The 72,089-nt window shown below is 44.4% G+C and overlaps 1 pseudogene; it reads right to left on the bottom strand.

Annotated features, from left to right (window-relative positions):
• Positions 1-24,975: 24,975 nt before the first annotated feature.
• Positions 24,976-68,955, bottom strand: LOC141171811 (uncharacterized; annotated as a pseudogene).
• Between the last annotated feature and the right edge of the window lie 3,134 nt (positions 68,956-72,089).

The raw sequence follows: 72,089 nt of genomic DNA, 5'->3' as shown, positions 1-72,089 counted from the left end.
CAAGACTCGGAGCTGACATGGCAGAGAATTTACTCTCGTTAACCCTTGCACGCAGTCTCCTGTCCACCCGTATAGCTAATTGCATTGCCTCCTGCAAGTTTCCAGGTGTAGGATAAGCAATCAGCAGATCCTTAACCCTTTCACCTAGCCCAGCAAGAAACAAACTTTTCAAAGCTGAATCTTTCCACCCCACCAGAGCAGACCACCGACGGAAGTGAGTACAATAATTTTCCACATTACCTGATTCCTGCCTCAAATGTCTCAATTCAGTCTCAGCTGATGAGACACGATCAGGATAATCATACAACAACCCCAAAGCAGAAAAAAAACTATCCACTGATCAAAAGCACGGATCACTAGGTTGGAGAGAAAAGGCCCATCCCTGAGTTTCTTTGCGCAAAAGTGACATTATGAACCCTATGCGCTGTGATTCATCACCAGAGGATCTGGGTCTCAAACGAAAATACAACAAACAAGCATTTTTAAAGGAAAAAAAATCTTGCTATTCACCAAAAAATAAATCAGGCAAACGTACCTTTGGCTCCACAAAATGTGCTCCAGAACAGCTACTCACGTGTTGCTGGAGCTCGGCCACCTCCAGAGAGAGTCCCTGCAGGCGTTGAGCCAAATCCTGAACCGACACCATGATGGAAACTGGAGATATTTTTGGGCTGGACTTACTGTTATGATCTGATACAAGCACTAAGGAAAGACAGGAGATCAGTCCCTACAATAGAACTAAGCTAGATCCCTACGATGTAACGGGGAATCTGATCCTGCGATCAGACCCGCTAAAGTCCTCAGCTAGTCTGAACGAAGACCTATAGATGTGAGGGAGGGATCCCTACAAGAACTAGGAACTGGGAGAAAGATGGACACCTCCTAGCAGAAATTGTAGCAGTAAAAAGACAAACAAACAACATAGAACATAGAGGTCCAAAGACCCAGCTAAACTGACTGAGAAAGGTTACAAAGCACCTGGCTAGCTTAAGAGTAAAAATTACAATGAAGTCCAGCATGGCCAGAAGGGCGGAGCAGGATTAAATAGGCAAAAAAGGTCATGTGACCAGCAAGATAGAAAAAACCTAACAGGAGAGTTCTAACAGCAAGGATGACTTCTGATGGGCACACTTTTAGGCAGTGACCTGGGTGTCAGAGATGCTTCCATGGGTCTTCCCCATGCTGTTCCCATGTCTTTTCAGCACTTTATGCATGTGTCACACAGCACATGGCCAGATAAGGTTGTAAAATGTTAAAATGACATTTCCCGGTGAATGCATTTGTCACGGTTGAAAGCAATACAAAAGTGCAAAAATGCATAAAAAATGCTACTTATGAACATAGCCCAAGGTGTGGAGGAGTATTTTTTTTTTGTTATTTATTTTACCTTATACACAAGTTTTTACCTGGAAAGGAACTTCCTTAACATATTTCACAGGAAAGCAGTTTCAGTTTCTTTTTTGAACTTTTTATTGTGAGCCCTTAAAAGTGGCTTAATACCTCTGACCACGTTGTTGACAGCAGTGACCTGGTGGTCAGAAATGCTTCCTGGGGCGATCCCCATGCTGTCCCCATGTCATTTGAGCACTGTCACTATCGTTTTGGGCACTTGTTAGACTTTTAAAAGACTGCCGGGGGTGCCGCCGCAAAAATGCTCGGGTCTCCCATAGACTAACATTGGGCTTGTTGCTCTGGTCGAGCACCCGAGTATCACGGTGAGCTCGGCCCGAGCTTCGAGCACCCGAGCATTTTAGTGCTCGCTCAACACTAGAAGTGTCTGGTCACGACCGTGAGGCAGAAAAGAGACATGAACAGTTCAATAGGGAACTGCAACAAATCAAGAGAGACTATGAGGATCTCCTCAAGGTTAAGGAAAAACTAGAGGATGATAAAACTGATGCAAAGCACATGCGTCAAGTGATTGAGACTACTCTACAGGTCACCCGTGATGAGAATGATGATCTCCGCAGAAAGGTCCCAGGTCTGGAAGCTCAGGTGAAGGAGCTGCAGATGTTCTGTGGTGATCTCCAGAGGGCAGAGACGTGCCTTAAGGATAGAATCTGCAGGATGGAGGAGTCTATCAGAGAAGGGAGGTATGAAGCAAATGCCTCTTCGAATAATGCGAGCTTGGATGATTCAGTGGATGTAAGAGCCCAGATTAAGAAGCTCAAGGAGATGTTACAAACCCATTTGAAGCAAGAGAAGCTTGAGAGACTGGCTGTCGAGAGCCGAGTGGGCGCATTGGAGACAGAGAGGTCTGAGAGAATTCTGCTGATAAAGGAGCAGTTGAAGCCGGAAGAGCTTCAGAGATGGGTTGCTGAGAGGCGAGTAGCTGAGCTGGAGGAAGAAGTTGTCGAGCTCAAAGGTCGCCTGGCAAAGTACCAGTCAGTGAATGAGGCCTCCTTGGAGAGGGAAAAGGGCAAACAAGTTGCTCTTAATCCTTTATACCATGAGAAGATGGACCTGAGGAGAGCTGAGAGAGTGTTGAAAGAAGATAAGTATGAAATGGTAGTGGTCAAGACGAGAATTATTGAATTCATAGCTGTGAGTCAGCTCAGGGGAAGCACACGGGGTGAAGAAGCTGAAAGTCAGTTGTCCCTGAAACCTGAGCCAGATGATCACTTGGAGACCACTGGTGAGACAGAAACGTCTCGGTACAAGTGTCTCATAGATGTACCCGAAGATTTGAGAGAAGAATGCACCAGAGAGTCAGTGCATGAAGAGTTCAAGAAGGCTGTGGGAGCCTGTAAGGTGTACTCGACCTCAGAAGCTAAACAGCTGGTGGTCCTGTCCACAACCGAAATACAGAAAGATTGTTCTGTATTTTCATAACTATGAAAATTGTACATTCACACTGAAGGCATCAAAACTATGAATTAACTCATGTGGAACTATATACTTAACAAAAAAGTGTGAAACAACTGAAAATATGTCTTATATTCTAGGTTCTTCAAAGTAGCCACCTTTTGCTTTGATGACTGCTTTGCACACTCTTGGCATTCTCTTGATGAGCTTCAAGAGGTACTCACCGGAAATGGTTTTCACTTCACAGGTGTGCCCTGTCAGGTTTAATAAGTGCGATTTCTTGCCTTATAAATGGGGTTGGGACCATCAGTTGTGTTGTGCAGAAGTCTGGTGGATACACAGCTGATAGTCCTACTGAATAGACTGTTAGCATTTCTATTATGGCAAGAAAAAAGCAGCTAAGTAAAGAAAAACGAGTGGCCATCATTACTTTAAGAAATGAAGGTCAGTCAGTGCGAAAAATTGGGAAAACTTTGAAAGTGTCCCCAAGTGCAGTTGCAAAAACCATCAAGCGCTACAAAGAAACTGGCTCCCATGAGGACTGCCCCAGGAAAGGAAGACCAAGAGTCACCTCTGTTTCTGAGGATAAGTTTATCCGAGTCACCAGCCTCAGAAATCGCAGGTTAACAGCAGCTCAGATTAGAGACCAGGTCAATGCCACACAGAGTTCTAGCAGCAGACACATCTCTTCAACAACTGTTAAGAGGAGACTTTGTGCAGCAGGCCTTAATGGTAAAATAGCTGCTAGGAAACCACTGCTAAGGACAGGCAACAAGCAGAAGAGACTTGTTTGGGCTAAAGAACACAAGGAATGGACAATAGACCAGTGGAAATCTGTGCTTTGGTCTGATGAGTCCAAATTTGAGATCTTTGGTTCCAACCACCGTGTCTTTGTGTGACGCAGAAAAGGTGAATGGATGGACTCTACATGCCTGGTTCCCATCGTGAAGCATGGAGGAGGAGGTGTGATGGTGTGGGGGTGCTTTGCTGGTGACACTGTTGGGGATTTATTCAAAATTGAAGGCATACTGAACCAGCATGGCTACCACAGCATCTTGCAGCGGCATGCTATTCCATCCGGTTTGCGTTTAGTTGGACCATCATTTATTTTTCAACAGGACAATGACCCCAAACACACCTCCTGGCTGTGTAAGGGCTATTTGACCAAGGAGGAGAGTGATGGGGTGCTACGCCAGATGACCTGGCCTCCACAGTCACCAGACCTGTACCCAATCGAGATGTTTTGGGGTGAGCTGGACCGCAGAGTGAAGGCAAAATGGCCAACAAGTGCTAAGCAACTCCTTCAAGATTGTTGGAAGACCATGTCCGGTGACTACTTCTTGAAGCTCACCAAGAGAATGCCAAGAATGTGCAAAGCAGTCATCTTTGAAGAATCTAGAATATAAGACATATTTTCAGTTGTTTCACACTTTTTTGTTAAGTATATAATTCCACAGGTGTTAATTCATAGTTTTGATGCCTTCAGTGTGAATGTACAATTTTCATAGTCATGAAAATACAGAAAAATCTTTAAATGAGAAGGTGTGTCCAAACTTTTGGTCTGTACCGTATAGAATCAAGCACTGTAGGCAAGTGTTTAAAATATATTGCAGAGTAAGGCTATGTTCACACACGTTGGGTTTTTCAGCGTTTTTTGCAGCAGATTTTTATGCAAATTTTCAGCTTCATTTTGCAGAACAAGCAAAGTCTATGAGAAACCAGAATTCTCTGTTCACACATCTTGGCTTTTTTTTTGTTGCATATTTTGTGCCTTGGTTGGGTCTTTGGAAATAGAGCATGTCACTTCTTTCAGCATTTTTTCAGCGTTTTTCACCCATAGGAAGTAATGGGTAGTGAAAAAAAGCTGAAAAAAACATGAGGTGTGAACATAGCTATCAGGTTTTGCTGCGTTTTTAGTGAAAATAAGCAAGTACAGCAGTATGTGAAACTCATTTATTTTTGTGATTTTACCATCTTGTCTTGGTCACTGGGATGGTTGTTTGTATTAGGAGAGTTTATTTAAATGAGTGATTTGTATGGTGTAAACATTGGCTGAGCTGTGTGTGAGATTGAACAATACCTGTGCCCCAGTGAGGTGTGAAATTGAATAATGCCTGTACAACTGAATGGCAGACCCCATAGTGTGAAAGTAAATAGTGTCATACAAACTCAATACATTGCCAGTGTCTAAACTATTCCTGAACAATTCACCTCCCCCACTATGCCAAAACCAGAATGAGATCTTTTTTTTCACAGAACTTTATGTACATACATAAAGAGAGACAGAAGGACAGTGAAAAAAACGCTGAAAAAAAAGCACAAAAAAGCTCAAAAAAACACAGCAAAACCTGCGTTTTTGACGCAGCTGATTTCCTGCTAGAGTTGGATTTTGCTGCAGATTTGTGTCTCTGAAAAAACCCAACATGTGTGAACATAGCCTAAGAATGGTTTCAAAAATGTGGCAACAAAGGGAAAACGCCCTAAACTTTCTTTTGAGAGACAAAACAAAACACAAGAAAGGAATGTAGAGTAGCTATATGACCTAAGAGGTAATAGACTTAGCTGTTGAAAAACCTACATATGTTAATGTGGATAAGTAGCCCCTAATAGTCATAAATTAAAAGGATCTAAAGATTGTAAACAGGGTTTCTTCATTACTTGCTATGCTGCTGGACTCTGCTACATTAACTTTGTGTGCCTCCTGATATACCCAGCTCTACTTTTTGCTACACTCTGCTACCTTGCCTCCTATGGGAAGTGAAGTATACTGTATGAAAGATTATGGGGTGCAGTATGCTGTATAGAGTAATATGGGGAGTGCATTATACTATATTAAGGACTATGGGGTGCATTATACTGTATGGAGGACTATAGGAAGCATTAAACTATAGAGAGGACAATGGGGAGTGCATTATACTATATGGAGGACTATGGGGTGCATTATACTATATGGAGGACAATGGGGAGTGCATTATACTATATGGAGGACAATGGGGAGTGCATTATACTGTATAGAGGACTATGGTGAGTGCATTATACTGTATGGAAGACTATGGGGAGTTAATTATACTATATAGAGGACTATGGGGAGTGCAATATATTGTATGGAGGACTATGGGGTGCATTATACTGTATTGAGGACTATGGGGAGTGCAATATAATGTATGGAGGACTATGGGGAGTGCACTATGCTATATGGAGGACTATGGGGAGTGCACTATGCTATATGGAGGACTATGTGGAGCATTATACTGTATGGTGGACTATGGGGAGAGCAGTATACTGTATGGAAGACTATGGGGAGAGCAGTATAATGTATAGAGTGTAACATCCCTGACAGCGTGCTTGCATAGTGCACCACCTCCCACTATGCAAGACCACAATCTTACCTATCTGACCAGTCTCCTATTCCTGCTCCAGTTCATGCTGTGTGCATGTCCCTTGACTGACTGCTTAGGGCGGCGGCCCGGTTACTTCCAGATTCTTATAGCTGCTGTGGGCGCACCCCTAATGCGTCTCCAGCCTATTGCTCTATTGCTGTGAGTCACTGGATATTTAAACCCCCTCCACCCAGTAGGAGGTGCCTGAGCAACACCTTCACTCAGTTTGTCTTTTCAACTGTATTGCCAGGTCCTGTCCTGTTACCTCTGACTTCTAGTCTGTTTCCGCCTCTCTGGGAGCTGCATTCCAAGACCTGTTACCTGTGACTTCTAGTCTGTTCCCGCCTCTCTGGGGGCTGCATTCCCAGACCTGTTACCTGTGACTTCAAGTCTGTTTCCACCTCTGGGGGCTGTATACCCAGGCCTGTTCTTGTATCTCCTTGCAGTAGAAGTTCCTGTCTGAACTGTATCCTAGCCTGTTATCTGTTTGTCTCTATGTCCGTACCTTCCCTTTTCCTGCAGTATCAGAACATGCACCTAACTCCAACTTGTTGTCTCTGTACTTCTGTTTGTGAGTTTTGTGTCCACTCTCTACTTCATAGTAAGTACCTTGTGTGTATCTGGTTCTGCTTGTCCCTTTTCCCTTCCTCCGTATCGTCCTGTATTTTCCAGTCTGTTCCATGTGAACAGAGCCCTGTCCTCTCTGCCTTGTCCACCGCACTTGCGGTTTCGCTCCGCTCTGTCTTGCCCACCGCTCCGGCGGTTTCTCTATGCTCTGACTTGCCCACCGCTCTGGCTGTTTCTCTCTGCTCTGACTTGCCCACCGCTCCGGCGGCTTCTCTCTGCTCTGACTTACCCTCCTCTCCGGCGGCTTCTCTCTGCTCTGCCTACCCCACTGCTCCGGCGGTTCCCCTCTGCTCTGCCTAGCCCACCGCTCCGGCGGTTCCTCTCTGCTCTGCCTTGTTCACCGCACCTGCGGTTTAGTTCTGCTCTGCTTGCTCACCGCTCCGGCAGTTCCCCTCTGCTCTGCCTAGCCCACCGCTCCGGCGGTTCCTCTCTGCTCTGCCTTGTTCACCGCACGTGCGGTTTAGTTCTGCTCTGCTGTCTCACCGCTCCGGTGGTCCCCTCAGCTCTGCCTAGCCCACCGCTCCGGCGGTTCCTCTCTGCTCTGCCTTGTTCAACGCACCTGCGGTTTAGTTCTGCTCTGCTGGCTCACCGCTCCGGTGGTTCCCCTCTGCTCTGCCTAGCCCACCGCTCCAGCGGTTCCTCTCTACTCTGCCTAGCCTACCGCTCTGGCGGTTCCTCTCTGCTCAGCCCTGTTCTCCGCACCTGCGGTTCCGCTCTGCTCTGCCTTGTCCTCCGCTCTGGCGGTTTCACTTTACTCTGCTTGTCTACCGCACCTGCGGCTCTGTACCTGTCTCCCAGTCTGTACTGGACCCTATCCAGCCTGTGCTCCAACCTGCTAGTACCTCTCGGTCTGCACTCCAGCCGTGCTTGCCAGTATCTCCCTGTCTGCATACCAGCCGTGCTTGCCAGTGCTCACCTGTCTGCATACCAGCCGTACTTCCCAGTACCCACCTGTCTGCATACCAGCCGTACTTGCCAATACCCACCTGCCTGTATGCCAGTCTACCTGCCTGTTCCTGCATTCCCCGGTGTGGGTCAACAACTGTGACCGGGGTCTGACCTGGAGTCACACCTGGTCCCTCTGCTCGGTTCCTCCTTGGTTCACGGAGTCATTAGCCACCGTGCGACCTTGGTTGGATCGGGTAGATACTTAGTTACGCCCCTCCAGTCACTCCTCGGTTCATGGTACAGTGGGATCACTAATCACACTCACACCAGTCAGTCCGGGCGCGAGCGTAACATAGAGGACTATGGGGAGAGTATTATATTGTATGGAGGACTATGGGGAGTGCATTTTACTGTATGGAGGACTATGAAGAGTGCAGTATACTGTATGGGAGACTATTGGGAGAGCATTATACTGTATGGAGGACTATGGGGAGTGCAGTATTCTGTATGGAGGACTATAGAGAGAGCAAGACCAAGACTTTCTTACAGTGCAAATACCCAATGTGCCCCCTGTAAATATTATGTTGCTCATCTAGATGTTTTTTTATCTTTTTTTTAATGGATGAGGACTATGGGGTGTGCATTATACTGTATGGAGGACTATGGTGTGTTTAGTATACTGTATGGGGGACTATGAGGAGTGCAGTATACTGTATGGAAGACTATTGGGAGAGCATTATACTATATGGAGGACTATGGGGTGTGCAGCATACTGTATGGAGGACTATGGGAGTGCAGTATTCTGTATGAAGGATTACAGGAGTGCAAATACTGGATTACTGGTTAGGGCCCCACTCAGATGTTTCGACCTTCCTCTGAGCTGAACCCGTAGCTACGTAGCTACGCCTCTGTTCTGATATAAAGAAGATCACATGTACAAACAATTATATGTATCTCAAAGTCTGATCTGCATGTATACCTGACTAAAAATTATGAAGAATTATTGGTATGTAAATGAATCACCCTTGATTAAATTATTACAGCATAAACGGTTGAAAGGTGAAAAGTTCACATTTTTTAGGGAGGGAATAACAATTGATTTCTCACTTTTGGAGGCTAGTGTTTGCTTTTGCAATATTACCACAAAAATTCTGCCTACATCTGTTTGATATCAAAGGGCAAAAGAGAAAGTAGTTACATGTGGATAATTATCTTCCAAGATAGATCAGAGGAGGTTTAAAATGAACTTTTTTTTATTAATATGACTATATGTAGAGACCAAAGGGATTGTAGTTTTGTCTTTAGTCAACAATAATCTAGGATAAGCCTTTGCAATACATTTAGAACACATCTATTTTACTTTGTTGTCTACCATATCAAGATCACTCACTATCCTTTTCACATGAAGCAATAGGCTCCATGTAAGTGACAATTGTTATCATATAGCAGAAGATTGTTGCAGTCCATTGGTTTAACATACAAATCGGATTTCAACTAATATCCTGCTAAATAGAGAAGACTAAGTGAGTGTAGACTGAATCTCATGCATTCTATTATTAATTTCCATATGAAACTTCTCCAGTTCTTCTTTCATACTAGTCCATACCAGAAAAAAATTATCTATGTACTGAAGCCAGCAGCAAACATAGCACCAGAGACTAGAGTTATAAAATGACTGCAAAATGGCTGCAAAATGATGTTAGCAATTGTTGGGGCCATGTTGGACCCCATGGCGGTACCATAGCTTTGCTGGAAAAAATCATCATCAAAAAAGAAATAATAACTTCATCCAGCACTGTGATGATGAAGTTTCTGTGTGAAGACTCACAGAGTCCAAATATGTACAAGTTATATGTAACTTTAAAGGAGTTCTCCAGGAAAGGCCTCAATACCAGATCAGTGGTGGTTTTATACCTAGCATCCCCATCATTCAGCTATTTCCAGGTCCTGCAACTGGAGTAAACAAGAGTAAACAGTATATGATGCTACAACACTACAGTATTGTACATTGTCTAGCAGTCATCCTTGAGTACTGTAGATCAATACCTTAACTTCAATAGGAGCTGAAGTGCAGTACCAAAGAGTCACCACTACAAAACATGTGGCGCTGGGGTGTTCCATCTGCACATACTGTGTACTTGCGGCATCTGCAGGACCAGGTATAATACCTGGTCAGTAAAGGTGCCAAGAGGTCTTCAGTATCATAGCCTGGACTACCCCTTTAATGCCCTCTATAAGAGATGATGCTTTTATAGTTGTCTTTATACTATATAACAAAGGTATCTAGATTACAGAACTTATGAAAGAAAAAAAAATGACAAAATAATTTTTATTCTGTTTTTTTATTACGTGAAATGATTTGCCTTAAAAAATGGAGATTAGCTAGAGTCATTGATTTACTTGATTTGAAAAAGATAAAGGTAAATTTGAGTGGAGGCGAGGCTGAAGTCATTACTCTTCCATATTATATGCTTGTGCCGAGTAATATAAAGTTGTTGTCAGCAACGATATTCGCTGAGTAAACGCTTCAGTTTACAAACATCATCAGGATTTCCGCAGACTATGTCGACCACTTTAATTCTGTTCGGATTGCGGATACAATCTTCCTCCTGGCCACTGGGATTCATACCACATTGCGGTGGCACCCAGGCACAGTTATAGCCATTATGATGCCACGTCTTCTGTAATGGGTGGCCATGACGGTCAATTTTCTTTACTTTGCCAACATTCACTCTCAACTTCAACACAACCTTTCTGGGGACATTGTGTAATGGGTATCTCACAGCCTTATTTATGTCTCGGCTCACATAGACCCCTTTGCCTAGCATGCCATCAGGGGATGCTATGAAGCCATTCCTGATGATCTTCTTGGCTACATCGTAGGTGGTGCCATGATACATCGTATAGATCTTGTTTTCTGTCGGATGTTGACTGCTGTGCAGGCAGATTTCCTGAAATGTTGGTAAACTCGCTGCATACCATATGTTACATGGATCCATCACAAAAACAGGTAATAGAGGACAGCTCTGTAGAATGGGGTCTATGTTTTATCTAAAATAAAAAATAAAAAAAATTAACATATATTGACTGAGGAAGAAGCAAACATGAAGCTGGAGCCACAACATCTCATTCTCTGCGCATGCTCGAAATGTCACTGCATTGTTCTTTGCCTCTAATGTGTCCATAGCCCTTATATTAATTACTTTACCTAGCTAAAGCATAAAATAATTTATATTTTCACTTATTGAAGTTAGATAGCAAGATAAAGATGAAGATTGCCAAAGAGGATGAAATGGCGTAACAGAAGCCATCCTAGAACAGACGGCATTCTTGTGCTTTCTTCTAGCACCTCCTCATACTCCGTCATGTAAACATATTTTGGGATACTGGTTGGAGACATGTATAATCTTCCTCTCTTCATCTTGGCCTTATCCCTTTCCCCTGTTGCGTATTTTGTTTTTTCAGACTGGGAATCTCCATTTGCACGTCACATCTTATATACCACGCAATAGTTACAATGGCAATGCCTTTTCTCATTCTTTCTTTTACCAGGTAAGCACATATGAAATGTTCGGTGTGATCAATAGCTCATTAGTTCTGTGACACGTATTTACTTCCAGAAACATCCCAAGCAAGAATTTTTGGATAAACCAATTAAAGCTGATTTTACATTACAAACGGCATACATTTTGAAATAAATGTCTTAGACCTGGTGAGGCTAGTGTGCTTACTTTGAAATCGCATGTCAGAATGGTTGCATGATCCTTTATAGAGGTTTAATTAAATCTCCACCTACCTAGTCCGATTGACCGCTCCTAAGAGTCTCTCCTCTCTCCAGCCACTTAGCCTAAACGACAGCTCCTTACTGCTACTACTGAATGTCTGACAGACTCACCTGATTGACTACTCCTCAGAGTCCATCCTCTCTGCTGAATCTCTACCCACCTATTCTGATTGGCTGCTGCTTGGTGTCCCTCCTCTCTGCTGAATCTTCTCTCAACTAACCCGATTGGCTGCTCACGGTGTCTCTCTTCTCTGCCGAATCTCCACCCACCTAGCCCGATTGCCTGCTCCTTGGTGTTCCTCTTCTCTGCTGAATCTCCACCCACGTAGCCTGATTGGCTGCTCCTCGGTGTCCCTCTTCTCTGCTGAATCTCCACCCACCTAGCCTGATTGGCTGCTCCTCTGTGTCCCTCTTCTCTGCCAAATCTCCACCCACCTAGCCTGATTGGTTGCTCCTTTGTGTCCCTCTTTTCTGCCGAATCTCCACCCACCTAGCCCGATTGGCTGCTCCTCGGTGTCCCTCTTCTCTGCTTAATCTCCACCCACCTAGCCCGATTGGCTGCTCCTCAGTGTCCCTCCTCTCTGCTGAATCTCTTTCCACCTATTCTGATTTGCTGCTTCTCACTGCGACTGCTGAATCTCAGACAGCTTAACCTGATTGACAGAGGAACTCTGAGGAGCTGTGCCATAGCTATCATACAGAGTATGAGAAATTGGAGAAAGAGGCTCCCTTGTGGTGGCCAAAAACAACTAACATGGCCGGTGGACAATCAATTTATCTAAAGGATAACTTTCTGATCGCTGGGTGTCCGAGTGCTGAAACACAGACCGATGCTGGTAATGGATTTCTGAAATGATCCATTCCAATGAAGTAGTAACTGAGCTTATGCCCCACAGACCCATTCACTATGGAACTGCCAGGCTTAGCCAAGTATGGCACTCATCTCTGCCAGTCCTGTAAACAATGAGCTGAGCAGTAAGGTTCATTTTGACTTTTAGAGGTGTTTTTTATATCTAAAAAGTTAAAGCGAACCTGTCATTAGGATTGTGCTAAATAAACTACTGTACATATACTGTCAGGTTGGCACCGTTACACTGATTAAAATGATACCTTTGTTGATGAAATCCGTCCTGTGGTTGTTGTGTAATCTCTATTTTCAGTTTGGAGATAATGATATGCTCGTGCTTCTGGGTGGCCTGTGGGGGGGCGCTCTATCTGGTGCTCTGCTTACTTATTCAGCTACATGCTCCTATGACAGCTCACTGATCGTTCACTGACCTGCCTCCTATTTTACATAATGCATCTAGTGGTGTGGGGTTAGGTAAAAAAAAATTTAAATCAAGCTAAATGGCGCCGGCGTCCGCGCATGCACAGTAGCAGCTATCGCTTGCTCATAGATGCTACTGTGCACGTGCCACGGCCATTTTGTTGGAGCAAAAAAAATCAGGGCAGTCTCTTTAGGGCATTTGGGAACTTTGAAGCACATTTGATTTGGGGCAAATTGATACGCAATTAATCGAATTTCATTGGAAAATTCTGTAGAACCGTAAAATTCTAAAGATTCGCTCATCTCCACCACTACACAAAGATATTTGATTACATCACAATTTACGTTGATCTTTTTATGAAATGTCTCAGTTACTCCAGTAAGCGATGCTTTGATTTTCCCTTTAGTTCTCTTCCACCTTCTCTATAATTATCCAGCTGATTGCCTGCAGCTCTATGAAAGCCATTGATTCAAGTTCAACAAGGGTAAAAAAAAAATTAACTCAGAAAACTCTGGCAATTTCCATCCATATTGCCCTCCGTACAGCATCCCTTTTTCTACATCTGCAGTTAATAAAATTTACAAGAACAAATAGTTTCATAATGTAAAGAATTGCGGGGGATCAAACTATATGGACGACTAGTCAGACAGGTGACTCACAGGTCTATACATGCACACAGGGAGAGACCTGTCAAGAGGAGCAGGCAGGGAGAAGCCGTCAGAAACACACCTTTCCAACTAGTATCCCGTGTTTCAGAGTTAAACATATCTGGCTGAAATCATGTATCCAGTGTCTGACACACGATGCCCAACACAGCTGTCAGCTTTTATTTAACCACTTTACGATCGATGACGTATAGGAACATCATAGGTTATGTCCCTGCCTTTGATGCAGGCTCTGGTGCTGAGCCCGCATCTTTCTCTGCACATGACAGCTGATCTGATAAACTGTCATGTGCCTCTAAAAGCCACAGGTGGACAGCAGTGACGTTAGTACGGTTACCGCAGTTCGCAGCCAATGAACTGCGGTAACCATACTGATGTCACTGCTCGTCACAGTAGCCGGGTTCACACACTACTCTCAGTGTGTTCTGGCAGCCATTGTGAGCGGTAACATTTCTGATGTCACTGCTCATCACAGACTCCGGATGTAGCAAAGTTAGGGATCATCGTGGGACCTCCCTATTACGGATTATGGAGGTCCCCTTTTCTGTGTGTGCGTTTATTTCATTTGACTATGGTGTTAGTAATGAGGGTGTCTGACAGATGCCTTTCCAATACTAACCCCTGGGCTTGATGTCAGTGGATATTACACAGCTGATATCAACCCCAAAACCATTACTCCGACTGCCAACCCACCAGGGCAATTGGGAAGAGCCAAGGTTAAGTGCCAGAATTGGATGTGCTATTTCTGGGGCAACTGAAGGCTGGTCTTATTAGGTTAAGAAGTGTCCAATACCCATGAACCTTCCAAGCCTATTAATGTCAGCCCGCATCTGTCTGCTTCATCTTTGCAGGTTATTAAAATTAGGGGCAACCACACGTCATTCTTTTGGGGGGGTCCCCCCTCTATAATAACCAGTAAAGGCAAAACAAACAGCTGTGAGCTGATATGAATAGGCTGGGAAGTTCCAAGTTTACAAACACCTTCCCAGACTAATAAGACCAGTTCACAGCTGTCTGCTTTCCCTTAGCTGGTTATTAAAAATAAGGGGAACCCCACGCCAGTTTTTCTTTTATTTATTAGCTAAAAACAAGCACAGAAAACTAAACATGGGAAGCACTGATTTTATCTCATTGACATATTTCTATTTATCTATTATATTCTGACCGTTTTGGCTATGAATTTACTGTACTTGGCTGATAAAATGTCCTTTGGGATGTGTGAGTAAAATGGTCCGTGTGCCGTGAGATTTTTTTTCTTGCACCCGTTGAGTTGCATTAGCAAGTCTTGCCAGATATACACAGCCACTTGCAGCATGCTGCGATTTTTTTCTCATCCAGATTCCAGCTGAGAAAAAAATCATCGCAGATGAACACTGCCTCATTGAATAATATTGGTACAAGTGCAATCTGATTTTTTTACCGGATTGCACTAGATGTTTTTTTTTTTTTTTTCATTTCCACCCCATACATATTTTTTCCCATTTTTCAGTACAATATGTTGTAAGTTAGATGACACCATTAAAGATTATAAGTAGTGTCGAGCAAGTATGTTCTATTAACCCTTTGGACGAGTATGCTCGGGCAGAGCTCCGAGTATTTAGAGCTGCTCGGTGATATGGTTGAATTGCTCCCGTGTGCATGATTTGTGACTGTTTGACAGTTTTATTACATGTGAGGAATGTCTGTTTCTTACACATTCCTCGCATGTAATAAAACTGTCAAACAGTTGCAAATCATGCACATGGGAGCGATTCTACCATATCACCGAGCAGCTGTAAATACTCGGAGCTCGACCCGAGCATACTCGGAACAGAACATACTCTCTCAACCCTAATTATAAGTTGTCCTACAAAAAAACACTAGCCGTAATACAGATATGTTAGGGCTCTTTGTAGATGGGAACGAAAAACTATAAGAAAAAAAACTTAAAAAATTGTCTGGCTATTCAAGGGGTTAAGTTTTATATCCCTGAACTCAGGATCTCACATGGTGCACTCAGATATCCAACCCAACATGTAGTAAAATAGATTTTAATCTGCACATATCCTGTATCAAAAACACTTACCCTTCAGCAAGGACCGAGCCACTGCCACCGGCTGCTGCTTGGAGGTTTCTGAGGACCAGAGCTGGTGACTCTTCATTTATAGGACGGGTCTCACATGATCCAAGTGCAGGTCGAGTTTTACTTTCATTTTTGAGCAGATAATATCAAACAGCTGAAGTTATTTTTAACACAGAATGATGAACACGGTAAAACCCTGATCATATGACTAGCCCAGGGGATGGGGATGACTCGGTACCCGGGCCTTTGCGTGGCCTTGGGGATGTCGCGGTGGTCAGCTCCCGGGCCCGTACGCTGGGGTCACTCTTTAAAAAGGGGGGATATTTGTTAATTTTATGAAAGTTCGTGACGCCACCTGTGGTTTCTGGTGAGAATCACCAGCGCTGTGGCAGCCCACTGAGGCCGGTGATAAGGCAGCTCGATGGTATAGCTCCCCACAGGTGGAGCTAGGCCTCAGGGCAGTGTATTCAGAGGGGATGCAGGACAGGCGAGACCCAGCTGGGTCAGAGCAAGAACGGGGACAGACACGGTGGTCACTTCAGTACCTTTTACTGGTGGAAATTCAGGCACATCCCGGAGCACTGTAGGGTGAAGGGTGAATATCAGGATCCTCCCCAATGAGCCGGTGTAGGGCCTCCTGTTTCTTGCCTCTGTGTAGTAAGTCTTCCCCATGCTGTTCCCATGTCTTTTCAGCACTTTATGCATGTGTCACACAGCACATGGCCAGATAAGGTTGTAAAATGTTAAAATGACATTTCCCGGTGAATGCATTTGTCACGGTTGAAAGCAATACAAAAGTGCAAAAATGCATAAAAAATGCTACTTGTGAACATAGCCCAAGGTGTGGAGGAGTATTTTTTTTTTGTTATTTATTTTACCTTATACACAAGTTTTTACCTGGAAAGGAACTTCCTTAACATATTTCACAGGAAAGCAGTTTCAGTTTCTTTTCTGAACTTTTTATTGTGAGCCCTTAAAAGTGGCTTAATACCTCTGACCACGTTGTTGACAGCAGTGACCTGGTGGTCAGAAATGCTTCCTGGGGCGATCCCCATGCTGTCCCCATGTCATTTGAGCACTGTCACTATCGTTTTGGGCACTTGTTAGACTTTTAAAAGACTGCCGGGGGTGCCGCCGCAAAAATGCTCGGGTCTCCCATAGACTAACATTGGGCTTGTTGCTCTGGTCGAGCACCCGAGTATCACGGTGAGCTCGGCCCGAGCTTCGAGCACCCGAGCATTTTAGTGCTCGCTCAACACTAGAAGTGTCTGGTCACGACCGTGAGGCAGAAAAGAGACATGAACAGTTCAATAGGGAACTGCAACAAATCAAGAGAGACTATGAGGATCTCCTCAAGGTTAAGGAAAAACTAGAGGATGATAAAACTGATGCAAAGCACATGCGTCAAGTGATTGAGACTACTCTACAGGTCACCCGTGATGAGAATGATGATCTCCGCAGAAAGGTCCCAGGTCTGGAAGCTCAGGTGAAGGAGCTGCAGATGTTCTGTGGTGATCTCCAGAGGGCAGAGACGTGCCTTAAGGATAGAATCTGCAGGATGGAGGAGTCTATCAGAGAAGGGAGGTATGAAGCAAATGCCTCTTCGAATAATGCGAGCTTGGATGATTCAGTGGATGTAAGAGCCGAGATTAAGAAGCTCAAGGAGATGTTACAAACCCATTTGAAGCAAGAGAAGCTTGAGAGACTGGCTGTCGAGAGCCGAGTGGGCGCATTGGAGACAGAGAGGTCTGAGAGAATTCTGCTGATAAAGGAGCAGTTGAAGCCGGAAGAGCTTCAGAGATGGGTTGCTGAGAGGCGAGTAGCTGAGCTGGAGGAAGAAGTTGTCGAGCTCAAAGGTCGCCTGGCAAAGTACCAGTCAGTGAATGAGGCCTCCTTGGAGAGGGAAAAGGGCAAACAAGTTGCTCTTAATCCTTTATACCATGAGAAGATGGACCTGAGGAGAGCTGAGAGAGTGTTGAAAGAAGATAAGTATGAAATGGTAGTGGTCAAGACGAGAATTATTGAATTCATAGCTGTGAGTCAGCTCAGGGGAAGCACACGGGGTGAAGAAGCTGAAAGTCAGTTGTCCCTGAAACCTGAGCCAGATGATCACTTGGAGACCACTGGTGAGACAGAAACGTCTCGGTACAAGTGTCTCATAGATGTAGCCGAAGATTTGAGAGAAGAATGCACCAGAGAGTCAGTGCATGAAGAGTTCAAGAAGGCTGTGGGAGCCTGTAAGGTGTACTCGACCTCAGAAGCTAAACAGCTGGTGGTCCTGTCCACAACCGAAATACAGAAAGATTGTTCTGTATTTTCATAACTATGAAAATTGTACATTCACACTGAAGGCGTCAAAACTATGAATTAACTCATGTGGAACTATATACTTAACAAAAAAGTGTGAAACAACTGAAAATATGTCTTATATTCTAGGTTCTTCAAAGTAGCCACCTTTTGCTTTGATGACTGCTTTGCACACTCTTGGCATTCTCTTGATGAGCTTCAAGAGGTACTCACCGGAAATGGTTTTCACTTCACAGGTGTGCCCTGTCAGGTTTAATAAGTGCGATTTCTTGCCTTATAAATGGGGTTGGGACCATCAGTTGTGTTGTGCAGAAGTCTGGTGGATACACAGCTGATAGTCCTACTGAATAGACTGTTAGCATTTCTATTATGGCAAGAAAAAAGCAGCTAAGTAAAGAAAAACGAGTGGCCATCATTACTTTAAGAAATGAAGGTCAGTCAGTGCGAAAAATTGGGAAAACTTTGAAAGTGTCCCCAAGTGCAGTTGCAAAAAACATCAAGCGCTACAAAGAAACTGGCTCCCATGAGGACTGCCCCAGGAAAGGAAGACCAAGAGTCACCTCTGTTTCTGAGGATAAGTTTATCCGAGTCACCAGCCTCAGAAATCGCAGGTTAACAGCAGCTCAGATTAGAGACCAGGTCAATGCCACACAGAGTTCTAGCAGCAGACACATCTCTTCAACAACTGTTAAGAGGAGACTTTGTGCAGCAGGCCTTCATGGTAAAATAGCTGCTAGGAAACCACTGCTAAGGACAGGCAACAAGCAGAAGAGACTTGTTTGGGCTAAAGAACACAAGGAATGGACATTAGACCAGTGGAAATCTGTGCTTTGGTCTGATGAGTCCAAATTTGAGATCTTTGGTTCCAACCACCGTGTCTTTGTGCGACGCAGAAATGGTGAATGGATGGACTCTACATGCCTGGTTCCCATCGTGAAGCATGGAGGAGGAGGTGTGATGTTGTGGGGGTGCTTTGCTGGTGACACTGTTGGGGATTTATTCAAAATTGAAGGCATACTGAACCAGCATGGCTACCACAGCATCTTGCAGCGGCATGCTATTCCATCCGGTTTGCGTTTAGTTGGACCATCATTTATTTTTCAACAGGACAATGACCCCAAACACACCTCCTGGCTGTGTAAGGGCTATTTGACCAAGGAGGAGAGTGATGGGGTGCTACGCCAGATGACCTGGCCTCCACAGTCACCAGACCTGTACCCAATCGAGATGTTTTGGGGTGAGCTGGACCGCAGAGTGAAGGCAAAATGGCCAACAAGTGCTAAGCAACTCCTTCAAGATTGTTGGAAGACCATGTCCGGTGACTACTTCTTGAAGCTCACCAAGAGAATGCCAAGAATGTGCAAAGCAGTCATCTTTGAAGAACCTAGAATATAAGACATATTTCAGTTGTTTCACACTTTTTTGTTAAGTATTTAATTCCACATGTGTTAATTCATAGTTTTGATGCCTTCAGTGTGAATGTACAATTTTCATAGTCATGAAAATACAGAAAAATCTTTAAATGAGAAGGTGTGTCCAAACTTTTGGTCTGTACCGTATAGAATCAAGCACTGTAGGCAAGTGTTTAAAATATATTGCAGAGTAAGGCTATGTTCACACACGTTGGGTTTTTCAGCGTTTTTTGCAGCAGATTTTTATGCAAATTTTCAGCTTCATTTTGCAGAACAAGCAAAGTCTATGAGAAACCAGAATTCTCTGTTCACACATCTTGGCTTTTTTTTTGTTGCATATTTTGTGCCTTGGTTGGGTCTTTGGAAATAGAGCATGTCACTTCTTTCAGCATTTTTTCAGCGTTTTTCACCCATAGGAAGTAATGGGTAGTGAAAAAAAGCTGAAAAAAACATGAGGTGTGAACATAGCTATCAGGTTTTGCTGCGTTTTTAGTGAAAATAAGCAAGTACAGCAGTATGTGAAACTCATTTATTTTTGTGATTTTACCATCTTGTCTTGGTCACTGGGATGGTTGTTTGTATTAGGAGAGTTTATTTAAATGAGTGATTTGTATGGTGTAAACATTGGCTGAGCTGTGTGTGAGATTGAACAATACCTGTGCCCCAGTGAGGTGTGAAATTGAATAATGCCTGTACAACTGAATGGCAGACCCCATAGTGTGAAAGTAAATAGTGTCATACAAACTCAATACATTGCCAGTGTCTAAACTATTCCTGAACAATTCACCTCCCCCACTATGCCAAAACCAGAATGAGATCTTTTTTTTTCACAGAACTTTATGTACATACATAAAGAGAGACAGAAGGACAGTGAAAAAAACGCTGAAAAAAAAGCACAAAAAAGCTCAAAAAAACACAGCAAAACCTGCGTTTTTGACGCAGCTGATTTCCTGCTAGAGTTGGATTTTGCTGCAGATTTGTGTCTCTGAAAAAACCCAACATGTGTGAACATAGCCTAAGAATGGTTTCAAAAATGTGGCAACAAAGGGAAAACGCCCTAAACTTTCTTTTGAGAGACAAAACAAAACACAAGAAAGGAATGTAGAGTAGCTATATGACCTAAGAGGTAATAGACTTAGCTGTTGAAAAACCTACATATGTTAATGTGGATAAGTAGCCCCTAATAGTCATAAATTAAAAGGATCTAAAGATTGTAAACAGGGTTTCTTCATTACTTGCTATGCTGCTGGACTCTGCTACATTAACTTTGTGTGCCTCCTGATATACCCAGCTCTACTTTTTGCTACACTCTGCTACCTTGCCTCCTATGGGAAGTGAAGTATACTGTATGAAAGATTATGGGGTGCAGTATGCTGTATAGAGTAATATGGGGAGTGCATTATACTATATGAAGGACTATGGGGTGCATTATACTGTATGGAGGACTATAGGAAGCATTAAACTATAGAGAGGACAATGGGGAGTGCATTATACTATATGGAGGACTATGGGGTGCATTATACTATATGGAGGACAATGGGGAGTGCATTATACTATATGGAGGACAATGGGGAGTGCATTATACTGTATAGAGGACTATGGTGAGTGCATTATACTGTATGGAAGACTATGGGGAGTTAATTATACTATATAGAGGACTATGGGGAGTGCAATATATTGTATGGAGGACTATGGGGTGCATTATACTGTATTGAGGACTATGGGGAGTGCATTATTCTATATGGAGGACTATGAGGAGTGCAATATAATGTATGGAGGACTATGGGGAGTGCACTATGCTATATGGAGGACTATGTGGAGCATTATACTGTATGGTGGACTATGGGGAGAGCAGTATACTGTATGGAAGACTATGGGGAGAGCAGTATAATGTATAGAGTGTAACATCCCTGACGGCGTGCTTGCACAGTGCACCACCTCCCACTATGCAAGACCACAATCTTACCTATCTGACCAGTCTCCTATTACTGCTCCAGTTCATGCTGTGTGCATGTCCCTTGACTGACTGCTTAGGGCGGCGGCCCGGTTACTTCCAGATTCTTATAGCTGCTGTGGGCGCACCCCTAATGCGTCTCCAGCCTATTGCTCTATTGCTGTGAGTCACTGGATATTTAAACCCCCTCCACCCAGTAGGAGGTGCCTGAGCAACACCTTCACTCAGTTTGTCTTTTCAACTGTATTGCCAGGTCCTGTCCTGTTACCTCTGACTTCTAGTCTGTTTCCACCTCTCTGGGAGCTGCATTCCAAGACCTGTTACCTGTGACTTCTAGTCTGTTCCCGCCTCTCTGGGGGCTGCATTCCCAGACCTGTTACCTGTGACTTCTAGTCTGTTTCCGCCTCTGGGGGCTGTATACCCAGGCCTGTTCTTGTATCTCCTTGCAGTAGAAGTTCCTGTCTGAACTGTATCCTAGCCTGTTATCTGTTTGTCTCTATGTCCGTACCTTCCCTTTTCCTGCAGTATCTGAACATGCACCTAACTCCAACTTGTTGTCTCTGTACTTCTGTTTGTGAGTTTTGTGTCCACTCTCTACTTCATAGTAAGTACCTTGTGTGTATCTGGTTCTGCTTGTCCCTTTTCCCTTCCTCCGTATTGTCCTGTATTTTCCAATCTGTTCCATGTGAACAGAGCCCTGTCCTCTCTGCCTTGTCCACCGCACTTGCGGTTTCGCTCCGCTCTGTCTTGCCCACCGCTCCGGCGGTTTCTCTATGCTCTGACTTGCCCACTGCTCTGGCTGTTTCTCTCTGCTCTGACTTGCCCACCACTCCGGCGGCTTCTCTCTGCTCTGCCTACCCCACTGCTCCGGCGGTTCCCCTCTGCTCTGCCTAGCCCACCGCTCCGGCGGTTCCTCTCTGCTCTGCCTTGTTCACCGCACCTGCGGTTTAGTTCTGCTCTGCTTGCTCACCGCTCCGGCGGTTCCCCTCTGCTCTGCCTAGCCCACCGCTCCGGCGGTTCCTCTCTGCTCTGCCTTGTTCACCGCACGTGCGGTTTAGTTCTGCTCTGCTGTCTCACCGCTCCGGTGGTCCCCTCAGCTCTGCCTAGCCCACCGCTCCGGCGGTTCCTCTCTGCTCTGCCTTGTTCAACGCACCTGCGGTTTAGTTCTGCTCTGCTGGCTCACCGCTCCGGTGGTTCCCCTCTGCTCTGCCTAGCCCACCGCTCCAGCGGTTCCTCTCTGCTCTGCCTAGCCTACCGCTCTGGCGGTTCCTCTCTGCTCAGCCCTGTTCTCCGCACCTGCGGTTCCGCTCTGCTCTGCCTTGTCCTCCGCTCTGGCGGTTTCACTTTACTCTGCTTGTCTACCGCACCTGCGGCTCTGTACCTGTCTCCCAGTCTGTACTGGACCCTATCCAGCCTGTGCTCCAACCTGCTAGTACCTCTCGGTCTGCACTCCAGCCGTGCTTGCCAGTATCTCCCTGTCTGCATACCAGCCGTGCTTGCCAGTGCTCACCTGTCTGCATACCAGCCGTACTTCCCAGTACCCACCTGTCTGCATACCAGCCGTACTTGCCAATACCCACCTGCCTGTATGCCAGTCTACCTGCCTGTTCCTGCATTCCCCGGTGTGGGTCAACAACTGTGACCGGGGTCTGACCTGGAGTCACACCTGGTCCCTCTGCTCGGTTCCTCCTTGGTTCACGGAGTCATTAGCCACCGTGCGACCTTGGTTGGATCGGGTAGATACTTAGTTACGCCCCTCCAGTCACTCCTCGGTTCATGGTACAGTGGGATCACTAATCACACTCACACCAGTCAGTCCGGGCGCGAGCGTAACATAGAGGACTATGGGGAGAGTATTATATTGTATGGAGGACTATGGGGAGTGCATTTTACTGTATGGAGGACTATGAAGAGTGCAGTATACTGTATGGGAGACTATTGGGAGAGCATTATACTGTATGGAGGACTATGGGGAGTGCAGTATTCTGTATCGAGGACTATAGAGAGCAAGACCAAGACTTTCTTACAGTGCAAATACCCAATGTGCCCCCTGTAAATATTATGTTGCTCATCTAGATGTTTTTTTTTCTTTTTTTTAATGGAGGAGGACTATGGGGTGTGCATTATACTGTATGGAGGACTATGGTGTGTTTAGTATACTGTATGGGGGACTATGAGGAGTGCAGTATACTGTATGGAAGAGTATTGGGAGAGCATTATACTATATGGAGGACTATGGGGTGTGCAGTATACTGTATGGAGGACTATGGGAGTGCAGTATTCTGTATGAAGGATTACAGGAGTGCAAATACTGGATTACTGGTTAGGGCCCCACTCAGATGTTTCGACCTTCCTCTGAGCTGAACCCGTAGCTACGTAGCTACGCCTCTGTTCTGATAAAAAGAAGATCACATGTACAAACAATTATATGTATCTCAAAGTCTGATCTGCATGTATACCTGACTAAAAATTATGAAGAATTATTGGTATGTAAATGAATCACCCTTGATTAAATTATTACAGCATAAACGGTTGAAAGGTGAAAAGTTCACATTTTTTAGGGAGGGAATAACAATTGATTTCTCACTTTTGGAGGCTAGTGTTTGCTTTTGCAATATTACCACAAAAATTCTGCCTACATCTGTTTGATATCAAAGGGCAAAAGAGAAAGTAGTTACATGTGGATAATTATCTTCCAAGATAGATCAGAGGAGGTTTAAAATTAACTTTTTTTTATTAATATGACTATATGTAGAGACCAAAGGGATTGTAGTTTTGTCTTTAGTCAACAATAATCTAGGATAAGCCTTTGCAATACATTTAGAACACATCTATTTTACTTTGTTGTCTACCATATCAAGATCACTCACTATCCTTTTCACATGAAGCAATAGGCTCCATGTAAGTGACAATTGTTATCATATAGCAGAAGATTGTTGCAGTCCATTGGTTTAACATACAAATCGGATTTCAACTAATATCCTGCTAAATAGAGAAGACTAAGTGAGTGTAGACTGAATCTCATGCATTCTATTATTAATTTCCATATGAAACTTCTCCAGTTCTTCTTTCATACTAGTCCATACCAGAAAAAAATTATCTATGTACTGAAGCCAGCAGCAAACATAGCACCAGAGACTAGAGTTATAAAATGACTGCAAAATGGCTGCAAAATGATGTTAGCAATTGTTGGGGCCATGTTGGACCCCATGGCGGTACCATAGCTTTGCTGGAAAAAATCATCATCAAAAAAGAAATAATAACTTCATCCAGCACTGTGATGATGAAGTTTCTGTGTGAAGACTCACAGAGTCCAAATATGTACAAGTTATATGTAACTTTAAAGGAGTTCTCCAGGAAAGGCCTCAATACCAGATCAGTGGTGGTTTTATACCTAGCATCCCCATCATTCAGCTATTTCCAGGTCCTGCAACTGGAGTAAACAAGAGTAAACAGTATATGATGCTACAACACTACAGTATTGTACATTGTCTAGCAGTCATCCTTGAGTACTGTAGATCAATACCTTAACTTCAATAGGAGCTGAAGTGCAGTACCAAAGAGTCACCACTACAAAACATGTGGCGCTGGGGTGTTCCATCTGCACATACTGTGTACTTGCGGCATCTGCAGGACCAGGTATAATACCTGGTCAGTAAAGGTGCCAAGAGGTCTTCAGTATCATAGCCTGGACTACCCCTTTAATGCCCTCTATAAGAGATGATGCTTTTATAGTTGTCTTTATACTATATAACAAAGGTATCTAGATTACAGAACTTAAGAAAGAAAAAAAAATGACAAAATAATTTTTTATTCTGTTTTTTTATTATGTGAAATGATTTGCCTTAAAAAATGGAGATTAGCTAGAGTCATTGATTTACTTGATTTGAAAAAGATAAAGGTAAATTTGAGTGGAGGCGAGGCTGAAGTCATTACTCTTCCATATTATATGCTTGTGCCGAGTAATATAAAGTTGTTGTCAGCAACGATATTCGCTGAGTAAACGCTTCAGTTTACAAACATCATCAGGATTTCCGCAGACTATGTCGACCACTTTAATTCTGTTCGGATTGCGGATACAATCTTCCTCCTGGCCACTGGGATTCATACCACATTGCGGTGGCACCCAGGCACTGTTATAGCCATTATGATGCCACGTCTTCTGTAATGGGTGGCCATGACGGTCAATTTTCTTTACTTTGCCAACATTCACTCTCAACTTCAACACAACCTTTCTGGGGACATTGTGTAATGGGTATCTCACAGCCTTATTTATGTCTCGGCTCACATAGACCCCTTTGCCTAGCATGCCATCGGGGGATGCTATGAAGCCATTCCTGATGATCTTCTTGGCTGCATCGTAGGTGGTGCCATGATACATCGTATAGATCTTGTGATTTGTCGGATGTTGACTGCTGTGCAGGCAGATTTCCTGAAATGTTGGTAAACTCGCTGCATACCATATGTTACATGGATCCATCACAAAAACAGGTAATAGAGGACAGCTCTGTAGAATGGGGTCTATGTTTTATCTAAAATAAAAAATAAAAAAAATTAACATATATTGACTGAGGGAGAAGCAAACATGAAGCTGGAGCCACAACATCTCATTCTCTGCGCATGCTCGAAATGTCACTGCATTGTTCTTTGCCTCTAATGTGTCCATAGCCCTTATATTAATTACTTTACTTAGCTAAAGCATAAAATAATTTATATTTTCACTTATTGAAGTTAGATAGCAAGATAAAGATGAAGATTGCCAAAGAGGATGAAATGGCGTAACAGAAGCCATCCTAGAACAGACGGCATTCTTGTGCTTTCTTCTAGCACCTCCTCATACTCCGTCATGCAAACATATTTTGGGATACTGGTTGGAGACATGTATAATCTTCCTCTCTTCATCTTGGCCTTATCCCTTTCCCCTGTTGCGTATTTTGTTTTTTCAGACTGGGAATCTCCATTTGCACGTCACATCTTATATACCACGCAATAGTTACAATGGCAATGCCTTTTCTCATTCTTTCTTTTACCAGGTAAGCACATATGAAATGTTCGGTGTGATCAATAGCTCATTAGTTCTGTGACACGTATTTACTTCCAGAAACATCCCAAGCAAGAATTTTTGGATAAACCAATTAAAGCTGATTTTACATTACAAACGGCATACATTTTGAAATAAATGTCTTAGACCTGGTGAGGCTAGTGTGCTTACTTTGAAATCACATGTCAGAATGGTTGCATGATCCTTTATAGAGGTTTAATTAAATCTCCACCTACCTAGTCCGATTGACCGCTCCTAAGAGTCTCTCCTCTCTCCAGCCACTTAGCCTAAACGACAGCTCCTTACTGCTACTACTGAATGTCTGACAGACTCACCTGATTGACTACTCCTCAGAGTCCATCCTCTCTGCTGAATCTCTACCCACCTATTCTGATTGGCTGCTGCTTGGTGTCCCTCCTCTCTGCTGAATCTTCTCTCAACTAACCCGATTGGCTGCTCACGGTGTCTCTCTTCTCTGCCGAATCTCCACCCACCTAGCCCGATTGCCTGCTCCTCGGTGTTCCTCTTCTCTGCTGAATCTCCACCCACGTAGCCTGATTGGCTGCTCCTCGGTGTCCCTCTTCTCTGCTGAATCTCCACCCACCTAGCCTGATTGGCTGCTCCTCTGTGTCCCTCTTCTCTGCCAAATCTCCACCCACCTAGCCTGATTGGTTGCTCCTTTGTGTCCCTCTTTTCTGCCGAATCTCCACCCACCTAGCCCGATTGGCTGCTCCTTGGTGTCCCTCTTCTCTGCTTAATCTCCACCCACCTAGCCCGATTGGCTGCTCCTCAGTGTCCCTCCTCTCTGCTGAATCTCTTTCCACCTATTCTGATTTGCTGCTTCTCACTGCGACTGCTGAATCTCAGACAGCTTAACCTGATTGACAGAGGAACTCTGAGGAGCTGTGCCATAGCTATCATACAGAGTATGAGAAATTGGAGAAAGAGGCTCCCTTGTGGTGGCCAAAAACAACTAACATGGCCGGTGGACAATCAATTTATCTAAAGGATAACTTGCTGATCGCTGGGTGTCCGAGTGCTGAAACACAGACCGATGCTGGTAATGGATTTCTGAAATGATCCATTCCAATGAAGTAGTAACTGAGCTTATGCCCCACAGACCCATTCACTATGGAACTGCCAGGCTTAGCCAAGTATGGCACTCATCTCTGCCAGTCCTGTAAACAATGAGCTGAGCAGTAAGGTTCATTTTGACTTTTAGAGGTGTTTTTTATATCTAAAAAGTTAAAGCGAACCTGTCATTAGGATTGTGCTAAATAAACTACTGTACATATACTGTCAGGTTGGCACCGTTACACTGATTAAAATGATATCTTTGTTGATGAAATCCGTCCTGTGGTTGTTGTGTAATCTCTATTTTCAGTTTGGAGATAATGATATGCTCGTGCTTCTGGGTGGCCTGTGGGGGGCGCTCTATCTGGTGCTCTGCTTACTTATTCAGCTACATGCTCCTATGACAGCTCACTGATCGTTCACTGACCTGCCTCCTATTTTACATAATGCATCTAGTGGTGTGGGGTTAGGTAAAAAAAAATTTAAATCAAGCTAAATGGCGCCGGCGTCCGCGCATGCACAGTAGCAGCTATCGCTTGCTCATAGATGCTACTGTGCACGTGCCACGGCCATTTTGTTGGAGCAAAAAAAATCAGGGCAGTCTCTTTAGGGCATTTGGGAACTTTGAAGCACATTTGATTTGGGGCAAATTGATACGCAATTAATCGAATTTCATTGGAAAATTCTGTAGGACCGTAAAATTCTAAAGATTCGCTCATCTCCACCACTACACAAAGATATTTGATTACATCACAATTTACGTTGATCTTTTTATGAAATGTCTCAGTTACTCCAGTAAGCGATGCTATGGTTTTCCCTTTAGTTCTCTTCCACCTTCTCTATAATTATCCAGCTGATTGCCTGCAGCTCTATGAAAGCCATTGATTCAAGTTCAACAAGGGTAAAAAAAAAATTAACTCAGAAAACTCTGGCAATTTCCATCCATATTGCCCTCCGTATAGCATTCCTTTTTCTACATCTGCAGTTAATAAAATTTACAAGAACAAATAGTTTCATAATGTAAAGAATTGCGGGGGATCAAACTATATGGATGACTAGTCAGACAGGTGACTCACAGGTCTATACATGCACACAGGGAGAGACCTGTCAAGAGGAGCAGGCAGGGAGAAGCCGTCAGAAACACACCTTTCCAACTAGTATCCCGTGTTTCAGAGTTAAACATATCTGGCTGAAATCATGTATCCAGTGTCTGACACACGATGCCCAACACAGCTGTCAGCTTTTATTTAACCACTTTACGATCGATGACGTATAGGAACATCATAGGTTATGTCCCTGCCTTTGATGCAGGCTCTGGTGCTGAGCCCGCATCTTTCTCTGCACATGACAGCTGATCTGATAAACTGTCATGTGCCTCTAAAAGCCACAGGTGGACAGCAGTGACGTTAGTACGGTTACCGCAGTTCGCAGCCAATGAACTGCGGTAACCATACTGATGTCACTGCTCGTCACAGCAGCCGGGTTCACACACTACTCTCAGTGTGTTCTGGCAGCCATTGTGAGCGGTAACATTTCTGATGTCACTGCTCATCACAGACTCCGGATGTAGCAAAGTTAGGGATCATCGTGGGACCTCCCTATTACGGATTATGGAGGTCCCCTTTTCTGTGTGTGCGTTTATTTCATTTGACTATGGTGTTAGTAATGAGGGTGTCTGACAGATGCCTTTCCAATACTAACCCCTGGGCTTGATGTCAGTGGATATTACACAGCTGATATCAACCCCAAAACCATTACTCCGACTGCCAACCCACCAGCGCAATTGGGAAGAGCCAAGGTTAAGTGCCAGAATTGGATGTGCTATTTCTGGGGCAACTGAAGGCTGGTCTTATTAGGTTAAGAAGTGTCCAATACCCATGGACCTTCCAAGCCTATTAATGTCAGCCCGCATCTGTCTGCTTCATCTTTGCAGGTTATTAAAATTAGGGGCAACCACACGTCATTCTTTTGGGGGGGCCCCCCCTCTATAATAACCAGTAAAGGCAAAACAAACAGCTGTGAGCTGATATGAATAGGCTGGGAAGTTCCAAGTTTACAAACACCTTCCCAGACTAATAAGACCAGTTCACAGCTGTCTGCTTTCCCTTAGCTGGTTATTAAAAATAAGGGGAACCCCACGCCAGTTTTTCTTTAATTTATTAGCTAAAAACAAGCACAGAAAACTAAACATGGGAAGCACTGATTTTATCTCATTGACATATTTCTATTTATTTATTATATTCTGACCGTTCTGGCTATGAATTTACTGTACTTGGCTGATAAAATGTCCTTTGGGATGTGTGAGTAAAATGGTCCGTGTGCCGTGAGATTTTTTTTCTTGCACCTGTTGAGTTGCATTAGCAAGTCTTGCCAGATATACACAGCCACTTGCAGCATGCTGCGATTTTTTTCTCATCCAGATTCCAGCTGAGAAAAAAATCATCGCAGATGAACACTGCCTCATTGAATAATATTGGTACAAGTGCAATCTGATTTTTTTACCGGATTGCACTAGATGTTTTGTTTTTTTTTTTCATTTCCACCCCATACATATTTTTTCCCATTTTTCAGTACAATATGTTGTAAGTTAGATGACACCATTAAAGATTATAAGTAGTGTCGAGCAAGTATGTTCTATTAACCCTTTGGACGAGTATGCTCGGGCAGAGCTCCGAGTATTTAGAGCTGCTCGGTGATATGGTTGAATTGCTCCCGTGTGCATGATTTGTGACTGTTTGACAGTTTTATTACATGTGAGGAATGTCTGTTTCTTACACATTCCTCGCATGTAATAAAACTGTCAAACAGTTGCAAATCATGCACATGGGAGCGATTCTACCATATCACCGAGCAGCTGTAAATACTCGGAGCTCGACCCGAGCATACTCGGAACAGAACATACTCTCTCAACCCTAATTATAAGTTGTCCTACAAAAAAACACTAGCCGTAATACAGATATGTTAGGGCTCTTTGTAGATGGGAACGAAAAACTATAAGAAAAAAAACTTAAAAAATTGTCTGGCTATTCAAGGGGTTAAGTTTTATATCCCTGAACTCAGGATCTCACATGGTGCACTCAGATATCCAACCCAACATGTAGTAAAATAGATTTTAATCTGCACATATCCTGTATCAAAAACACTTACCCTTCAGCAAGGACCGAGCCACTGCCACCGGCTGCTGCTTGGAGGTTTCTGAGGACCAGAGCTGGTGACTCTTCATTTATAGGACGGGTCTCACATGATCCAAGTGCAGGTCGAGTTTTACTTTCATTTTTGAGCAGATAATATCAAACAGCTGAAGTTATTATTAACACAGAATGATGAACACGGTAAAACCCTGATCATATGACTAGCCCAGGGGATGGGGATGACTCGGTACCCGGGCCTTTGCGTGGCCTTGGGGATGTCGCGGTGGTCAGCTCCCGGGCCCGTACGCTGGGGTCACTCTTTAAAAAGGGGGGATATTTGTTAATTTTATGAAAGTTCGTGACGCCACCTGTGGTTTCTGGTGAGAATCACCAGCGCTGTGGCAGCCCACTGAGGCCGGTGAAAAGGCAGCTCGATGGTATAGCTCCCCACAGGTGGAGCTAGGCCTCAGGGCAGCGTATTCAGAGGGGATGCAGGACAGGCGAGACCCAGCTGGGTCAGAGCAAGAACGGGGACAGACACGGTGGTCACTTCAGTACCTTTTACTGGTGGAAATTCAGGCACATCCCGGAGCACTGTAGGGTGAAGGGTGAATATCAGGATCCTCCCCAATGAGCCGGTGTAGGGCCTCCTGTTTCTTGCCTCTGTGTAGTAAGTCTTCCCCATGCTGTTCCCATGTCTTTTCAGCACTTTATGCATGTGTCACACAGCACATGGCCAGATAAGGTTGTAAAATGTTAAAATGACATTTCCCGGTGAATGCATTTGTCACGGTTGAAAGCAATACAAAAGTGCAAAAATGCATAAAAAATGCTACTTGTGAACATAGCCCAAGGTGTGGAGGAGTATTTTTTTTTTGTTATTTATTTTACCTTATACACAAGTTTTTACCTGGAAAGGAACTTCCTTAACATATTTCACAGGAAAGCAGTTTCAGTTTCTTTTCTGAACTTTTTATTGTGAGCCCTTAAAAGTGGCTTAATACCTCTGACCACGTTGTTGACAGCAGTGACCTGGTGGTCAGAAATGCTTCCTGGGGCGATCCCCATGCTGTCCCCATGTCATTTGAGCACTGTCACTATCGTTTTGGGCACTTGTTAGACTTTTAAAAGACTGCCGGGGGTGCCGCCGCAAAAATGCTCGGGTCTCCCATAGACTAACATTGGGCTTGTTGCTCTGGTCGAGCACCCGAGTATCACGGTGAGCTCGGCCCGAGCTTCGAGCACCCGAGCATTTTAGTGCTCGCTCAACACTAGAAGTGTCTGGTCACGACCGTGAGGCAGAAAAGAGACATGAACAGTTCAATAGGGAACTGCAACAAATCAAGAGAGACTATGAGGATCTCCTCAAGGTTAAGGAAAAACTAGAGGATGATAAAACTGATGCAAAGCACATGCGTCAAGTGATTGAGACTACTCTACAGGTCACCCGTGATGAGAATGATGATCTCCGCAGAAAGGTCCCAGGTCTGGAAGCTCAGGTGAAGGAGCTGCAGATGTTCTGTGGTGATCTCCAGAGGGCAGAGACGTGCCTTAAGGATAGAATCTGCAGGATGGAGGAGTCTATCAGAGAAGGGAGGTATGAAGCAAATGCCTCTTCGAATAATGCGAGCTTGGATGATTCAGTGGATGTAAGAGCCGAGATTAAGAAGCTCAAGGAGATGTTACAAACCCATTTGAAGCAAGAGAAGCTTGAGAGACTGGCTGTCGAGAGCCGAGTGGGCGCATTGGAGACAGAGAGGTCTGAGAGAATTCTGCTGATAAAGGAGCAGTTGAAGCCGGAAGAGCTTCAGAGATGGGTTGCTGAGAGGCGAGTAGCTGAGCTGGAGGAAGAAGTTGTCGAGCTCAAAGGTCGCTTGGCAAAGTACCAGTCAGTGAATGAGGCCTCCTTGGAGAGGGAAAAGGGCAAACAAGTTGCTCTTAATCCTTTATACCATGAGAAGATGGACCTGAGGAGAGCTGAGAGAGTGTTGAAAGAAGATAAGTATGAAATGGTAGTGGTCAAGACGAGAATTATTGAATTCATAGCTGTGAGTCAGCTCAGGGGAAGCACACGGGGTGAAGAAGCTGAAAGTCAGTTGTCCCTGAAACCTGAGCCAGATGATCACTTGGAGACCACTGGTGAGACAGAAACGTCTCGGTACAAGTGTCTCATAGATGTAGCCGAAGATTTGAGAGAAGAATGCACCAGAGAGTCAGTGCATGAAGAGTTCAAGAAGGCTGTGGGAGCCTGTAAGGTGTACTCGACCTCAGAAGCTAAACAGCTGGTGGTCCTGTCCACAACCGAAATACAGAAAGATTGTTCTGTATTTTCATAACTATGAAAATTGTACATTCACACTGAAGGCATCAAAACTATGAATTAACTCATGTGGAACTATATACTTAACAAAAAAGTGTGAAACAACTGAAAATATGTCTTATATTCTAGGTTCTTCAAAGTAGCCACCTTTTGCTTTGATGACTGCTTTGCACACTCTTGGCATTCTCTTGATGAGCTTCAAGAGGTAGTCACCGGAAATGGTTTTCACTTCACAGGTGTGCCCTGTCAGGTTTAATAAGTGCGATTTCTTGCCTTATAAATGGGGTTGGGACCATCAGTTGTGTTGTGCAGAAGTCTGGTGGATACACAGCTGATAGTCCTACTGAATAGACTGTTAGCATTTCTATTATGGCAAGAAAAAAGCAGCTAAGTAAAGAAAAACGAGTGGCCATCATTACTTTAAGAAATGAAGGTCAGTCAGTGCGAAAAATTGGGAAAACTTTGAAAGTGTCCCCAAGTGCAGTTGCAAAAAACATCAAGCGCTACAAAGAAACTGGCTCCCATGAGGACTGCCCCAGGAAAGGAAGACCAAGAGTCACCTCTGTTTCTGAGGATAAGTTTATCCGAGTCACCAGCCTCAGAAATCGCAGGTTAACAGCAGCTCAGATTAGAGACCAGGTCAATGCCACACAGAGTTCTAGCAGCAGACACATCTCTTCAACAACTGTTAAGAGGAGACTTTGTGCAGCAGGCCTTCATGGTAAAATAGCTGCTAGGAAACCACTGCTAAGGACAGGCAACAAGCAGAAGAGACTTGTTTGGGCTAAAGAACACAAGGAATGGACATTAGACCAGTGGAAATCTGTGCTTTGGTCTGATGAGTCCAAATTTGAGATCTTTGGTTCCAACCACCGTGTCTTTGTGCGACGCAGAAAAGGTGAATGGATGGACTCTACATGCCTGGTTCCCATCGTGAAGCATGGAGGAGGAGGTGTGATGGTGTGGGGGTGCTTTGCTGGTGACACTGTTGGGGATTTATTCAAAATTGAAGGCATACTGAACCAGCATGGCTACCACAGCATCTTGCAGCGGCATGCTATTCCATCCGGTTTGCGTTTAGTTGGACCATCATTTATTTTTCAACAGGACAATGACCCCAAACACACCTCCTGGCTGTGTAAGGGTTATTTGACCAAGGAGGAGAGTGATGGGGTGCTACGCCAGATGACCTGGCCTCCACAGTCACCAGACCTGTACCCAATCGAGATGTTTTGGGGTGAGCTGGACCGCAGAGTGAAGGCAAAATGGCCAACAAGTGCTAAGCAACTCCTTCAAGATTGTTGGAAGACCATGTCCGGTGACTACTTCTTGAAGCTCACCAAGAGAATGCCAAGAATGTGCAAAGCAGTCATCTTTGAAGAACCTAGAATATAAGACATATTTCAGTTGTTTCACACTTTTTTGTTAAGTATTTAATTCCACATGTGTTAATTCATAGTTTTGATGCCTTCAGTGTGAATGTACAATTTTCATAGTCATGAAAATACAGAAAAATCTTTAAATGAGAAGGTGTGTCCAAACTTTTGGTCTGTACCGTATAGAATCAAGCACTGTAGGCAAGTGTTTAAAATATATTGCAGAGTAAGGCTATGTTCACACACGTTGGGTTTTTCAGCGTTTTTTGCAGCAGATTTTTATGCAAATTTTCAGCTTCATTTTGCAGAACAAGCAAAGTCTATGAGAAACCAGAATTCTCTGTTCACACATCTTGGCTTTTTTTTGTTGCATATTTTGTGCCTTGGTTGGGTCTTTGGAAATAGAGCATGTCACTTCTTTCAGCATTTTTTCAGCGTTTTTCACCCATAGGAAGTAATGGGTAGTGAAAAAAAGCTGAAAAAAACATGAGATGTGAACATAGCTATCAGGTTTTGTTGCGTTTTTAGTGAAAATAAGCAAGTACAGCAGTATGTGAAACTCATTTATTTTTGTGATTTTACCATCTTGTCTTGGTCACTGGGATGGTTGTTTGTATTAGGAGAGTTTATTTAAATGAGTGATTTGTATGGTGTAAACATTGGCTGAGCTGTGTGTGAGATTGAACAATACCTGTGCCCCAGTGAGGTGTGAAATTGAATAATGCCTGTACAACACTGAATGGCAGACCCCATAGTGTGAAAGTAAATAGTGTCATACAAACTCAATACATTGCCAGTGTCTAAACTATTCCTGAACAATTCACCTCCCCCACTATGCCAAAACCAGAATGAGATCTTTTTTTTTCACAGAACTTTATGTACATACATAAAGAGAGACAGAAGGACAGTGAAAAAAACGCTGAAAAAAAAGCACAAAAAAGCTCAAAAAAACACAGCAAAACCTGCGTTTTTGACGCAGCTGATTTCCTGCTAGAGTTGGATTTTGCTGCAGATTTGTGTCTCTGAAAAAACCCAACATGTGTGAACATAGCCTAAGAATGGTTTCAAAAATGTGGCAACAAAGGGAAAACGCCCTAAACTTTCTTTTGAGAGACAAAACAAAACACAAGAAAGGAATGTAGAGTAGCTATATGACCTAAGAGGTAATAGACTTAGCTGTTGAAAAACCTACATATGTTAATGTGGATAAGTAGCCCCTAATAGTCATAAATTAAAAGGATCTAAAGATTGTAAACAGGGTTTCTTCATTACTTGCTATGCTTCTGGACTCTGCTACATTAACTTTGTGTGCCTCCTGATATACCCAGCTCTACTTTTTGCTACACTCTGCTACCTTGCCTCCTATGGGAAGTGAAGTATACTGTATGAAAGATTATGGGGTGCAGTATGCTGTATAGAGTAATATGGGGAGTGCATTATACTATATGAAGGACTATGGGGTGCATTATACTGTATGGAGGACTATAGGAAGCATTAAACTATAGAGAGGACAATGGGGAGTGCATTATACTATATGGAGGACTATGGGGTGCATTATACTATATGGAGGACAATGGGGAGTGCATTATACTATATGGAGGACAATGGGGAGTGCATTATACTGTATAGAGGACTATGGTGAGTGCATTATACTGTATGGAAGACTATGGGGAGTTAATTATACTATATAGAGGACTATGGGGAGTGCAATATATTGTATGGAGGACTATGGGGTGCATTATACTGTATTGAGGACTATGGGGAGTGCATTATTCTATATGGAGGACTATGAGGAGTGCAATATAATGTATGGAGGACTATGGGGAGTGCACTATGCTATATGGAGGACTATGTGGAGCATTATACTGTATGGTGGACTATGGGGAGAGCAGTATACTGTATGGAAGACTATGGGGAGAGCAGTATAATGTATAGAGTGTAACATCCCTGACGGCGTGCTTGCACAGTGCACCACCTCCCACTATGCAAGACCACAATCTTACCTATCTGACCAGTCTCCTATTCCTGCTCCAGTTCATGCTGTGTGCATGTCCCTTGACTGACTGCTTAGGGCGGCGGCCCGGTTACTTCCAGATTCTTATAGCTGCTGTGGGCGCACCCCTAATGCGTCTCCAGCCTATTGCTCTATTGCTGTGAGTCACTGGATATTTAAACCCCCTCCACCCAGTAGGAGGTGCCTGAGCAACACCTTCACTCAGTTTGTCTTTTCAACTGTATTGCCAGGTCCTGTCCTGTTACCTCTGACTTCTAGTCTGTTTCCGCCTCTCTGGGAGCTGCATTCCAAGACCTGTTACCTGTGACTTCTAGTCTGTTCCCGCCTCTCTGGGGGCTGCATTCCCAGACCTGTTACCTGTGACTTCTAGTCTGTTTCCGCCTCTGGGGGCTGTATACCCAGGCCTGTTCTTGTATCTCCTTGCAGTAGAAGTTCCTGTCTGAACTGTATCCTAGCCTGTTATCTGTTTGTCTCTATGTCCGTACCTTCCCTTTTCCTGCAGTATCTGAACATGCACCTAACTCCAACTTGTTGTCTCTGTACTTCTGTTTGTGAGTTTTGTGTCCACTCTCTACTTCATAGTAAGTACCTTGTGTGTATCTGGTTCTGCTTGTCCCTTTTCCCTTCCTCCGTATCGTCCTGTATTTTCCAGTCTGTTCCATGTGAACAGAGCCCTGTCCTCTCTGCCTTGTCCACCGCACTTGCGGTTTCGCTCCGCTCTGTCTTGCCCACCGCTCCGGCGGTTTCTCTATGCTCTGACTTGCCCACCGCTCTGGCTGTTTCTCTCTGCTCTGACTTGCCCACCGCTCCGGCGGCTTCTCTCTGCTCTGACTTACCCTCCTCTCCGGCGGCTTCTCTCTGCTCTGCCTACCCCACTGCTCCGGCGGTTCCCCTCTGCTCTGCCTAGCCCACCGCTCCGGCGGTTCCTCTCTGCTCTGCTTTGTTCACCGCACCTGCGGTTTAGTTCTGCTCTGCTTGCTCACCGCTCCGGCGGTTCCCCTCTGCTCTGCCTAGCCCACCGCTCCGGCGGTTCCTCTCTGCTCTGCCTTGTTCACCGCACGTGCGGTTTAGTTCTGCTCTGCTGTCTCACCGCTTCGGTGGTCCCCTCAGCTCTGCCTAGCCCACCGCTCCGGCGGTTCCTCTCTGCTCTGCCTTGTTCAACGCACCTGCGGTTTAGTTCTGCTCTGCTGGCTCACCGCTCCGGTGGTTCCCCTCTGCTCTGCCTAGCCCACCGCTCCAGCGGTTCCTCTCTGCTCTGCCTAGCCTACCGCTCTGGCGGTTCCTCTCTGCTCAGCCCTGTTCTCCGCACCTGCGGTTCCGCTCTGCTCTGCCTTGTCCTCCGCTCTGGCGGTTTCACCTTTCTCTGCTTGTCTACCACACCTGCGGCTCTGCACCTGTCTCCCAGTCTGTACTGGACCCTATCCAGCCTGTGCTCCAACCTGCTAGTACCTCTCGGTCTGCACTCCAGCCGTGCTTGCCAGTATCTCCCTGTCTGAATACCAGCCGTGCTTGCCAGTGCTCACCTGTCTGCATACCAGCCGTACTTCCCAGTACCCACCTGTCTGCATACCAGCCGTACTTGCCAATACCCACCTGCCTGTATGCCAGTCTACCTGCCTGTTCCTGCATTCCCCGGTGTGGGTCAACAACTGTGACCGGGGTCTGACCTGGAGTCGCACCTGGTCCCTCTGCTCGGTTCCTCCTTGGTTCACGGAGTCATTAGCCGCCGTGCGACCTTGGTTGGATCGGGTAGATACTTAGTTACGCCCCTCCAGTCACTCCTCGGTTCATGGTACAGTGGGATCACTAATCACACTCACACCAGTCAGTCCGGGCGCGAGCGTAACATAGAGGACTATGGGGAGAGTATTATATTGTATGGAGGACTATGGGGAGTGCATTTTACTGTATGGAGGACTATGAAGAGTGCAGTATACTGTATGGGAGACTATTGGGAGAGCATTATACTGTATGGAGGACTATGGGGAGTGCAGTATTCTGTATGGAGGACTATAGAGAGAGCAAGACCAAGACTTTCTTACAGTGCAAATACCCAATGTGCCCCCTGTAAATATTATGTTGCTCATCTAGATGTTTTTTTTTCTTTTTTTTAATGGAGGAGGACTATGGGGTGTGCATTATACTGTATGGAGGACTATGGTGTGTTTAGTATACTGTATGGGGGACTATGAGGAGTGCAGTATACTGTATGGAAGACTATTGGGAGAGCATTATACTATATGGAGGACTATGGGGTGTGCAGTATACTGTATGGAGGACTATGGGAGTGCAGTATTCTGTATGAAAGATTACAGGAGTGCAAATACTGGATTACTGGTTAGGGCCCCACTCAGATGTTTCGACCTTCCTCTGAGCTGAACCCGTAGCTACGTAGCTACGCCTCTGTTCTGATATAAAGAAGATCACATGTACAAACAATTATATGTATCTCAAAGTCTGATCTGCATGTATACCTGACTAAAAATTATGAAGAATTATTGGTATGTAAATGAATCACCCTTGATTAAATTATTACAGCATAAATGGTTGAAAGGTGAAAAGTTCACATTTTTTAGGGAGGGAATAACAATTGATTTCTCACTTTTGGAGGCTAGTGTTTGCTTTTGCAATATTACCACAAAAATTCTGCCTACATCTGTTTGATATCAAAGGGCAAAAGAGAAAGTAGTTACATGTGGATAATTATCTTCCAAGATAGATCAGAGGAGGTTTAAAATGAACTTTTTTTTATTAATATGACTATATGTAGAGACCAAAGGGATTGTAGTTTTGTCTTTAGTCAACAATAATCTAGGATAAGCCTTTGCAATACATTTAGAACACATCTATTTTACTTTGTTGTCTACCATATCAAGATCACTCACTATCCTTTTCACATGAAGCAATAGGCTCCATGTAAGTGACAATTGTTATCATATAGCAGAAGATTGTTGCAGTCCATTGGTTTAACATACAAATCGGATTTCAACTAATATCCTGCTAAATAGAGAAGACTAAGTGAGTGTAGACTGAATCTCATGCATTCTATTATTAATTTCCATATGAAACTTCTCCAGTTCTTCTTTCATACTAGTCCATACCAGACAAAAATTATCTATGTACTGAAGCCAGCAGCAAACATAGCACCAGAGACTAGAGTTATAAAATGACTGCAAAATGGCTGCAAAATGATGTTAGCAATTGTTGGGGCCATGTTGGACCCCATGGCGGTACCATAGCTTTGCTGGAAAAAATCATCATCAAAAAAGAAATAATAACTTCATCCAGCACTGTGATGATGAAGTTTCTGTGTGAAGACTCACAGAGTCCAAATATGTACAAGTTATATGTAACTTTAAAGGAGTTCTCCAGGAAAGGCCTCAATACCAGATCAGTGGTGGTTTTATACCTAGCATCCCCATCATTCAGCTATTTCCAGGTCCTGCAACTGGAGTAAACAAGAGTAAACAGTATATGATGCTACAACACTACAGTATTGTACATTGTCTAGCAGTCATCCTTGAGTACTGTAGATCAATACCTTAACTTCAATAGGAGCTGAAGTGCAGTACCAAAGAGTCACCACTACAAAACATGTGGCGCTGGGGTGTTCCATCTGCACATACTGTGTACTTGCGGCATCTGCAGGACCAGGTATAATACCTGGTCAGTAAAGGTGCCAAGAGGTCTTCAGTATCATAGCCTGGACTACCCCTTTAATGCCCTCTATAAGAGATGATGCTTTTATAGTTGTCTTTATACTATATAACAAAGGTATCTAGATTACAGAACTTATGAAAGAAAAAAAAATGACAAAATAATTTTTTATTCTGTTTTTTTATTACGTGAAATGATTTGCCTTAAAAAATGGAGATTAGCTAGAGTCATTGATTTACTTGATTTGAAAAAGATAAAGGTAAATTTGAGTGGAGGCGAGGCTGAAGTCATTACTCTTCCATATTATATGCTTGTGCCGAGTAATATAAAGTTGTTGTCAGCAACGATATTCGCTGAGTAAACGCTTCAGTTTACAAACATCATCAGGATTTCCGCAGACTATGTCGACCACTTTAATTCTGTTCGGATTGCGGATACAATCTTCCTCCTGGCCACTGGGATTCATACCACATTGCGGTGGCACCCAGGCACTGTTATAGCCATTATGATGCCACGTCTTCTGTAATGGGTGGCCATGACGGTCAATTTTCTTTACTTTGCCAACATTCACTCTCAACTTCAACACAACCTTTCTGGGGACATTGTGTAATGGGTATCTCACAGCCTTATTTATGTCTCAGCTCACATAGACCCCTTTGCCTAGCATGCCATCGGGGGATGCTATGAAGCCATTCCTAATGATCTTCTTGGCTGCATCGTAGGTGGTGCCATGATACATCGTATAGATCTTGTGATTTGTCGGATGTTGACTGCTGTGCAGGCAGATTTCCTGAAATGTTGGTAAACTCGCTGCATACCATATGTTACATGGATCCATCACAAAAATAGGTAATAGAGGACAGCTCTGTAGAATGGGGACTATGTTTTATCTAAAATAAAAAATAAAAAAAATTAACATATATTGACTGAGGAAGAAGCAAACATGAAGCTGGAGCCACAACATCTCATTCTCTGCGCATGCTCGAAATGTCACTGCATTGTTCTTTGCCTCTAATGTGTCCATAGCCCTTATATTAATTACTTTACTTAGCTAAAGCATAAAATAATTTATATTTTTACTTATTGAAGTTAGATAGCAAGATAAAGATGAAGATTGCCAAAGAGGATGAAATGGCGTAACAGAAGCCATCCTAGAACAGACGGCATTCTTGTGCTTTCTTCTAGCACCTCCTCATACTCCGTCATGCAAACATATTTTGGGATACTGGTTGGAGACATGTATAATCTTCCTCTCTTCATCTTGGCCTTATCCCTTTCCCCTGTTGCGTATTTTGTTTTTTCAGACTGGGAATCTCCATTTGCACGTCACATCTTATATACCACGCAATAGTTACAATGGCAATGCCTTTTCTCATTCTTTCTTTTACCAGGTAAGCACATATGAAATGTTCGGTGTGATCAATAGCTCATTAGTTCTGTGACACGTATTTACTTCCAGAAACATCCCAAGCAAGAATTTTTGGATAAACCAATTAAAGCTGATTTTACATTACAAACGGCATACATTTTGAAATAAATGTCTTAGACCTGGTGAGGCTAGTGTGCTTACTTTGAAATCGCATGTCAGAATGGTTGCATGATCCTTTATAGAGGTTTAATTAAATCTCCACCTACCTAGTCCGATTGACCGCTCCTAAGAGTCTCTCCTCTCTCCAGCCACTTAGCCTAAACGACAGCTCCTTACTGCTACTACTGAATGTCTGACAGACTCACCTGATTGACTACTCCTCAGAGTCCATCCTCTCTGCTGAATCTCTACCCACCTATTCTGATTGGCTGCTGCTTGGTGTCCCTCCTCTCTGCTGAATCTTCTCTCAACTAACCCGATTGGCTGCTCACGGTGTCTCTCTTCTCTGCCGAATCTCCACCCACCTAGCCCGATTGGCTGCTCCTCGGTGTCCCTCTTCTCTGCTGAATCTCCACCCACCTAGCCTGATTGGCTGCTCCTCTGTGTCCCTCTTCTCTGCCAAATCTCCACCCACCTAGCCTGATTGGTTGCTCCTTTGTGTCCCTCTTTTCTGCCGAATCTCCACCCACCTAGCCCGATTGGCTGCTCCTCGGTGTCCCTCTTCTCTGCTTAATCTCCACCCACCTAGCCCGATTGGCTGCTCCTCAGTGTCCCTCCTCTCTGCTGAATCTCTTTCCACCTATTCTGATTTGCTGCTTCTCACTGCGACTGCTGAATCTCAGACAGCTTAACCTGATTGACAGAGGAACTCTGAGGAGCTGTGCCATAGCTATCATACAGAGTATGAGAAATTGGAGAAAGAGGCTTCCTTGTGGTGGCCAAAAACAACTAACATGGCCGGTGGACAATCAATTTATCTAAAGGATAACTTGCTGATCGCTGGGTGTCCGAGTGCTGAAACACAGACCGATGCTGGTAATGGATTTCTGAAATGATCCATTCCAATGAAGTAGTAACTGAGCTTATGCCCCACAGACCCATTCACTATGGAACTGCCAGGCTTAGCCAAGTATGGCACTCATCTCTGCCAGTCCTGTAAACAATGAGCTGAGCAGTAAGGTTCATTTTGACTTTTAGAGGTGTTTTTTATATCTAAAAAGTTAAAGCGAACCTGTCATTAGGATTGTGCTAAATAAACTACTGTACATATACTGTCAGGTTGGCACCGTTACACTGATTAAAATGATACCTTTGTTGATGAAATCCGTCCTGTGGTTGTTGTGTAATCTCTATTTTCAGTTTGGAGATAATGATATGCTCGTGCTTCTGGGTGGCCTGTGGGGGGCGCTCTATCTGGTGCTCTGCTTACTTATTCAGCTACATGCTCCTATGACAGCTCACTGATCGTTCACTGACCTGCCTCCTATTTTACATAATGCATCTAGTGGTGTGGGGTTAGGTAAAAAAAAATTTAAATCAAGCTAAATGGCGCCGGCGTCCGCGCATGCACAGTAGCAGCTATCGCTTGCTCATAGATGCTACTGTGCACGTGCCACGGCCATTTTGTTGGAGCAAAAAAAATCAGGGCAGTCTCTTTAGGGCATTTGGGAACTTTGAAGCACATTTGATTTGGGGCAAATTGATACGCAATTAATCGAATTTCATTGGAAAATTCTGTAGGACCGTAAAATTCTAAAGATTCGCTCATCTCCACCACTACACAAAGATATTTGATTACATCACAATTTACGTTGATCTTTTTATGAAATGTCTCAGTTACTCCAGTAAGCGATGCTGTGGTTTTCTCTTTAGTTCTCTTCCACCTTCTCTATAATTATCCAGCTGATTGCCTGCAGCTCTATGAAAGCCATTGATTCAAGTTCAACAAGGGTAAAAAAAAAATTAACTCAGAAAACTCTGGCAATTTCCATCCATATTGCCCTCCGTATAGCATCCCTTTTTCTACATCTGCAGTTAATAAAATTTACAAGAACAAATAGTTTCATAATGTAAAGAATTGCGGGGGATCAAACTATATGGACGACTAGTCAGACAGGTGACTCACAGGTCTATACATGCACACAGGGAGAGACCTGTCAAGAGGAGCAGGCAGGGAGAAGCCGTCAGAAACACACCTTTCCAACTAGTATCCCGTGTTTCAGAGTTAAACATATCTGGCTGAAATCATGTATCCAGTGTCTGACACACGATGCCCAACACAGCTGTCAGCTTTTATTTAACCACTTTACGATCAATGACGTATAGGAACATCATAGGTTATGTCCCTGCCTTTGATGCAGGCTCTGGTGCTGAGCCCGCATCTTTCTCTGCACATGACAGCTGATCTGATAAACTGTCATGTGCCTCTAAAAGCCACAGGTGGACAGCAGTGACGTTAGTACGGTTACCGCAGTTCGCAGCCAATGAACTGCGGTAACCATACTGATGTCACTGCTCGTCACAGTAGCTGGGTTCACACACTACTCTCAGTGTGTTCTGGCAGCCATTGTGAGCGGTAACATTTCTGATGTCACTGCTCATCACAGACTCCGGATGTAGCAAAGTTAGGGATCATCGTGGGACCTCCCTATTACGGATTATGGAGGTCCCCTTTTCTGTGTGTGCGTTTATTTCATTTGACTATGGTGTTAGTAATGAGGGTGTCTGACAGATGCCTTTCCAATACTAACCCCTGGGCTTGATGTCAGTGGATATTACACAGCTGATATCAACCCCAAAACCATTACTCCGACTGCCAACCCACCAGGGCAATTGGGAAGAGCCAAGGTTAAGTGCCAGAATTGGATGTGCTATTTCTGGGGCAACTGAAGGCTGGTCTTATTAGGTTAAGAAGTGTCCAATACCCATGGACCTTCCAAGCCTATTAATGTCAGCCCGCATCTGTCTGCTTCATCTTTGCAGGTTATTAAAATTAGGGGCAACCACACGTCATTCTTTTGGGGGGGTCCCCCCTCTATAATAACCAGTAAAGGCAAAACAAACAGCTGTGAGCTGATATGAATAGGCTGGGAAGTTCCAAGTTTACAAACACCTTCCCAGACTAATAAGACCAGTTCACAGCTGTCTGCTTTCCCTTAGCTGGTTATTAAAAATAAGGGGAACCCCACGCCAGTTTTTCTTTTATTTATTAGCTAAAAACAAGCACAGAAAACTAAACATGGGAAGCACTGATTTTATCTCATTGACATATTTCTATTTATCTATTATATTCTGACCGTTCTGGCTATGAATTTACTGTACTTGGCTGATAAAATGTCCTTTGGGATGTGTGAGTAAAATGGTCCGTGTGCCGTGAGATTTTTTTTCTTGCATTTTTTTTTTGAGTTGCATTAGCAAGTCTTGCCAGATATACACAGCCACTTGCAGCATGCTGCGATTTTTTTCTCATCCAGATTCCAGCTGAGAAAAAAATCATCGCAGATGAACACTGCCTCATTGAATAATATTGGTACAAGTGCAATCTGATTTTTTTACCGGATTGCACTAGATGTTTTTTTTTTTTTTTTCATTTCCACCCCATACATATTTTTTCCCATTTTTCAGTACAATATGTTGTAAGTTAGATGACACCATTAAAGATTATAAGTAGTGTCGAGCAAGTATGTTCTATTAACCCTTTGGCGAGTATGCTCGGGCAGAGCTCCGAGTATTTAGAGCTGCTCGGTGATATGGTTGAATTGCTCCCGTGTGCATGATTTGTGACTGTTTGACAGTTTTATTACATGTGAGGAATGTCTGTTTCTTACACATTCCTCGCATGTAATAAAACTGTCAAACAGTTGCAAATCATGCACATGGGAGCGATTCTACCATATCACCGAGCAGCTGTAAATACTCGGAGCTCGACCCGAGCATACTCGGAACAGAACATACTCTCTCAACCCTAATTATAAGTTGTCCTACAAAAAAACACTAGCCGTAATACAGATATGTTAGGGCTCTTTGTAGATGGGAACGAAAAACTATAAGAAAAAAAACTTAAAAAATTGTCTGGCTATTCAAGGGGTTAAGTTTTATATCCCTGAACTTAGGATCTCACATGGTGCACTCAGATATCCAACCCAACATGTAGTAAAATAGATTTTAATCTGCACATATCCTGTATCAAAAACACTTACCCTTCAGCAAGGACCGAGCCACTGCCACCGGCTGCTGCTTGGAGGTTTCTGAGGACCAGAGCTGGTGACTCTTCATTTATAGGACGGGTCTCACATGATCCAAGTGCAGGTCGAGTTTTGCTTTCATTTTTGAGCAGATAATATCAAACAGCTGAAGTTATTATTAACACAGAATGATGAACACGGTAAAACCCTGATCATATGACTAGCCCAGGGGATGGGGATGACTCGGTACCCGGGCCTTTGCGTGGCCTTGGGGATGTCGCGGTGGTCAGCTCCCGGGCCCGTACGCTGGGGTCACTCTTTAAAAAGGGGGGATATTTGTTAATTTTATGAAAGTTCGTGACGCCACCTGTGGTTTCTGGTGAGAATCACCAGTGCTGTGGCAGCCCACTGAGGCCGGTGATAAGGCAGCTCGATGGTATAGCTCCCCACAGGTGGAGCTAGGCCTCAGGGCAGCGTATTCAGAGGGGATGCAGGACAGGCGAGACCCAGCTGGGTCAGAGCAAGAACGGGGACAGACACGGTGGTCACTTCAGTACCTTTTACTGGTGGAAATTCAAGCACATCCCGGAGCACTGTAGGGTGAAGGGTGAATATCAGGATCCTCCCCAATGAGCCGGTGTAGGGCCTCCTGTTTCTTGCCTCTGTGTAGTAAGTTTCTGACCTGCCTGGAGCTAGGCCTAACTTTGTCTCTGTCCTGCGCTGGCTGACCTTGTGGTAGGGCCTTCTCTTGGAGTACACGCACCTCAGCTGCGGGGCCTATGTGTCTCCTAACTCTGTTACGTATCAGCGCTTTAGCGATCCTGGGACTTGTAGTTCTCCAGGGATTCCGGTTATGCCTTACTGGGTCATAGAGATCCCGGTAAGCTTCGGACCCGGTGTCCGGTAAAGGATTCAGGGTGAGCTAGGTAAGCTCTTCTGTCCCCTATGTACTAACTCTCCACTCGCCTTCGGCCTCGCTCGGGGCCCTCACTAGGCTACACACACTGCAGCCAGGACACTGCTCTTCTTTGCCACTCTCAGAGCGTCGGCACACTCCTAGCTCTCTATCCTGAGCTCTGTAAGTTCTAGTCTGGACTCACTCTACAGACTATACTGAACTCTTTCTGCAGGAACTGCTAGGCTCTGGCTCGACTGCACTGAGTCCTTCTGTGTCTGAGCAGGAAACTGCTGAATCACTTTCTGGGCTGCCTGGCTCCACCTTCCCTTTATATATCCCAAACGGGCTCCCTCTGGTGGTCTGAGGTGGAAGGTGGAGGTGTGTGAATGCTTATGAGTAGAGATGAGCGTTGTTCTACTCGAACTGTTCGCCAATCTCAAATTCGAGCTGTTTTGGGCGGTGTTCGAGCCGTTCGGCGAACACGAACAATTTGAGAAAAATTCGGCTGTTCGAGGTTATGTTCGATAACTGTTCGTGCACCAAAATCATAACTGGATTTTTTCTCAGTAATGATGAAAATTAATGGTAATACGCAGTTTGAGTGTACAGCGGGGTGGGGGGAGGGGCAGGGGATGGATCTCTGCAGGAACAATGAAGATCTCCATTTTTTTTCTCTTTCCCGCATTTGCAGTGGGGAGGTGCAATCTGTCAGCCTATCAGCAGCGCACACACGGAGCGAAGTGCTTTTTTTCACACAAGCAAGGGCATGTGTCATTGGCAGTGTATGTCACATGTCCTTGCCCTATAAGACCAAGCCATTTTCCCCGTCGCCACCATTTTCTCACTGCTGCAGCTGCGTGTTAGACGGCACCGCTGTTGCTGTGTGCGCTATACCTTGTTAATTTCAAGCCAATTTTCGCACAAATCTACAGATAGCTTGGGAGTAGGGAATAGTTGTGATTGCAGTCCTTTTAAGGACTAGGTTACAGCATTTCCTACGACTTTTATCAGGCAGGTCTGTGCTCTTAAATAGATAGATTGTGGGAGTAAAGACTAATTGTAATTGCAGTCCTTTTCAGGACTAGGTTACATCAGTTCCTATCAGTTTTTGCCAGGCAGGTCTGTGCCAGTGCTGTGCAAGTTTTTTTCACAGCATTTGGCTGAATCTAGCAAAGCTAATCCTTTTTGGCCTATTGCAGAGTGTGTTAGTCAGTGGAGTAGCCTATCTGTGTTGCAAGATATACCACCTGTGTATAGAATACCAATTTTTTTACTGCACCTAGTGAAGTAAAATCATTTGGGCATAGCATCATTCTATTAGTCCATCTATACTGACCTCCATCAGGTTGCAAATTGAATATAATTTTTTTCTGCATCTAGCTCTGAAAAAATATTGGGCTTCTAGCTGTGTGTGGGACTTGTTGTACTAGCCCATCTATACTGACCTCCATCAGGTTGCAAACTGCATATATTTTTTTCTTCATCTACCTCTGAAAAAATATTGGGCTTCTAGCTGTGTGTGGGACTTGTTCTATTAATCCATCTATACAGACCTCCATCAGGTTGCAAACTGAATATAATTTTTTTCTGCATCTACCTCTGACAAAATATTTGGCCTTCTAGCTGTGTGTGGGACTTGTTGTATTAGTCCATCTATACTGACCTCCATAAGGTTGCAAACTGAATATAATTTTTTTCTGCATCTACCTCTGACAAAATATTTGGCCTTCTAGCTGTGTGTGGGACTTGTTCTATTAGTCCATCTATACTGACCTCCATAAGGTTGCAAACTGAATATATTTTTTTCAGCATCTACCTCTGAAAAAATATTGGGCTTCTAGCTGTGTGTGGGACTTGTTCTATTAATCCATCTATACAGACCTCCATCAGGTTGCAAACTGAATATATTTTTTTCTGCATCTACCTCTGAAAAAATATTGGGCTTCTAGCTGTGTGTGGGACTTGTTGTATTAGTCCATCTATACTGACCTCCATAAGGTTGCAAACTGAATATAATTTTTTTCTGCATCTACCTCTGACAAAATATTTGGCCTTCTAGCTGTGTGTGGGACTTGTTCTATTAGTCCATCTATACTGACCTCCATAAGGTTGCAAACTGAATATAATTTTTTTCTGCATCTACCTCTGAAAAAATATTTGGCCTTCTAGCTGTGTGTGGGACTTGTTCTATTAGTCCATCTATACTGACCTCCATAAGGTTGCAAACTGAATATAATTTTTTTCTGCATCTACCTCTGAAAAAATATTTGGCCTTCTAGCTGTGTGTGGGACTTGTTCTATTAGTCCATCTATACTGACCTCCATAAGGTTGCAAACTGAATATAATTTTTTTCTGCATCTACCTCTGAAAAAATATTTGGCCTTCTAGCTGTGTGTGGGACTTGTTCTATTAGTCCATCTATACTGACCTCCATAAGGTTCCAAACTGAATATAATTTTTTTCTGCATCTACCTCTGAAAAAATATTTGGCCTTCTAGCTGTGTGTGGGACTTGTTCTATTAGTCCATCTATACTGACCTCCATAAGATGGCAAACTGAATATAATTTTTTTCTGCATCTACCTCTGAAAAAATATTTGGCCTTCTAGCTGTGTGTGGGACTTGTTCTATTAGTCCATCTATACTGACCTCCATAAGGTTGCAAACTGAATATAATTTTTTTCTGCATCTACCTCTGAAAAAATATTTGGCCTTCTAGCTGTGTGTGGGACTTGTTCTATTAGTCCATCTATACTGAACTCCATAAGGTTGCAAACTGAATATAATTTTTTTCTGCATCTACCTCTGAAAAAATATTGGGCTTCTAGCTGTGTGTGCGACTTGTTCTATTAATCCATCTATACAGACCTCCATCAGGTTGCAAACTGAATATATTTTTTTTGCATCTACCTCTGAAAAAATATTGGGCTTCTAGCTGTGTGTGGGACTTGTTGTATTAGTCCATCTATACAGACCTCCATCAGGTTGCAAATTGAATATAATTTTTTTCTGCATCTAACCCAGCCAATAGTTTTGGCCTAATACCACAGTTTGGCCACTCAGCTCTGCTCGGTTCCCATCCATTGTTTTTTTGTGCAAACAACTCCAGAGTTGTGAATTAGTTAACCACCAAAATGAGTGGAAAAAGGCCTGCTGCTGGTGGAAAGGGGAATAGGCGTGTTGGGAAGGGGAAAAAAGGTTGTGTCCGTGGGGTAGGTTTTAAAGCAACAGTAACATCTGCAGAAGAAAGACCATCTTCCAGCCAAACTAAAATGTCTACTTCTTTTAGCGGACAATGTGATAAGATCCCTTTCTTACGGCCACGCCAATCGCTACAAATTCCAGATGAGGCACAAAAACAGCAGGTGCTTCAACGGATATCAAGTGCTCCTTTAAGTGGGCTCTCCTCCACATCAACTTCAACATCACAAATACTCCAGTCCTCAAAGGTGTCACCCCAATCGCACTTGCTTCCTCACAGCTCCCAAATCTCCAGCTGCCCGTCTGAGTATGAGGTAGAACAGATGGTTGAGTCTGCAGAGCTGTTTACTCATACTATAGCCTGGGAATCAGAGGTCGACTCCAGCACTTCTGTGAATCCAGACGAGGATATGATCTGCACTGATGCCCAGAATCTTTATGAGTCGGATCCAGGACCAGACGCAGAAGGTTCTGACCATAATGTAGACCCTCATTCCCAAACTGTAACTCCTGTTGGTGGAGACAATGAGGAAGACGATGATGAGACTCAAATACCTGATTGGAGTGACAACTTTAGTTTTTTGTCAGGGCAGGAACAGGTTGGCTCTGAGGGCGACGGGTGTGATAACGCACAGGGTGATGATGATGAGGTTGGAGATCCCACTTACTGTCAACCCACAGTCAGCCAAGAGATGAGGTCAGCAGAGGAGGTGGAGGAAGATGCTAGTGACGATGAGGTCAGGTTGCGCCTTCCTGGACAGAGACGTAGTACTGGAAGCACGTCAACAACTGCATCCTCAAACACAACTCTGCCTCTCACCACAAGTCGTGGTGGCTCTTCAGGTCGCATGGGTGCTAAGCCTTGCATAGCCTGGGCATTTTTTCAGATCAATAAAGATGACCCAACTCGTGTTATCTGTAACATTTGTCAGCAAAAGCTAAGTAGAGGCCAAAAAATACATAGTTTGAGTACTTCATGCATGAACCGGCACATGGACATGAAGCATAAGTTGCAGTGGGAAGCTCAGTGTGCTACAATGCGGCCTAGCCGGCCGGGCCAACCACCGTCTGCCATATCTTGTGCATCCGCGGCCTCTTCATCCTCTGTGACTGGGGGGACAGCAGTCACACCTGTTTTGGGGCGCAGACCTGCCACCTCTTTACCCGCAACAGCCAGCGTGATTGGCAGGTCATCATTTTCTTTGGAGGTGGTAACACCAGCTGGTGTTGAGCGCTGTCCGACATCGATAGCACCACCTTTGGATCAAGGCAACCTAACATGTCCGCCTGCATCTTCCTCACAGACCGGCAGTTTGCCGGGGACACCCTTATCAACCCCGTCTAAGCACAATAGCCAGCCCTCGGTCCCTCAGATGTGGACAAGTAAAAGACCATTTCCTCCTAGCCATGAGAAAGCTAAGAGGTTGAATTTCACCATCTGCAAGCTCTTGGCTACAGAAATGCTGCCTTTCCGCCTGGTGGACACAGAGGATTTTCGAGACCTTATGTCCGTCGCAGTGCCCCAGTACCAGATGCCCAGTCGGCACTACTTCTCAAAGAAAGGTGTGCCTGCGCTCCACCAGCATGTCGCACACAACATCACCGCTTCTTTAAGAAACTCTGTGTGTGACAGGGTGCATTTCACCACAGACACTTGGACGAGTAGGCATGGACAGGGGCGTTACATGTCGCTGACTGGGCACTGGGTAACTATGGTGACAGCAGGACAAGGGGCTGCTGTCCAAGTCTTGCCGTCCCCACGAGTTGTGCGTCAATCCTCTTTATGTCAAAGTTCCTCCACTGCTTCTGCCTCCTCAACCTCCTCTCGGTCCTCCACCTGCACCCAAAGCCTGTCTGGTCATGCCACAAGCTTTCTAACTGCGCAGAAGGGATCCTGCACACCTCGTTACTATGCTGGCAGTAGGGCTCAACGTCATCAGGCGGTTTTTACATTGAAATGTCTGGGAAATGTGAGTCACACAGCTGAGGAGTTGTGGTCAGCTCTGGAGAACCAATTTCATGAATGGTTGTCTCCACTGGACCTGAAACCAGGGAAGGCCGTGTGCGACAATGCTGCAAACCTGGGTGCGGCCCTTCGCCGGGGCAATGTCACACACGTGCCTTGTATGGCTCACGTGTTGAACCTGGTTGTCCAGCAATTTTTAGCCCACTATCCCAGACTAGATGGCCTTCTGCAGAGGGCACGGTCGCTGTGTGCTCACTTCCGCCGTTCGCATCCCGCAGCTCAGCGACTTACATCTCTACAGAAGTCGTTGGGCCTGCCACTTCACCGGCTAAAATGCGATGTGCCTACCCGGTGGAATTCAACTCTGCACATGTTGCAGCGACTGTGGCAGCACCGACAAGCCCTGGTGCAATACGTTCTGACGTATAGCCTGGGCCAACGAGATTCAGAGGTGGGGCAAATCACGCTGGAGGAGTGGTCTCAGATCAGGGACCTATGCACCCTTCTGCACAGTTTTGAAATGGCGACGAAGATGTTTAGTGCTGACGATGCCATTATCAGCATGACTATTCTGGTGATTTACATGCTGGAGCACATGTTAAACAGAATTCGGAGTCAGGTGGTGGCACAAGAGGAGGTGGAGGAAGTAGAGGAGGAGGAGTTGTATGCGGAAGGGCTAACATCTGCAAGGTCCAGACGGTCGGCAGCACCAAGGCGGCAGGCATGTGAGGGTGGGGGAGATGGTTTTACCAGGGCGCATGGTAGCAGCCAAACTAGTGAGGAAGGTGCAGGAGCCCAGGAAGAAGTGGAGGACGAACTGATGGAAGACTCATCAGATGAGGGAGACCTTGATCACATTTCTGTTGTGCGAGGTTGGGGGGAGAGGACAGAGGAAGGAAGCATGATTGTTACCTCGCCACCAACACAACAGGGACTTGGTGCTCCTGGATGCGCAACACACATGAGTGCCTTCTTGCTGCACTACCTGCAACATGACCCTCGAATTGTGAGAATTAGAAATAATCCTGACTACTGGGTTGCCACACTGTTAGATCCCCGGTACAAAAGTAAATTTGCAGAAATTATTCCTGCCATAGAAAGGGATGCACGCATGCAGGAGTATCAGCAGAGACTGTTGCAGAATCTTACATGTGCTTTTCCACAAAATACCAGTGGTGCACGTAGTGAATCTCACAGTTCCAACTTTGAGAGAAGAATGCACCAGAGAGTCAGTGCATGAAGAGTTCAAGAAGGCTGTGGGAGCCTGTAAGGTGTACTCGACCTCAGAAGCTAAACAGCTGGTGGTCCTGTCCACAACCGAAATACAGAAAGATTGTTCTGTATTTTCATAACTATGAAAATTGTACATTCACACTGAAGGCATCAAAACTATGAATTAACTCATGTGGAACTATATACTTAACAAAAAAGTGTGAAACAACTGAAAATATGTCTTATATTCTAGGTTCTTCAAAGTAGCCACCTTTTGCTTTGATGACTGCTTTGCACACTCTTGGCATTCTCTTGATGAGCTTCAAGAGGTAGTCACCGGAAATGGTTTTCACTTCACAGGTGTGCCCTGTCAGGTTTAATAAGTGCGATTTCTTGCCTTATAAATGGGGTTGGGACCATCAGTTGTGTTGTGCAGAAGTCTGGTGGATACACAGCTGATAGTCCTACTGAATAGACTGTTAGCATTTCTATTATGGCAAGAAAAAAGCAGCTAAGTAAAGAAAAACGAGTGGCCATCATTACTTTAAGAAATGAAGGTCAGTCAGTGCGAAAAATTGGGAAAACTTTGAAAGTGTCCCCAAGTGCAGTTGCAAAAAACATCAAGCGCTACAAAGAAACTGGCTCCCATGAGGACTGCCCCAGGAAAGGAAGACCAAGAGTCACCTCTGTTTCTGAGGATAAGTTTATCCGAGTCACCAGCCTCAGAAATCGCAGGTTAACAGCAGCTCAGATTAGAGACCAGGTCAATGCCACACAGAGTTCTAGCAGCAGACACATCTCTTCAACAACTGTTAAGAGGAGACTTTGTGCAGCAGGCCTTCATGGTAAAATAGCTGCTAGGAAACCACTGCTAAGGACAGGCAACAAGCAGAAGAGACTTGTTTGGGCTAAAGAACACAAGGAATGGACATTAGACCAGTGGAAATCTGTGCTTTGGTCTGATGAGTCCAAATTTGAGATCTTTGGTTCCAACCACCGTGTCTTTGTGCGACGCAGAAAAGGTGAATGGATGGACTCTACATGCCTGGTTCCCATCGTGAAGCATGGAGGAGGAGGTGTGATGGTGTGGGGGTGCTTTGCTGGTGACACTGTTGGGGATTTATTCAAAATTGAAGGCATACTGAACCAGCATGGCTACCACAGCATCTTGCAGCGGCATGCTATTCCATCCGGTTTGCGTTTAGTTGGACCATCATTTATTTTTCAACAGGACAATGACCCCAAACACACCTCCTGGCTGTGTAAGGGTTATTTGACCAAGGAGGAGAGTGATGGGGTGCTACGCCAGATGACCTGGCCTCCACAGTCACCAGACCTGTACCCAATCGAGATGTTTTGGGGTGAGCTGGACCGCAGAGTGAAGGCAAAATGGCCAACAAGTGCTAAGCAACTCCTTCAAGATTGTTGGAAGACCATGTCCGGTGACTACTTCTTGAAGCTCACCAAGAGAATGCCAAGAATGTGCAAAGCAGTCATCTTTGAAGAACCTAGAATATAAGACATATTTCAGTTGTTTCACACTTTTTTGTTAAGTATTTAATTCCACATGTGTTAATTCATAGTTTTGATGCCTTCAGTGTGAATGTACAATTTTCATAGTCATGAAAATACAGAAAAATCTTTAAATGAGAAGGTGTGTCCAAACTTTTGGTCTGTACCGTATAGAATCAAGCACTGTAGGCAAGTGTTTAAAATATATTGCAGAGTAAGGCTATGTTCACACACGTTGGGTTTTTCAGCGTTTTTTGCAGCAGATTTTTATGCAAATTTTCAGCTTCATTTTGCAGAACAAGCAAAGTCTATGAGAAACCAGAATTCTCTGTTCACACATCTTGGCTTTTTTTTGTTGCATATTTTGTGCCTTGGTTGGGTCTTTGGAAATAGAGCATGTCACTTCTTTCAGCATTTTTTCAGCGTTTTTCACCCATAGGAAGTAATGGGTAGTGAAAAAAAGCTGAAAAAAACATGAGATGTGAACATAGCTATCAGGTTTTGCTGCGTTTTTAGTGAAAATAAGCAAGTACAGCAGTATGTGAAACTCATTTATTTTTGTGATTTTACCATCTTGTCTTGGTCACTGGGATGGTTGTTTGTATTAGGAGAGTTTATTTAAATGAGTGATTTGTATGGTGTAAACATTGGCTGAGCTGTGTGTGAGATTGAACAATACCTGTGCCCCAGTGAGGTGTGAAATTGAATAATGCCTGTACAACACTGAATGGCAGACCCCATAGTGTGAAAGTAAGTAGTGTCATACAAACTCAATACATTGCCAGTGTCTAAACTATTCCTGAACAATTCACCTCCCCCACTATGCCAAAACCAGAATGAGATCTTTTTTTTTCACAGAACTTTATGTACATACATAAAGAGAGACAGAAGGACAGTGAAAAAAACGCTGAAAAAAAAGCATAAAAAAGCTCAAAAAAACACAGCAAAACCTGCGTTTTTGACGCAGCTGATTTCCTGCTAGAGTTGGATTTTGCTGCAGATTTGTGTCTCTGAAAAAACCCAACATGTGTGAACATAGCCTAAGAATGGTTTCAAAAATGTGGCAACAAAGGGAAAACGCCCTAAACTTTCTTTTGAGAGACAAAACAAAACACAAGAAAGGAATGTAGAGTAGCTATATGACCTAAGAGGTAATAGACTTAGCTGTTGAAAAACCTACATATGTTAATGTGGATAAGTAGCCCCTAATAGTCATAAATTAAAAGGATCTAAAGATTGTAAACAGGGTTTCTTCATTACTTGCTATGCTTCTGGACTCTGCTACATTAACTTTGTGTGCCTCCTGATATACCCAGCTCTACTTTTTGCTACACTCTGCTACCTTGCCTCCTATGGGAAGTGAAGTATACTGTATGAAAGATTATGGGGTGCAGTATGCTGTATAGAGTAATATGGGGAGTGCATTATACTATATGAAGGACTATGGGGTGCATTATACTGTATGGAGGACTATAGGAAGCATTAAACTATAGAGAGGACAATGGGGAGTGCATTATACTATATGGAGGACTATGGGGTGCATTATACTATATGGAGGACAATGGGGAGTGCATTATACTATATGGAGGACAATGGGGAGTGCATTATACTGTATAGAGGACTATGGTGAGTGCATTATACTGTATGGAAGACTATGGGGAGTTAATTATACTATATAGATGACTATGGGGAGTGCAATATATTGTATGGAGGACTATGGGGTGCATTATACTGTATTGAGGACTATGGGGAGTGCATTATTCTATATGGAGGACTATGAGGAGTGCAATATAATGTATGGAGGACTATGGGGAGTGCACTATGCTATATGGAGGACTATGTGGAGCATTATACTGTATGGTGGACTATGGGGAGAGCAGTATACTGTATGGAAGACTATGGGGAGAGCAGTATAATGTATAGAGTGTAACATCCCTGACGGCGTGCTTGCACAGTGCACCACCTCCCACTATGCAAGACCACAATCTTACCTATCTGACCAGTCTCCTATTCCTGCTCCAGTTCATGCTGTGTGCATGTCCCTTGACTGACTGCTTAGGGCGGCGGCCCGGTTACTTCCAGATTCTTATAGCTGCTGTGGGCGCACCCCTAATGCGTCTCCAGCCTATTGCTCTATTGCTGTGAGTCACTGGATATTTAAACCCCCTCCACCCAGTAGGAGGTGCCTGAGCAACACCTTCACTCAGTTTGTCTTTTCAACTGTATTGCCAGGTCCTGTCCTGTTACCTCTGACTTCTAGTCTGTTTCCGCCTCTCTGGGAGCTGCATTCCAAGACCTGTTACCTGTGACTTCTAGTCTGTTCCCGCCTCTCTGGGGGCTGCATTCCCAGACCTGTTACCTGTGACTTCTAGTCTGTTTCCGCCTCTGGGGGCTGTATACCCAGGCCTGTTCTTGTATCTCCTTGCAGTAGAAGTTCCTGTCTGAACTGTATCCTAGCCTGTTATCTGTTTGTCTCTATGTCCGTACCTTCCCTTTTCCTGCAGTATCTGAACATGCACCTAACTCCAACTTGTTGTCTCTGTACTTCTGTTTGTGAGTTTTGTGTCCACTCTCTACTTCATAGTAAGTACCTTGTGTGTATCTGGTTCTGCTTGTCCCTTTTCCCTTCCTCCGTATCGTCCTGTATTTTCCAGTCTGTTCCATGTGAACAGAGCCCTGTCCTCTCTGCCTTGTCCACCGCACTTGCGGTTTCGCTCCGCTCTGTCTTGCCCACCGCTCCGGCGGTTTCTCTATGCTCTGACTTGCCCACCGCTCTGGCTGTTTCTCTCTGCTCTGACTTGCCCACCGCTCCGGCGGCTTCTCTCTGCTCTGACTTACCCTCCTCTCCGGCGGCTTCTCTCTGCTCTGCCTACCCCACTGCTCCGGCGGTTCCCCTCTGCTCTGCCTAGCCCACCGCTCCGGCGGTTCCTCTCTGCTCTGCTTTGTTCACCGCACCTGCGGTTTAGTTCTGCTCTGCTTGCTCACCGCTCCGGCGGTTCCCCTCTGCTCTGCCTAGCCCACCGCTCCGGCGGTTCCTCTCTGCTCTGCCTTGTTCACCGCACGTGCGGTTTAGTTCTGCTCTGCTGTCTCACCGCTTCGGTGGTCCCCTCAGCTCTGCCTAGCCCACCGCTCCGGCGGTTCCTCTCTGCTCTGCCTTGTTCAACGCACCTGCGGTTTAGTTCTGCTCTGCTGGCTCACCGCTCCGGTGGTTCCCCTCTGCTCTGCCTAGCCCACCGCTCCAGCGGTTCCTCTCTGCTCTGCCTAGCCTACCGCTCTGGTGGTTCCTCTCTGCTCAGCCCTGTTCTCCGCACCTGCGGTTCCGCTCTGCTCTGCCTTGTCCTCCGCTCTGGCGGTTTCACCTTTCTCTGCTTGTCTACCACACCTGCGGCTCTGCACCTGTCTCCCAGTCTGTACTGGACCCTATCCAGCCTGTGCTCCAACCTGCTAGTACCTCTCGGTCTGCACTCCAGCCGTGCTTGCCAGTATCTCCCTGTCTGAATACCAGCCGTGCTTGCCAGTGCTCACCTGTCTGCATACCAGCCGTACTTCCCAGTACCCACCTGTCTGCATACCAGCCGTACTTGCCAATACCCACCTGCCTGTATGCCAGTCTACCTGCCTGTTCCTGCATTCCCCGGTGTGGGTCAACAACTGTGACCGGGGTCTGACCTGGAGTCGCACCTGGTCCCTCTGCTCGGTTCCTCCTTGGTTCACGGAGTCATTAGCCGCCGTGCGACCTTGGTTGGATCGGGTAGATACTTAGTTACGCCCCTCCAGTCACTCCTCGGTTCATGGTACAGTGGGATCACTAATCACACTCACACCAGTCAGTCCGGGCGCGAGCGTAACATAGAGGACTATGGGGAGAGTATTATATTGTATGGAGGACTATGGGGAGTGCATTTTACTGTATGGAGGACTATGAAGAGTGCAGTATACTGTATGGGAGACTATTGGGAGAGCATTATACTGTATGGAGGACTATGGGGAGTGCAGTATTCTGTATGGAGGACTATAGAGAGAGCAAGACCAAGACTTTCTTACAGTGCAAATACCCAATGTGCCCCCTGTAAATATTATGTTGCTCATCTAGATGTTTTTTTTTCTTTTTTTTAATGGAGGAGGACTATGGGGTGTGCATTATACTGTATGGAGGACTATGGTGTGTTTAGTATACTGTATGGGGGACTATGAGGAGTGCAGTATACTGTATGGAAGACTATTGGGAGAGCATTATACTATATGGAGGACTATGGGGTGTGCAGTATACTGTATGGAGGACTATGGGAGTGCAGTATTCTGTATGAAAGATTACAGGAGTGCAAATACTGGATTACTGGTTAGGGCCCCACTCAGATGTTTCGACCTTCCTCTGAGCTGAACCCGTAGCTACGTAGCTACGCCTCTGTTCTGATATAAAGAAGATCACATGTACAAACAATTATATGTATCTCAAAGTCTGATCTGCATGTATACCTGACTAAAAATTATGAAGAATTATTGGTATGTAAATGAATCACCCTTGATTAAATTATTACAGCATAAATGGTTGAAAGGTGAAAAGTTCACATTTTTTAGGGAGGGAATAACAATTGATTTCTCACTTTTGGAGGCTAGTGTTTGCTTTTGCAATATTACCACAAAAATTCTGCCTACATCTGTTTGATATCAAAGGGCAAAAGAGAAAGTAGTTACATGTGGATAATTATCTTCCAAGATAGATCAGAGGAGGTTTAAAATGAACTTTTTTTTATTAATATGACTATATGTAGAGACCAAAGGGATTGTAGTTTTGTCTTTAGTCAACAATAATCTAGGATAAGCCTTTGCAATACATTTAGAACACATCTATTTTACTTTGTTGTCTACCATATCAAGATCACTCACTATCCTTTTCACATGAAGCAATAGGCTCCATGTAAGTGACAATTGTTATCATATAGCAGAAGATTGTTGCAGTCCATTGGTTTAACATACAAATCGGATTTCAACTAATATCCTGCTAAATAGAGAAGACTAAGTGAGTGTAGACTGAATCTCATGCATTCTATTATTAATTTCCATATGAAACTTCTCCAGTTCTTCTTTCATACTAGTCCATACCAGACAAAAATTATCTATGTACTGAAGCCAGCAGCAAACATAGCACCAGAGACTAGAGTTATAAAATGACTGCAAAATGGCTGCAAAATGATGTTAGCAATTGTTGGGGCCATGTTGGACCCCATGGCGGTACCATAGCTTTGCTGGAAAAAATCATCATCAAAAAAGAAATAATAACTTCATCCAGCACTGTGATGATGAAGTTTCTGTGTGAAGACTCACAGAGTCCAAATATGTACAAGTTATATGTAACTTTAAAGGAGTTCTCCAGGAAAGGCCTCAATACCAGATCAGTGGTGGTTTTATACCTAGCATCCCCATCATTCAGCTATTTCCAGGTCCTGCAACTGGAGTAAACAAGAGTAAACAGTATATGATGCTACAACACTACAGTATTGTACATTGTCTAGCAGTCATCCTTGAGTACTGTAGATCAATACCTTAACTTCAATAGGAGCTGAAGTGCAGTACCAAAGAGTCACCACTACAAAACATGTGGCGCTGGGGTGTTCCATCTGCACATACTGTGTACTTGCGGCATCTTCAGGACCAGGTATAATACCTGGTCAGTAAAGGTGCCAAGAGGTCTTCAGTATCATAGCCTGGACTACCCCTTTAATGCCCTCTATAAGAGATGATGCTTTTATAGTTGTCTTTATACTATATAACAAAGGTATCTAGATTACAGAACTTATGAAAGAAAAAAAAATGACAAAATAATTTTTTATTCTGTTTTTTTATTACGTGAAATGATTTGCCTTAAAAAATGGAGATTAGCTAGAGTCATTGATTTACTTGATTTGAAAAAGATAAAGGTAAATTTGAGTGGAGGCGAGGCTGAAGTCATTACTCTTCCATATTATATGCTTGTGCCGAGTAATATAAAGTTGTTGTCAGCAACGATATTCGCTGAGTAAACGCTTCAGTTTACAAACATCATCAGGATTTCCGCAGACTATGTCGACCACTTTAATTCTGTTCGGATTGCGGATACAATCTTCCTCCTGGCCACTGGGATTCATACCACATTGCGGTGGCACCCAGGCACTGTTATAGCCATTATGATGCCACGTCTTCTGTAATGGGTGGCCATGACGGTCAATTTTCTTTACTTTGCCAACATTCACTCTCAACTTCAACATAATAATAGTTTATTTTTATAGCGCCAACATATTCCGCAGCACTTTACAAATTTTAGGGGGGACTTATACAGACAATACAGAATAAGCATATCTCATATCGAACGGAGTGAGGGTCCTGCTCGCAAGCTTACAGTCTATGAGGAAGTGGGGGAGACACAAAAGGTAAAAAGTACATATATTGTATAATGCAGCCTTGATATACTGAATAGGATAAATAATAATACATGGACTGGTCGCCAGCCAGTATGTGTGCAGTCCTGACAGAGGCTTTTATGTGCATGGTTGGTTTGAACCCGAAGTTGAAGAAGATTTTAATATGGGGGAAAGCTGGGATGGACAGAGTGTGTTTAGGTGATACGCCAGTCTAAAGAAATGTGTTTTTAGGGTTCGCTTGAAACTGTGGGTATTGGGAATTAATCGAACTGTCCTGGGTAGTGCATTCCAGAGAATTGGCGCAGCACGCGAGAAATCTTGGAGACGGGAGTGGGAAGTTCGGATTATGGAGGATTTTAGTTTCAAGTCATTTGCAGAACGGAGGGCACGTGTAGGGTGGTAGACTGAGACAAGGGAGGAGATGTAGGGGGGTACTGAAGCATGGAGCGCTTTGTGGGTAAGCGTGATAAGTTTAAAACGAACTCTATATTGGATGGGCAACCAATGCAATGACTGGCACAGGGAAGAGGCATCTGAGTAGCGGTTGGCGAGGAATATGATCCTGGCTGCTGCGTTCAGGACGGATTGGAGAGGGGAGATTTTAGTAAGAGGGAGACCGATTAGTAGAGCGTTGCAATAGTCAAGACGAGAATGAATAAGAGCGACAGTAAGAGTTTTTGCCGAGTCAAAGGTGAGAAAAGTCCTGATTCTTGAGATGTTTTTGAGGTGTAGATGACATGAACGAGCGAGTGATTTGATGTGAGGAGTGAAAGAAAGATCTGAATCAAAAATGACCCCAAGACAGCGGGCTTGTAGCTGGGGAGTAATGGTTGAGCCACAAACGGAGATGGCAATATCGGGCACAGGTAGATTAATGGAGGGAGGAAAGACGAGTAGTTCAGTTTTTGACAGATTCAGTTTTAGGTAGAGGGAGGACATAGTGTTAGACACAGCAGAAAGACAATCACTGGTCTTTTGTAGTAATGCAGGGATGATGTCCGGAGCAGAGGTGTATAATTGGGTGTCATCAGCATAGAGATGGTACTGAAAACCGAATCTACTGATTGTTTGTCCAATAGGAGCGGTGTATAAGGAGAAAAGAAGGGGGCCTAGGACTGATCCTTGAGGAACCCCGACAGTAAGAGGAAGTAGGGAGGAGAAGGAGCCGGCAAAAGACACAGAGAAGGAGCGGTCAGAGAGATAAGAGGAGAACCAGGAGAGAACCGTGTCCTTGAGGCCAATAGTGCGGAGCATAGTGAGGAGGAGCTGGTGATCCACAGTGTCAAATGCTGCAGAGAGATCCAGGAGAATCAGCAGGGAGTAGTGACCATTAGATTTAGCTGTTAGTAGATCATTAGAGACTTTAGTGAGGGCAGTTTCAGTAGAATGTAAAGAGCGGAAACCAGATTGTAAAGGGTCAAGAAGAGAGTTGTCTGAGAGATAGCGGATTAGACGGGAGTGGACCAGGCGTTCCAGGAGTTTAGAGATAAAGGGAAGATTGGAAACAGGTCTGTAGTTGGCCGTGCAGTTCTGGTCGAGGGATGGTTTTTTAAGTAATGGTTGTATGCTGGCGTGTTTAAAAGAAGAGGGAAAGATACCAGATGAGAGGGAAAGGTTGAAAATTTTAGTTAGGTGAGAGGTGACAGCTGGAGCAAGGGACTGAAGGAGATGTGAGGGAATAGGGTCGCTGGTGCAGGTGGTAGGGCGAGAAGATGCAAGGAGCCTGATCACTTCATCTTCCGTGACTGGTTCGAAGTCAGAAAATGAGCAAGATACAATGTGGCGGGGGGGAGCATGCATAACATTTGGGGATTGGGAGAAAATTTCCTGTCGGATATGGTCAATTTTTTCTTTGAAATAGTTAGCCAGATCGTCAGCGCTGAGGTCGGTGGTCGGGGCCTGTGCTGTTTGATTGAGGAGAGAATGAAACGTGTCAAAGAGTCGTTTAGGATTATTGGAAAGTGAGATGATGAGGTTGTTAAAGTAGGTTTGTTTGGAGAGGTGAAGGGCAGAGTTATATGTTTTCAGCATAAATTTATAGTGGAGGAAATCTTCGGGCAGATTTGATTTTCTCCACAGCCGTTCAGCGCACCTGGAGTACCTCTGGAGAAGACGTGTTTGAGGCGTGTGCCAGGGTTGTCGCCGTCTATGCCGAATTGTTCTTTGTGTAGGAGGTGCGGCTTCATCCAGGGCGCATAACATTATTTTGTTATAATGCTTCAATGCAGATTCGGGACATGAGAGGGAGGAGATTGGGGCCAATGATGATTGCAACCTTTTTATAAATTTCTGGGTGTTAATGGCGCGTAAATTTCTATAAGTGTGGACGGTGGGAGTGTCTTGAGTAGAGTCACAGTTCTTGACAGAGAATGAAAGAAGATTATGGTCAGAGAGTGGAAGGGGAGAGTTAGTAAAGTCATGTACTGAGCAAAGCCGGGAGAAGATCAGGTCCAATGTGTTCCCGTCCTCATGTGTAGGAGAATTAGCAAGCTGTGAAAGGCCGAAGGAGGAGGTTAATGATAAAAGATGCGTGGCAGATGGGGAAAGAGGATCGCCAATTGGGATGTTAAAGTCTCCCATGATTATCGTGGGGATGTCGCAGGATAGAAAATTTGTAAGCCAGGCAGCAAAGTGATCCAGGAATTGACGGGGGGGACCTGGGGGGCGATAGACAACCGCCACTCGCAGGGAGAAGGGCCGGTAGAGTCTGACTGTGTGGGCCTCAAAGGACGGGAAGATAAGGGAGGGTACAGGGGGGATAACCTGAAAAGTACATTTTGTTGAAAGAAGCAGACCAACACCTCCACCTGATCTGTTGTCAGGTCGCGGGGTATGAGAGAAATGTAGGCCACCATAGGAGAGAGCTGAAGCGGCGGTGGTGTCCGACTGCTGGATCCAGGTTTCAGTGAGAGCCAGAAGGTTGAGGGAATTAGAGAGGAAAAAGTCATGGATGTAAGAGAGTTTATTACAAGCTGAGCGTGCATTCCAAAGGGCACAGTTGAATGAGACAGAAGATATGCAGGGAATATTAATGAGATTAGCAGGGTTTCTGAATGTAACAGGGAAAGAGTTAGTGTTATTATTACTGGAGGGTCCTGGGTTGGGAGAAATATCACCTGCGACTAATAGAAGGAAGATACAGAGAGTGAGCAGATGATTGAGTGATTTGTGAGAGCGTTTCCTGCGTTGTATGGTGGGAATGAATGGATCTGCGTGGTATAACATTGTGAAGAGAGCATGACAACTGTACATAGGAGAAGAGAGGAGTGAGGGATTAATATGGATGAAGTGTGCCGCATTTGTGGGTGAACGGTGAATGTGGATGATTGTAGCAACTTCAACACAACCTTTCTGGGGACATTGTGTAATGGGTATCTCACAGCCTTATTTATGTCTCAGCTCACATAGACCCCTTTGCCTAGCATGCCATCGGGGGATGCTATGAAGCCATTCCTGATGATCTTCTTGGCTGCATCGTAGGTGGTGCCATGATACATCGTATAGATCTTGTGATTTGTCGGATGTTGACTGCTGTGCAGGCAGATTTCCTGAAATGTTGGTAAACTCGCTGCATACCATATGTTACATGGATCCATCACAAAAATAGGTAATAGAGGACAGCTCTGTAGAATGGGGACTATGTTTTATCTAAAATAAAAAATAAAAAAAATTAACATATATTGACTGAGGAAGAAGCAAACATGAAGCTGGAGCCACAACATCTCATTCTCTGCGCATGCTCGAAATGTCACTGCATTGTTCTTTGCCTCTAATGTGTCCATAGCCCTTATATTAATTACTTTACTTAGCTAAAGCATAAAATAATTTATATTTTTACTTATTGAAGTTAGATAGCAAGATAAAGATGAAGATTGCCAAAGAGGATGAAATGGCGTAACAGAAGCCATCCTAGAACAGACGGCATTCTTGTGCTTTCTTCTAGCACCTCCTCATACTCCGTCATGCAAACATATTTTGGGATACTGGTTGGAGACATGTATAATCTTCCTCTCTTCATCTTGGCCTTATCCCTTTCCCCTGTTGCGTATTTTGTTTTTTCAGACTGGGAATCTCCATTTGCACGTCACATCTTATATACCACGCAATAGTTACAATGGCAATGCCTTTTCTCATTCTTTCTTTTACCAGGTAAGCACATATGAAATGTTCGGTGTGATCAATAGCTCATTAGTTCTGTGACACGTATTTACTTCCAGAAACATCCCAAGCAAGAATTTTTGGATAAACCAATTAAAGCTGATTTTACATTACAAACGGCATACATTTTGAAATAAATGTCTTAGACCTGGTGAGGCTAGTGTGCTTACTTTGAAATCGCATGTCAGAATGGTTGCATGATCCTTTATAGAGGTTTAATTAAATCTCCACCTACCTAGTCCGATTGACCGCTCCTAAGAGTCTCTCCTCTCTCCAGCCACTTAGCCTAAACGACAGCTCCTTACTGCTACTACTGAATGTCTGACAGACTCACCTGATTGACTACTCCTCAGAGTCCATCCTCTCTGCTGAATCTCTACCCACCTATTCTGATTGGCTGCTGCTTGGTGTCCCTCCTCTCTGCTGAATCTTCTCTCAACTAACCCGATTGGCTGCTCACGGTGTCTCTCTTCTCTGCCGAATCTCCACCCACCTAGCCCGATTGCCTGCTCCTCGGTGTTCCTCTTCTCTGCTGAATCTCCACCCACGTAGCCTGATTGGCTGCTCCTCGGTGTCCCTCTTCTCTGCTGAATCTCCACCCACCTAGCCTGATTGGCTGCTCCTCTGTGTCCCTCTTCTCTGCCAAATCTCCACCCACCTAGCCTGATTGGTTGCTCCTTTGTGTCCCTCTTTTCTGCCGAATCTCCACCCACCTAGCCCGATTGGCTGCTCCTCGGTGTCCCTCTTCTCTGCTTAATCTCCACCCACCTAGCCCGATTGGCTGCTCCTCAGTGTCCCTCCTCTCTGCTGAATCTCTTTCCACCTATTCTGATTTGCTGCTTCTCACTGCGACTGCTGAATCTCAGACAGCTTAACCTGATTGACAGAGGAACTCTGAGGAGCTGTGCCATAGCTATCATACAGAGTATGAGAAATTGGAGAAAGAGGCTTCCTTGTGGTGGCCAAAAACAACTAACATGGCCGGTGGACAATCAATTTATCTAAAGGATAACTTGCTGATCGCTGGGTGTCCGAGTGCTGAAACACAGACCGATGCTGGTAATGGATTTCTGAAATGATCCATTCCAATGAAGTAGTAACTGAGCTTATGCCCCACAGACCCATTCACTATGGAACTGCCAGGCTTAGCCAAGTATGGCACTCATCTCTGCCAGTCCTGTAAACAATGAGCTGAGCAGTAAGGTTCATTTTGACTTTTAGAGGTGTTTTTTATATCTAAAAAGTTAAAGCGAACCTGTCATTAGGATTGTGCTAAATAAACTACTGTACATATACTGTCAGGTTGGCACCGTTACACTGATTAAAATGATACCTTTGTTGATGAAATCCGTCCTGTGGTTGTTGTGTAATCTCTATTTTCAGTTTGGAGATAATGATATGCTCGTGCTTCTGGGTGGCCTGTGGGGGGCGCTCTATCTGGTGCTCTGCTTACTTATTCAGCTACATGCTCCTATGACAGCTCACTGATCGTTCACTGACCTGCCTCCTATTTTACATAATGCATCTAGTGGTGTGGGGTTAGGTAAAAAAAAATTTAAATCAAGCTAAATGGCGCCGGCGTCCGCGCATGCACAGTAGCAGCTATCGCTTGCTCATAGATGCTACTGTGCACGTGTCACGGCCATTTTGTTGGAGCAAAAAAAATCAGGGCAGTCTCTTTAGGGCATTTGGGAACTTTGAAGCACATTTGATTTGGGGCAAATTGATACGCAATTAATCGAATTTCATTGGAAAATTCTGTAGGACCGTAAAATTCTAAAGATTCGCTCATCTCCACCACTACACAAAGATATTTGATTACATCACAATTTACGTTGATCTTTTTATGAAATGTCTCAGTTACTCCAGTAAGCGATGCTGTGGTTTTCCCTTTAGTTCTCTTCCACCTTCTCTATAATTATCCAGCTGATTGCCTGCAGCTCTATGAAAGCCATTGATTCAAGTTCAACAAGGGTAAAAAAAAAATTAACTCAGAAAACTCTGGCAATTTCCATCCATATTGCCCTCCGTATAGCATCCCTTTTTCTACATCTGCAGTTAATAAAATTTACAAGAACAAATAGTTTCATAATGTAAAGAATTGCGGGGGATCAAACTATATGGACGACTAGTCAGACAGGTGACTCACAGGTCTATACATGCACACAGGGAGAGACCTGTCAAGAGGAGCAGGCAGGGAGAAGCCGTCAGAAACACACCTTTCCAACTAGTATCCCGTGTTTCAGAGTTAAACATATCTGGCTGAAATCATGTATCCAGTGTCTGACACACGATGCCCAACACAGCTGTCAGCTTTTATTTAACCACTTTACGATCAATGACGTATAGGAACATCATAGGTTATGTCCCTGCCTTTGATGCAGGCTCTGGTGCTGAGCCCGCATCTTTCTCTGCACATGACAGCTGATCTGATAAACTGTCATGTGCCTCTAAAAGCCACAGGTGGACAGCAGTGACGTTAGTACGGTTACCGCAGTTCGCAGCCAATGAACTGCGGTAACCATACTGATGTCACTGCTCGTCACAGTAGCTGGGTTCACACACTACTCTCAGTGTGTTCTGGCAGCCATTGTGAGCGGTAACATTTCTGATGTCACTGCTCATCACAGACTCCGGATGTAGCAAAGTTAGGGATCATCGTGGGACCTCCCTATTACGGATTATGGAGGTCCCCTTTTCTGTGTGTGCGTTTATTTCATTTGACTATGGTGTTAGTAATGAGGGTGTCTGACAGATGCCTTTCCAATACTAACCCCTGGGCTTGATGTCAGTGGATATTACACAGCTGATATCAACCCCAAAACCATTACTCCGACTGCCAACCCACCAGGGCAATTGGGAAGAGCCAAGGTTAAGTGCCAGAATTGGATGTGCTATTTCTGGGGCAACTGAAGGCTGGTCTTATTAGGTTAAGAAGTGTCCAATACCCATGGACCTTCCAAGCCTATTAATGTCAGCCCGCATCTGTCTGCTTCATCTTTGCAGGTTATTAAAATTAGGGGCAACCACACGTCATTCTTTTGGGGGGGTCCCCCCTCTATAATAACCAGTAAAGGCAAAACAAACAGCTGTGAGCTGATATGAATAGGCTGGGAAGTTCCAAGTTTACAAACACCTTCCCAGACTAATAAGACCAGTTCACAGCTGTCTGCTTTCCCTTAGCTGGTTATTAAAAATAAGGGGAACCCCACGCCAGTTTTTCTTTTATTTATTAGCTAAAAACAAGCACAGAAAACTAAACATGGGAAGCACTGATTTTATCTCATTGACATATTTCTATTTATCTATTATATTCTGACCGTTCTGGCTATGAATTTACTGTACTTGGCTGATAAAATGTCCTTTGGGATGTGTGAGTAAAATGGTCCGTGTGCCGTGAGATTTTTTTTCTTGCACCCGTTGAGTTGCATTAGCAAGTCTTGCCAGATATACACAGCCACTTGCAGCATGCTGCGATTTTTTTCTCATCCAGATTCCAGCTGAGAAAAAAATCATCGCAGATGAACACTGCCTCATTGAATAATATTGGTACAAGTGCAATCTGATTTTTTTACCGGATTGCACTAGATGTTTTTTTTTTTTTTTTCATTTCCACCCCATACATATTTTTTCCCATTTTTCAGTACAATATGTTGTAAGTTAGATGACACCATTAAAGATTATAAGTAGTGTCGAGCAAGTATGTTCTATTAACCCTTTGGCGAGTATGCTCGGGCAGAGCTCCGAGTATTTAGAGCTGCTCGGTGATATGGTTGAATTGCTCCCGTGTGCATGATTTGTGACTGTTTGACAGTTTTATTACATGTGAGGAATGTCTGTTTCTTACACATTCCTCGCATGTAATAAAACTGTCAAACAGTTGCAAATCATGCACATGGGAGCGATTCTACCATATCACCGAGCAGCTGTAAATACTCGGAGCTCGACCCGAGCATACTCGGAACAGAACATACTCTCTCAACCCTAATTATAAGTTGTCCTACAAAAAAACACTAGCCGTAATACAGATATGTTAGGGCTCTTTGTAGATGGGAACGAAAAACTATAAGAAAAAAAACTTAAAAAATTGTCTGGCTATTCAAGGGGTTAAGTTTTATATCCCTGAACTTAGGATCTCACATGGTGCACTCAGATATCCAACCCAACATGTAGTAAAATAGATTTTAATCTGCACATATCCTGTATCAAAAACACTTACCCTTCAGCAAGGACCGAGCCACTGCCACCGGCTGCTGCTTGGAGGTTTCTGAGGACCAGAGCTGGTGACTCTTCATTTATAGGACGGGTCTCACATGATCCAAGTGCAGGTCGAGTTTTACTTTCATTTTTGAGCAGATAATATCAAACAGCTGAAGTTATTATTAACACAGAATGATGAACACGGTAAAACCCTGATCATATGACTAGCCCAGGGGATGGGGATGACTCGGTACCCGGGCCTTTGCGTGGCCTTGGGGATGTCGCGGTGGTCAGCTCCCGGGCCCGTACGCTGGGGTCACTCTTTAAAAAGGGGGGATATTTGTTAATTTTATGAAAGTTCGTGACGCCACCTGTGGTTTCTGGTGAGAATCACCAGTGCTGTGGCAGCCCACTGAGGCCGGTGATAAGGCAGCTCGATGGTATAGCTCCCCACAGGTGGAGCTAGGCCTCAGGGCAGCGTATTCAGAGGGGATGCAGGACAGGCGAGACCCAGCTGGGTCAGAGCAAGAACGGGGACAGACACGGTGGTCACTTCAGTACCTTTTACTGGTGGAAATTCAAGCACATCCCGGAGCACTGTAGGGTGAAGGGTGAATATCAGGATCCTCCCCAATGAGCCGGTGTAGGGCCTCCTGTTTCTTGCCTCTGTGTAGTAAGTTTCTGACCTGCCTGGAGCTAGGCCTAACTTTGTCTCTGTCCTGCGCTGGCTGACCTTGTGGTAGGGCCTTCTCTTGGAGTACACGCACCTCAGCTGCGGGGCCTATGTGTCTCCTAACTCTGTTACGTATCAGCGCTTTAGCGATCCTGGGACTTGTAGTTCTCCAGGGATTCCGGTTATGCCTTACTGGGTCATAGAGATCCCGGTAAGCTTCGGACCCGGTGTCCGGTAAAGGATTCAGGGTGAGCTAGGTAAGCTCTTCTGTCCCCTATGTACTAACTCTCCACTCGCCTTCGGCCTCGCTCGGGGCCCTCACTAGGCTACACACACTGCAGCCAGGACACTGCTCTTCTTTGCCACTCTCAGAGCGTCGGCACACTCCTAGCTCTCTATCCTGAGCTCTGTAAGTTCTAGTCTGGACTCACTCTACAGACTATACTGAACTCTTTCTGCAGGAACTGCTAGGCTCTGGCTCGACTGCACTGAGTCCTTCTGTGTCTGAGCAGGAAACTGCTGAATCACTTTCTGGGCTGCCTGGCTCCACCTTCCCTTTATATATCCCAAACGGGCTCCCTCTGGTGGTCTGAGGTGGAAGGTGGAGGTGTGTGAATGCTTATGAGTAGAGATGAGCGTTGTTCTACTCGAACTGTTCGCCAATCTCAAATTCGAGCTGTTTTGGGCGGTGTTCGAGCCGTTCGGCGAACACGAACAATTTGAGAAAAATTCGGCTGTTCGAGGTTATGTTCGATAACTGTTCGTGCACCAAAATCATAACTGGATTTTTTCTCAGTAATGATGAAAATTAATGGTAATACGCAGTTTGAGTGTACAGCGGGGTGGGGGGAGGGGCAGGGGATGGATCTCTGCAGGAACAATGAAGATCTCCATTTTTTTTCTCTTTCCCGCATTTGCAGTGGGGAGGTGCAATCTGTCAGCCTATCAGCAGCGCACACACGGAGCGAAGTGCTTTTTTTCATACAAGCAAGGGCATGTGTCATTGGCAGTGTATGTCACATGTCCTTGCCCTATAAGACCAAGCCATTTTCCCCGTCGCCACCATTTTCTCACTGCTGCAGCTGCGTGTTAGACGGCACCGCTGTTGCTGTGTGCGCTATACCTTGTTAATTTCAAGCCAATTTTCGCACAAATCTACAGATAGCTTGGGAGTAGGGAATAGTTGTGATTGCAGTCCTTTTAAGGACTAGGTTACAGCATTTCCTACGACTTTTATCAGGCAGGTCTGTGCTCTTAAATAGATAGATTGTGGGAGTAAAGACTAATTGTAATTGCAGTCCTTTTCAGGACTAGGTTACATCAGTTCCTATCAGTTTTTGCCAGGCAGGTCTGTGCCAGTGCTGTGCAAGTTTTTTTCACAGCATTTGGCTGAATCTAGCAAAGCTAATCCTTTTTGGCCTATTGCAGAGTGTGTTAGTCAGTGGAGTAGCCTATCTGTGTTGCAAGATATACCACCTGTGTATAGAATACCAATTTTTTTACTGCACCTAGTGAAGTAAAATCATTTGGGCATAGCATCATTCTATTAGTCCATCTATACTGACCTCCATCAGGTTGCAAATTGAATATAATTTTTTTCTGCATCTAGCTCTGAAAAAATATTGGGCTTCTAGCTGTGTGTGGGACTTGTTGTACTAGCCCATCTATACTGACCTCCATCAGGTTGCAAACTGCATATATTTTTTTCTTCATCTACCTCTAAAAAAATATTGGGCTTCTAGCTGTGTGTGGGACTTGTTCTATTAATCCATCTATACAGACCTCCATCAGGTTGCAAACTGAATATAATTTTTTTCTGCATCTACCTCTGACAAAATATTTGGCCTTCTAGCTGTGTGTGGGACTTGTTGTATTAGTCCATCTATACTGACCTCCATAAGGTTGCAAACTGAATATAATTTTTTTCTGCATCTACCTCTGACAAAATATTTGGCCTTCTAGCTGTGTGTGGGACTTGTTCTATTAGTCCATCTATACTGACCTCCATAAGGTTGCAAACTGAATATATTTTTTTCAGCATCTACCTCTGAAAAAATATTGGGCTTCTAGCTGTGTGTGGGACTTGTTCTATTAATCCATCTATACAGACCTCCATCAGGTTGCAAACTGAATATATTTTTTTCTGCATCTACCTCTGAAAAAATATTGGGCTTCTAGCTGTGTGTGGGACTTGTTGTATTAGTCCATCTATACTGACCTCCATAAGGTTGCAAACTGAATATAATTTTTTTCTGCATCTACCTCTGACAAAATATTTGGCCTTCTAGCTGTGTGTGGGACTTGTTCTATTAGTCCATCTATACTGACCTCCATAAGGTTGCAAACTGAATATAATTTTTTTCTGCATCTACCTCTGAAAAAATATTTGGCCTTCTAGCTGTGTGTGGGACTTGTTCTATTAGTCCATCTATACTGACCTCCATAAGGTTGCAAACTGAATATAATTTTTTTCTGCATCTACCTCTGAAAAAATATTTGGCCTTCTAGCTGTGTGTGGGACTTGTTCTATTAGTCCATCTATACTGACCTCCA

The sequence above is a fragment of the Phyllobates terribilis genome, unplaced genomic scaffold, assembly GCF_046119375.1.
Source record: "Phyllobates terribilis strain yellow unplaced genomic scaffold, ASM4611937v1 Scaffold_12__6_contigs__length_324123572, whole genome shotgun sequence".
In the NCBI taxonomy this organism is placed as follows: domain Eukaryota; kingdom Metazoa; phylum Chordata; class Amphibia; order Anura; family Dendrobatidae; genus Phyllobates; species Phyllobates terribilis.
Note: the sequence above shows the minus strand (reverse complement) of the source record. Positions and strands in the feature narration are given on the sequence as shown.